This window comes from Malaclemys terrapin, chromosome 24 (assembly GCF_027887155.1).
Source record: "Malaclemys terrapin pileata isolate rMalTer1 chromosome 24, rMalTer1.hap1, whole genome shotgun sequence".
Lineage (NCBI taxonomy): Eukaryota > Metazoa > Chordata > Testudines > Emydidae > Malaclemys > Malaclemys terrapin.
Genome location: NC_071528.1, coordinates 11,076,312 through 11,146,203, shown reverse-complemented (window position 1 = coordinate 11,146,203; position 69,892 = coordinate 11,076,312). Strand labels below are relative to the sequence as shown.

General features: G+C 50.0%; 3 protein-coding genes across 4 annotated transcripts; 1 reads left to right on the top strand and 2 right to left on the bottom strand.

The window, feature by feature from the left end:
• Positions 1-24,583: 24,583 nt before the first annotated feature.
• Positions 24,584-39,604, bottom strand: HSD11B1L (hydroxysteroid 11-beta dehydrogenase 1 like). 2 transcript variants are annotated; one of them, XM_054013886.1, is made up of 7 exons: positions 37,819-39,604; positions 33,603-33,733; positions 32,036-32,147; positions 29,997-30,088; positions 28,302-28,395; positions 27,566-27,731; positions 24,584-27,208 (listed from the first exon to the last, which is right to left on the bottom strand). In XM_054013886.1, exons 1-7 carry the CDS (start codon positions 37,901-37,903, stop codon positions 27,022-27,024), a joined length of 867 nt encoding a protein of 288 aa, XP_053869861.1. In that variant the 5' UTR covers positions 37,904-39,604; the 3' UTR covers positions 24,584-27,021. The 2 variants fall into 2 exon arrangements, with proteins under 2 accessions (XP_053869861.1, XP_053869862.1); XM_054013887.1 differs by having other exon boundaries at positions 33,603-37,559; positions 37,819-37,904.
• A 4,281-nt stretch (positions 39,605-43,885) lies between these two features.
• MICOS13 (mitochondrial contact site and cristae organizing system subunit 13) lies at positions 43,886-48,545 on the top strand. Its single transcript, XM_054013877.1, has 4 exons — positions 43,886-43,993; positions 46,323-46,479; positions 47,212-47,263; positions 48,325-48,545. Exons 1-4 carry the CDS (start codon positions 43,962-43,964, stop codon positions 48,420-48,422), a joined length of 339 nt encoding a protein of 112 aa, XP_053869852.1. The 5' UTR covers positions 43,886-43,961; the 3' UTR covers positions 48,423-48,545.
• Positions 48,546-48,647: 102 nt separating this feature from the next.
• On the bottom strand, positions 48,648-69,635 carry LOC128828868 (disintegrin and metalloproteinase domain-containing protein 10-like). The gene is made up of 16 exons (XM_054013876.1): positions 69,550-69,635; positions 66,594-66,744; positions 65,556-65,674; positions 64,642-64,800; positions 64,063-64,154; positions 62,242-62,364; positions 60,888-60,980; positions 60,430-60,598; positions 59,574-59,734; positions 57,579-57,750; positions 56,638-56,782; positions 55,025-55,208; positions 54,011-54,110; positions 53,386-53,606; positions 52,879-52,975; positions 48,648-49,761 (listed from the first exon to the last, which is right to left on the bottom strand). The coding sequence occupies exons 1-16, from the start codon at positions 69,617-69,619 to the stop codon at positions 49,625-49,627; spliced, it is 2,193 nt and encodes a 730-aa protein (XP_053869851.1). The 5' UTR covers positions 69,620-69,635; the 3' UTR covers positions 48,648-49,624.
• Between the last annotated feature and the right edge of the window lie 257 nt (positions 69,636-69,892).

Sequence of the window (69,892 nt, the reverse complement as noted above, 5' to 3'; positions counted from 1 at the left end):
CCACAGTGTCTGTGTAACACATTGATAAAGCGTGTATAGCATCCCTCTCTCGTGGCTGGTGCACACTGAGGATAACAGCCTACTACTCCTACCAGCTCTGGGAGTGGCTTCTTTAGCTCAGGTGGTAGAGGTCCCTTTCCCTGCAGCACCTTCTGCTAGATCTGCCTGTGTCCAATCCCCATGCTGGCCCTTCACTCCTCCATCCACACTCCTCTGTCTTTCATCCTGCACACAAATGATCACGCTCATTTGTGTAACAATCTCCGTGAGGCCTCTGCGGCAGCTTCTCAGCTGGTTTCCTGCACAGACATTCTGTCCCAACGGGAGATCATCTTAATTTTAGATACTCAAATATTCAGTACAAACCTTATTGACCACAGGTGTTGAGGGTCTTGACATCTGTGCTTAACAAATAATACTACCACCAGACCTGGGGGTTACAGTCCTGGGGAAAGCCTGAGTCCATCGAACATAGTCTAACTCAGCTTAGTAATGAAGGCCATATTTCCCTCGTAATGACTGTTTTGGGGCCACCTGACTCAAACACCCGAGGCCTGATTTTCAGAGGTGCCACGTATCCCCACATCCATTAACTACACCTAGAGCTGTGGGTGCACAGCACCTCTCAACATCAGACCCTCTCAGGGGCCTGAAAAAAGCCCCTCCCCCCAAATAGAGGCAGACACTTCCCCAAGCCCCCAGGGTCACAATGGAAGCAGCTGAAACACAGAGGAAAAGCTGGCATCATGGAGGGATCAGGTTTGCCCCATGCTTTTCCACCTCCATCAAGCAGCCTTCCCACCCACCCCAGCCCCCTTTGCACACAAGGGAAAAAGCCAGTTACACAAAAAGACAGAGAAGGCAGTAGGGCCTGCCTGTTTATGAGGTTTTCCCTCTGCTATTTTCCAGGTCTCAACTGTGAAAGGAGGCTGAGCCCAAGAGGGCGTTCCCCCCTGTCCCACACCCTTGCGCCCCAGTGAGCTGCTAAGCCCAATGTGCGGGAATATCAGGCGGCTTCCCTCCCGGAACCCCAGGCTGTTTTCCTCCCCCTCCCGGCTGTAAAGCCGGACGACGGGGGATTTTCCACCTGACTCTGCACAGGATGGGATCCACAACAACAAACCGAGAAGGAAACTTCCATTCCAGGTGGAACGATGTGACCCGGCTACAGGCAAGGTGGGAAGGGAGACGGGGAGAGACGCCCAGCAAGATGGAGGGCAGGCAGCGCTCCTACTCCAGTCTCTGCATTTACCACAACTATCTGCCTCCGCCCACCACTGAGATCAGAGCCGGCCTCATTATCTGCAGGCACCCTAAATTGCTGCAGGGCATGTGTGTGTGGGTAGGGGCAAAAGTCATCTCCTTCTCAAGGCCTGCTGCTCACGGGGAACATGGGGCACTGTTCGCTTTCCCACATCCCTGATCCTATCCCCAGAGGTTGAACCCACGCTGTGTGTATGGGTGGCAATGCCAAGCTGTTGCCTGTGCCCGACCCGGGGACACCGTGGAGTTGGCATCCCGCAGTGATTTAGCGATGATGACATAAGTATAGATCTTAGTGGTAAAGGACCCAGCTAGCTCACCAATCTCCTCTTCCTCCGCGGCAGCTACCGTCAGCTCTGACACGGCAGATGATAATTCTCATAGGGGACCATTGGAGATCAGCTTGATAGATTAGCTACACACTTAGATAGAAAGGTATGGATGGCGACAAACAGATGGATACTCCAAACACAATATCCCCAAGCGCCTTCTCTGACTACTTGTCTCATGAGCATAAGAAGCCTGCGCCATGTACCCCACAGGATACAATGTTTAATTTCCAGAGGACAGCATTTTTTACGTGGACTGGCCAGATTTATTGACATTCCGCCAAGCCTCCCATTCCCAGGTGGCTCTCTCTTTTTGTCTACTTGCTCTCTGTGTGATCACAGGTCACATAATGGCAGGTCTGACATGGAGGGGGGAGGGATGGTTATGGGTGAGCTGCAGGCTAAGCGGCGGGAAGGGGCAACGGATGAAAAAGTGTGGTTATCATTTCTGAACTGCTGTCTGCGCTCCCCGTTTCTTCATGTAGGAGAAACATCTCTAGGGGCCAGATCTTCAGCGGGGGAAACCGGACATTGCGCCTTTGAATTCAGCAGAGCTATGCTGCATGACACCCGCTGAGAAGCAGGGCCACGAATTTCAGATACTGTCCCAACTCCTAATTCTTTCCCCCACCCCCTGCACTCCTCTTTCCAGTGGGTTTGACACCCCCATCCAGTGCCCAGTGGCCATTCGCTCCCCCACGACAGGCTGTCCTTTTTCACAAGGATGGGTGGGTCACATTGGAACTTGAATGGGAGATCTCCATGCTACATGAAGTGCTGATGGCGATTCTGATGACTCAACGCCCCCAGCCTGTGGGGAGAGGACACCGTGCTGATGGAGGTGCCATCTTTCAGGAGAGACATCAAACCAAGCCCCATGTCACTTGGGGTCAGTAAAGAGCCAGCGGCAATTTTCATTGTGGCTGGGGGATTAGCCCCAGGCACGCTGGCCAAATTCCAAGATGAGCAATTAAATTCCGTCTAGCCATAGTCCGCCTTGTGGCTCCGGCTGGATACATGTACTCTTCACTTCCTGCGCTAAGCTACTGCCATGCTTCACTCCAGAGGTGGCTGCCTATCAGTGGTGGGGGTGGGGTTTATAAGTGGATATTAATATAAATGATGCATCTATTTTGCAAATCAATTGCAGCCTGTGAATAGGAAGTCCAGCTTGGAACCCCACTTCTCCCTATAGGTCCTTCCTTCCCTCATGGAGGCCAAGAAGAACCTTTTGCAGCACTTGAGGAATTCAACCGGAGGCAGTAAACTGGGGAATGCAGTGAAGGAAACGGGGGGGGGGGGGGGGGGCATGTGTGCGGCAGCTGCTTCTTTCCTGCAGGTGGCCGAAGCATGGAGAAGGCGGGGGGGGGGAGGGAAAGGGGGGAGAAGGGACGTGGGAAAGCAACAGGAGAAGAACACGTCTTCCTTGGTTGCAGCGCTGCCCAGCATGCTTGACCCAAGGAAAGAGCTGTATTTTAACCAAGGTGTCTTTGGGCCTCCCTGAGGGGAAAGGACAGAGAACCTGAACCCTCTAAAGGCAATGGAGACAAGCAGATCAGGAACCTGGAGCCCAAAGAAGCTAGCAACAAAAACCCAGACATCCCCACCTGTTAGCGTTTAAAAAGAGAAACCACAAAGCCCTGACATCACAAAGCATTAACGAGCAAAGGCTATTACAGGCTGCCTGGTATTCCTGCACAGGAAGTTAGACCTCAGAAATTCTTAACTCACAGCTCTGCAGCTGTGCAGATGGTTTCCTCATGAAGCCCTGAACTGCAAGGGCCTCTGTCCCCGTCGGCTAACCTTTCACCTCCCGTTCTCCACGCCCCGCCAATGGCGGAGGGGACCGTGAAGCCGCGGCCCCGCGCTGAGGCCTAGCTGCGAGCCAATCTGTCACGCCTCCGCCCCGGGGGTCTCAAAGGACGGCGGTCGAGAGCGAACCGGCTACATTATCACCAGAGCGGCGATTAACCCAAATTAGCAAATTGGCGGCTGCCCTTGGAGTCTGTAATTATTGAAATCGGTTGCGGGGGGAAAGGAAAACATTAAAAACCCAGGCGGGATAGGCCTCACAGTTAGCCGGGATGGAGACGTGTGCAAAGCCAGATACCACGGCAGACTGAAACCACAGGCCTTTAAATCACTGTCTTGGCTCCGCTTTCTCCCCACCTTGAGTTTCTTAGCTCTTGTTACTGTCGCCCTGCCAGGTCTCGCTTTAAACTGAACAGAAAAAAAAGAAAAAGCCCAGCGGAACTAGCGTGTTTTGAAAGACCTGTCTCTCCACAAGGCAGGAGGCCGGGGAAGAGAGAGGAGTGCATGCCGGGGTGTGTGAATAAACTCAGACATCTGGAGAATGAAATCGCCTCCACTGGAGTCTGGTTTCAACGCTACAAATAAACCTCCTGGGAACCTGATGTCCATCCCGCTTCCCCCCGTCCCTTGGAACAAAGGAGCCTGGCTTTCTGGCTCGTGATCGTACCACGTGCTTTGATGGTGGCTGTTGGTGATGGATGGAATTAACGCCGCTGAGCTGTTCACGGGGAAAGCTGTCACACGTGCAGCAGCTGGGCTGCACGGCTTTGGGGGACTGGCAAAACGGAGCCTTTCCCAGGATTCTGCTAGTTCAAATCCACCTCAGGGTGGTAGCAACTAATTATCGTTATGTGTATTACCAGGGGGTCTAGAAACAGCTCTATTGTGCTGGGTGCTCCATAGCCCATCCCCTGAAGATTTTATAGTCTAAATAGACAAGACAACAAACTGTGGGAGAAAGGAAGTATTATTATCCCTATTTAACTGAGGAATGGAGGCACAGAGAAATTAAAGGCACTTCGGCAAAGGGGCCTGGGATTGAGTGGGCCAGGAGACATGAACTCCACCTAGCCGGGATAGAGGAGCTGAGAGTCACTCCTTGTTTCCTGAAGGCCTGGCGTCTACCAAACTTTGTCTAGAAACCAACTCAGAGATGATTTCCCAGCTGTTCTCCTATCCTGCAACTGCCCCAGGATCCTACCCACCCAGGATCCAAGCCAGGGGACTGGTCTCAGTGGGGCCCTGAAGTAGAGGATAATAGGACGAATATTGCTCTGCCCGACTTTCACCCCCCACAAAATCCTCAGCCCCGTCCATCCCCTCTCAAAACCACACTCAGAACTATGGGCCTTTTCTCCTCAGATGTTTGGTCACAGGCATTGATTCCCGCACTGCTTTCAGCCAGTTCTTTTAACCCTTGGCCCCAGGCGGGTCAGCCTCGCTTGGGCAGAAGGCTAGGGTTACAGCGCTGCCACTGACCCCACCATCACCCTTCCACAAGGCCCCTGTGTCGTTGCCAGCAGCAATGCCTCCAATTTATCCCCACTTGTCAAAGCAAAACCAAATCCCCATATCAACCACCCCACCCCGAGCTGCCATCCAGCAGCCTCCCCTCACCACCCAGGTATGGGAGGAGGAAGGAATAAGGGGCTTGGGTGAGCAGCGAGGAAAGCTGGAGACACCATACCTTCCCCAGGCAGATTCCTGCTGCTTCCCTGCGGGTTGGGGCTATCCCTGAGGTAGGCACTGCAGGTGAATCATGCCATGGGGCAGGGCTTGTACTGCTGAGAACTTACACGCTAGAGAGAGAGCCCCTGCCAAACAATGAGGGCCTCATTCCGCTCTGACTGCAAAGGGGCCTTGAAGGGGACGGGAAACACTCCCCGAGATGCCCACCACATGGGACTTCTCCGGGTTATGCAGAAGTGTTGTTAGGCTCTGGAGCAAATCAGGGGCCTGCACGGTGGCTATTCTCAGCGCGTAAGTTAGAGCAGCCCCAAGACGCCCTATATTTTGCTGTGGCTCCATTCCCCCATCTATAAAACAGGGATAACAATGCTTCCTTCCTCCTCCGGTTTCTGTCTTGTGATGCTCTTCAGGGCAGAGACTGTCTCTTATTATGTCTGTACAGCGCCAAGCACAACAGGGGCCTGATCTCAGCTGGGGCTTTTAATACTTACACTTTAAAACCACTATGTGAAAAGAACGTTAAGGTTGAAAAGTCAAGAACTCGGAATTTTGGCCCTCCAGGCACCCTTAATTTGGCCTCCTTGTGCACCTGCATTAAAACCATCACACGTTCACATACTATTTTTTCCCCACAGGACCCCTGCCTCAGTCAGGGCACAGGGTAATTTCACAAGTTTTTTAAAACCTTAAAAACTGGAGGTGGTGTGTGTGGGGGGGAAATCATCACATAGGACGAGCCTGACCCCCCACATAGGTCATCAGCAGGGTGAGGTCTTTATCCACAGCACCGACCTCTGACCCTTGAGCCAACAGAGTAAGTGCGTTTCACAGCTGTTCGCTAGACAGTAGAGGAATGCTGAGACTCAGGAATAAGGGGGCCAGTTCCATGTTCGGGGGGCAGCATGTCTAGTGGTCACAGATCCTCTGTGCCTCTCTGGCTTTTGCCCATCCCAATTCCCAGCCCCTGGCCCTGGCTCTGGCTCCAGCCCGTTCTCATTTCCTACCATTTTCCTCTCCTGGTCCTCTCCTCCCCCATCCTTTGTTCCTATCCCCTGTTTTAGGTCCACCTCTGCTCTTACCTCTGTCCCTTCTCCTGGCTCCTGCTCCCAACCCTCTTCCCCCCCACCATCCTGCATCTCTTTTCCATTCCTCACCCCTCTGCCTTCAAGTCAGGCTGTTTCCTCCTTCCCCTCCTCCATGGCACCAGGGGACGATCTCCCAGACTCTCTGTTCCAGTGTCCAGCACCAAAGCTGGCTTCCGGGTCTCCACAGTTGAGAGCAATAATTGCAGAGAAAGTCCTGCTCAAGCCCCTCCACCCCCAGGCTGCAGCAGGCTCAGTGAGGATGGTGCATGCAGTCTGGTCACGTGTAGGAGCTGTGAAGGGATGGAGCGTGCTCAGTGCAGACAGACTCTTCAGAGAATGCAGCTGCAAAACTCTAACAAGTCTCTACTGAGCATGTGCAACCTGAGACGTTTAGAGACTTATAACTTGGCCAAATTTGGGTGCCTTTCACGAGGAAAGCAAAAGGCATCTCCCTGGCATAAAGATGACCCCCCATTCCAAATTTCAGTTCCTTGCTCCAAAGCCTGGGGGCGCTAGACTTTCTTACCAAAATGGTTGTAAGAATTTTTTTTTTAACATGGGCAAACATCATATTTTTCCTTACTTCGTTTTTCGAGATGGCTGAACCGTTTTAGCTGAAACTTTCCAAAATATTTCAGCCTAGGGAAGACACCTCAGGCATGGAAAATTTTAGCTTGACCGGTTCAAGCTTGCCAAAGTTATAAACAACTGAAAACAAAGTCTTATAATGGAATATTATGAAAACAAAGGCTTTATAATGTGCCAGGCGATCTTAACTACAGGTGTCACTGCTTGTGCCACCGCTAATATTTTTAAAGTAATAAGCTCTTTGGGGGCAGGAAACATCTTTTTGTTCTGTGCTCGTACAGCGCCTACCACCCTGGAGCCCTGACTCATGACTGGGGCGACTAGATGCTGCAACAATACAAATATTACAAACTAATATTTAAAGCATGCAGTTATATTGCCCAGTTGGTGGTCATTACGAGCCACAGAGCTGGGAAATACAGAGAGGGGGAAACAGAACTGCCGAATTATTCATAGACTTGGCGTTCAAAGGAAATGCCCAGGAAATTGGGTCGTGGGGGGTGGGCGGTGTTGGCGGTGGAGGGGATGTTTGGGGTATTAACGTACTTTGTACACACACACTCCAGAGTTGCTGTTAAATTATCGGGTCTCCTCAGTGGTGTAACGCAGCATAGCGCCCAAGTAGACCTGTGCTCCTTTACAACAACTGAGGATCTGGCCCCAATGCTGTCAATTACCCGATTGATCGTTCGAAGCTATTTCTGAATGTCAGAACTTCTCCCCCTGCCTTCGAGGAAGAGAACATCTCAGACCCCCACGGCAGCAGCACAATTTCCCCTTTCATTGCACAGCTGCCGGAGTTTGGCTGGTGTCTCCACGCCGCTACAGCTGGTTCACCTTTCGCACAGACTCAGCGACTTCCCATCCCTCCCCTCACCCCCCCCCCAGCGCCGTCCCGGAGAAAATGGGTTATTTATGAGGGGCCAGAGGCAGGAAGAAGGGGGTCTGCAAAATATTACAGGGAAGAAATTCCTCGTGGGTGGAATGTGTGCAGGATAAATGAGGCTTTTTATGCCTCTTTTGTACGATCTTGGAACCGGTGGATTTCTTGCACCAGGGAGCAAAAACATAACAGCCGCTGCTGGAAATGGAGCTCTCTCCTCCCCCTCCCCCACCTCTCCCTAGCTCCCCTGGTTCACACATGTTACCGGCTCGTCTGGCGTTTTCCTTTTCCGACCCCGGCTACACTTAGGGCTAAATCTTCTTGATTCCCCTCGTGTCGCCATTTCCACCAGTGCAAAGGGAGCAGCGTTTCACACAAAGTGCAAGGCAATAGGGAAGCAGCTAAATCCCTTAGGGTTGAGTTCATCGCGCACCCGCCCCTCACTCTCTGGCCCTCACTGGGCTGAGAAGAAGATGGGGAGGGGGGTCTCTTCATGGCCAGGGGAGGGGAATCCTGTTCCCAAGGCTGTGGAGATGCTAATCTAGCATCAGGCTTGCTGGCTTTAACCTCCCTCTCTCTGTTAGGTCTTTGTGTGCCTGGCTCTGAGCAATGACTCTTCAGCCCCACCCAATATCTCCTCCGGTCAGAGTTTCAGGGTGTGCCCCATGCAAGCCCTCCAAATCCTGTTGCTCCTGTGGAGGAGGGGAAGGATTTACTCCCCAGCCTAGGAGCTGTTGCAGGACTATCAAATCCATGACACAGGCGGTTGCCACATTTTTCCTTGTAGTCGTTAAGGCAACCACGTGCCAACATTCTTCCTGACTGACCCATCCATGAAATTACATCCGGGCCTTCTGGGACGCCTGAAGCATCTCTCCCATGATACCCGGTGCTGTTGCTGGGGAACAGTGGCTTTTGGGTAATTTCCAAAGGGGAAGCATTGGATGGGGTTCGGAGGACGAGATGAACTAATGCAGCTCTGCAATGCTTGCGGCATCCCGTCCGCCCGGGGATGAGACCCTCGGGCACAGCTGCCCCTGAGTTAAACTCATCCCAGCCCTTGCAACCAACTGGGACGACCAACACTTGCCAAATGCCTGGGATGGATGGGTGTTACGTGTGGACACGGCAAGCCCCAGCCGTTCCAAGCACTGGCTTTCTGCAACCTCCTAGACGGATCCCCTCACTCACCCCACAGAGCTCTCCCCTTATCCAGCCGATAGCTGGCTAGAGACACCTCCATCCCGCTTGAGGGGTAGGGGCAGGCTGAGAGGCCAGGGGCATGCAGACAGCAGGCGCAAGGTGAGGGAATCGCAGGGAGGTTAAGGCAGGAAGCGAGAGCAGCTGGGAGCGGAGAGGGCGGATGGAGGCCGCTGGGGTGGTGAGGAGCTCAGTAAAGACTCCACTTTGCTGTGCACCGTTTCCTTTCTGCCTGCTGCTCTCTGCTGGCAGGCACCATCGCTCACTTCACACCCACCCTGCCCAGCTCCCCCTCCAGCCAGCAGGCGGGGAAGGGCTCAGCTGGTGGGTGGGGACAGGGAGCAGAGTTGGCCCAGTGGCTAATCCGCCACCTCTTGCCTCCGGGGCTGCTGCAGGGGTGCCCCAGAGATGGCAGAGGGTTTGAGTTTGGGTTTAGGTTGTGGATCTGGGTTAGGGCCAGAGGTGTGGGTTGGGAGGAAGGGACTGAGCTGGGCTTAACCTTTTAGCTACAAGCCTCTCTGGGTTATTATTCGCATGTTTCTGACACCGTCCTCGATTCTGGTCCCTTGTTCACGGAAGCTCTTTCTTGCTGACTCTGTCCCAGGGCTTGGACGAGGGACTGGTTCAAAGCACCCTGTTGATTTTTTTGGAGGGCAGGTGCGGGAGGGGCTGACGGTGGGATTTCCATCCTAAACCAATGGGCAGCAGATGACATGGGAATGACACCCCTGGGAGAACCTCTCACACTGAGAGGCCCTTTCACCCTGGAGACGGGGGTGTGGGCTGACCCTATTTTGTGGCGCAGCAACAGGTGTGGAAAGAAGCCGCCTGTCACTCAGCACTGCTTGTGCCCTCTACACACACACACACACACACACCTCTCACCCTCTCCTTCCAGGGACAACACAGCTCTGCCTCATGTTAGCTTCAGTCAGGCAACTGGGGAGAAACTGCCCAGAGAGAGAAGTCATTGTTAAAAAAAATAGGGGAGGGGGGGGGAATCATCCATTGAGGTGCTCGGCCATGGAAAGAAAAATCCCAGGGACTGTCCCATCTGGAAATCCTGCTGAGCAGGGGGCCAAGTGGGAGAGGAAGAGAGGGGCAGGCAATGAGACCTTCATGGCCGGGGGCAGGAAATTATCCTACTGTGGGGGTTCTCGCATATGCCTCTGAAGCATCTGGTGCTGGAGATACTGGGCTGGATGGACCAAGATTTTGATCCAGTCTGGTAGTGACCAGGTTCCTTTGAAGGCACGATCAGGCCCCCTTGACACGAACACAGACTGGTTTAGGTCTGCTGGCACCTGGCCACTGTGGTGTAATTTACATGCCAAGGAGGCAGGAGCACAGAGCTGAAGAAGGCTGGAGGGGAGGGTGCGGGTTACTGCTAGCGCCTTTCCTTGCTATGCCCCTCTTCTCTGGCCCCTGGGCAATTGAGTTACACTCGCTTGGGCGCTCTGACTCCGGGCACCAGCTCCTCAGCACAGCATCACAGAAATCAGTGGAGCTATGCTAGCTTACACCCGCTGAGGATTTGGCCCGGCAAGCCAGATTCAGAGGTGATGTGTAGTTGGAGGGGGTGAGGAAGACGGTAGTCAGTGGCCCGGCTGTCATGGTGCACACACACACTGATGGGCTCGGTGGGAGGTGTAGGCCACACCGCTCAGACTCCTTTTAGATCTCCTCCAACTCCCTCCTGGTTTTGGTTGATCACCTGTGAGAGGCGCGTTAAGCATCCAGGAACCATTCAGGCCTTGGCTTTCTTGGGAGTCTCTGCAGACAGGTCACCTTTGGTGGCGTTTTCTGCAGCATGGGCCCACGGGCACCAGATAGACGATAACCCCTCTGGGTCACCTGAGCTGGTGATTTGTTCTGCACCCCAACCCCGTTAGCCAGCTCACCCCACCCCTGTTCCTTTCCTCAGCATCCACAGATCCACGGCAATGCTGAAACGAGAAGGGAAAAGCCAGACTTCAAACGACTCGAGTTCACACCGTCACGGAAAGGCTGGGGGCTCTTGGACCGATGGAGGCCGACACCGGGGCAAAAAAACGGAGCTGCCTCTGGTCTCCTGGGAAACGGGCCGTCCATCTTTTTAATGCGATGCCCCCTCCGCACACAGTCGGGCCATTCTGGTGTAGCTGGGGAGGTGCCTCGGTGGGGTTTACACAGCGGCGGGATGAAAATCTGGGCCTCTCTGGCTCGTCTCCAGTGCTGCTCAGCTCCTCGTGTGGGAGTTGGAGGTGCCTGAAGCCCTTGAATGGGACTGAATCCCAAGGGGATCCCAGATGGAGAGGCGAGGGGGAGGGGAGTTTCCCCTCTATTGCTGGGCTGAATATGGCACTGGTCGATGCTAAAGCTGATGACTCGACTCCCCTCCGCTAGGCATTACTAAGAATGACTCCCCCCCCCACACACACACATTTGCACCCCATTGTACCCTCGTGCTAACCGCTACGAGCTGGAATTGCTGCCGGAAAAGCGAAACGATCCCAGCTACGGCCCCCTTGGGGCAGTGAGACACATCCGCCGAGGGGGACAGAGGATCCGAACCATTTGCTGCTGCCTCTGGGCTCCCGCAGTCTGCTCTCCTGCACTGGGCCTGCAAATGAAAAGCATCTGGGGAAGGTTTCTCTTGTACCTTGTGCGTCTCTTGTTGCCTCAGTATCTGGACGCCGGGGGCGCGGGTTTGGGAATAACAAAGAGGCTATTGAGAGGGGGCTGGGAGCGCTTCAGGGAAGGAGAGCTTGTTTCAAGGATGAATGAGATGTTCTCTCCGGAGCAATTTGTCTGCTCTCATCAGCATCTGCTGCAAACACATGGCAGCGCCCCATCGAAATCAATCACCCCTAATTGGCAGGGCCCACTCTAAAGAACATGCAGGGGCCCCATCTCTCCTTGGCCTCACAGGGGCAGCCCCCCATTCTAGCTGCTTATCTGGCACCCATCACCATCATATCTGAGCACCTCATGAACACAGACAGGTCTAACTGCACAACATCTCTGTGACATAGGTCAAAATTGCCATGCCCATTTTACAGTGGGGTAAACTGAGGCAGCGCCAGTTTAAATGACTTGCCCAAGGACACAAAGGGAGCCTGCAGCAAAGGTGGGAATTGAAACCAGGTACCTTGGAGGCCAGCTGAGTGTTGTAACCACAAGACCTTCTTGCACACTTCACAACAGGTGGCTGAATAATACCCGTGATTTTCCATGGCTATTCAACTGCATTTTGTAATGCTGTCACTTCGTCTGTGCTCACACTCCCTTGTGCTTCCTGCAAGCTGAGTTTTACGGGCATGGGCTTCTGAATCCTCCAATCAGGGCAACAGAAACATCACAGCCTGTCTGAGGTAGCCAATCAGAACTGAGCAGATATTGAAAGAAACCGTGCTCAATCCAAAGGGCATCATGAATTACCCCACTCGCTGCCCCTGTGATCTCTCACCTTGGGCGCTCACATCCGGCCAGCCCTGGGCAACAGCAAGTTGTATGAGGTTTCAAAGTGGGCAGAGCTACTCAAGCTTAAAGAATGGAGAGGGGGAGATCTCCAGAGGCCCCCGGTGGGGAAAGCAGGGCGTCATGGATATGCGAGGACAGCACTAGAGATGGGCAGGGCAACACGGCTTTGGTTCTTTGCAAATAGGGCTGGTGAGGGGAAAATGGCATTGGAAGAAAAATGGGAAAGAAATGAAAAAAGATGGTATTTTGAGAGAATTTTAGATTTTTCGTGGAAATAATATTTTGGGGATAGCGTGACCAGATAGCAACTGTGAAAAAACGGGATGGGGGTGGGGGGTAACAGGCGCCTATATAAGAAAAAGTCCCCCAAAATGGGACTGTCCCTATAAAAACGGGACATCTGATCACCCTATTTGGGGAAGGGTCATTTTTAGGGGAATTTGGGGTTCCCTCCCCCTTGTACAGAAAATGTACACATTTTGAATGAGAGGAAAATGGTGTGTGAAAAAGTTTGTCTCATCCAAAAAGCCATATTTTATCCAAAAAACCCAAAACCTTTTCAGCTCTTCCCCCCCCCCCCATATTGACCAACTCTATTTGCAAATTTAAACCAGGCTGGTTTGATGTGAACCCCCACATTTTGAGGAAGTGGGTTGGATAAAGCTGATGGTTTTGTCTCATTTTGGGACAATGGGGCCCCCCTCAAAAGAATGGTCTAGGAAGAGGCCCCCCAATAATCCTACCTAGGGCCAGCACTCCCTTTAATCACAGCCCATCCTTCTCTTCACAACACACTCGAAGAGCTGCCCTATGAAGTGTGCATATGTGACTGCATATTTGAGACTTTCTGTGTGTGTGAACATGAGAATGTCAGACGTGTGTATATGAGAGTGTGTGATTGTGTGTTCGCTTGTGCATGTGTGAAAGTGATTGTGTGTGTGTGACCGTGTATTTGTGTGGCTGTGAAGCTATGTGGTGTGTGTACTTGAGCTTGTAGTGTGTATGTGTGTGCATGTATTCTGTGTGCATATGTATATGGGTGGTGTGTGTGTGCGAATGTGTGTTGCGTGGGTATTTGCACATGCCAGTGTGTGCATACGTGTATGTGAGCTATTATGTTAGGTATTAGAGTGTGCAGTGTGTGCATGTGTGTTAGTTTATATGCTGTGTGTTTGTGTGTGGATATTTATAGTGAATAGGGGTGTGTGTGTGTGTGTGTGTGTTGTGTGATGGGTGTAGTGAATGTATATGTGTGTGTGATGAATGTCTCTGTGTGTGTTGTTTTGTATTACATGTAGTGAATATCTCTGTGTGTGGTGTTTATGTGTGTGTATTGTGTGTGGTGAATGTCTTTGTGGTGTGTGTAGTGCAGTGGTTCTCAACCTATTTACCACTGTGGGCTGCATCTGCAGCTCTCTGTGTGTTATGTGGGCCACATCCACACAATATATATACTACCCGTGTGGCTCTGAGGATGTCACATGGGCCGCAGCTGTGTGCTGATTGGGCGACAAGTGGCCCCCGGGCTGCGGGTTGAGAACCACTGGTGTAATGAATGTCTATGTGTGTGTGGTGAATGAGTGTGTAGTGTGTATTTGTGTGTGGTGAATGTGTGTGTTGTGATTGTGTTCTGTATATGCTGTGTGTGGTGAACGTGTGTGTGTCTGTGTATGTTGTGTGTGGTGAATGTCTGTGTGTGTGTGGTGAATGAGTGTGTAGTGTGTATTTGTGTGTGGTGAATGCAGGTGTGGTGGGTGTATTTGTGTGTGGTGAATGTCTCTGTGGGTGTGGTGAATGAGTGTGTAGTGTGTATTTGTGTGAGGTGAATGTATGTGTTGTGGGTGTGGTGTGTGTATTTGTGTGTGGTGAATTTGTGTATTATGTACATGTTGTGTGTGGTGAATGTGTGTGTTGTGATTGTGTTGTGTATATGCTGTGTGTGGTGAATGTGTGTGTCTGTGTATGTTGTGTGTAGTGAATGTCTGTGTGTGTGTGGTGAATGAGTGTGTAGTGTGTATTTGTGTGTGGTGAATGTATGTGTTGTGGGTGTGGTGTGTGTATTTGTGTGTAGTGAATGTATGTGTTATGTATATGCTGTGTGTGGTGAATGGGTGTGTTGTGATTGTGTTGTGTATATGCTGGGTGTGGTGAATGTGTGTGTGTCTGTGTGTGTGAACCCTAATTTAGGGCAGCATTTACCCGCAAAAGGAATAAAGCTCCACCGGACAGGCATGCCAAGGGGCAGACAATTAAGCCCGGCAGACTGCAGAGCTCTGGGATAATGGGAACTGACAATTAGAGACATTTAATCAGCCAGTGTGAAGCCAAGCGAGGCTCCGTCACAGAACAAGTGTGAACCAAACTTGAACCCGTCCGGAGCGCCAAGGCCCCTGCTTGGTGGATAATTAGAGGGACCAAACTTGTCTCTTTACAGGGATCTTGGCTTGAACTTTTCACCTTCTTCACACACCAAGTGCTGGTTGTCTTTTCAGGAGGTGTGAGTTCTGAACAAAAGCCGGGAGTCAATATGGGGCTGCCGTCCAAGCAGGCGAGGACCAATGGGGCACGGGCAGGGAACACATCTCCGAAACCTGAGCAGCTGGGGGACAATGCTATTTACCTTCCCTCTGTCCCTTCCCTTCTCTTTCCCTCCGATTCTCTTTTTCTCTTCCTCAGTCTCCCGCTGTTTTCAAAAGACAACCTCAAAATTAAGCTGGGGGGTCAGAGGGAAGGTGTGAATCCGGAATGCCTAGCACCATGGGGACCTGGTCCAGGACAGGGGCCCCTCATAGCGACGGCAATACAAATAAAATAATAATCATATTAATCAATAACAAAGGAAGAGGATTCAGACACCTCCGCTTGAAGAAGCAACTAGGGAGAGGAAAAGCCTATAAAAGACATAGATGGAAACCCTCACTGATTATTTATTCAGAGTATTATTATTCTTCATGGGGCAGTAGCATCTACAGGCATCAACCCGCCCCCAAAGGAGCCCCATAGGATGGGAGGGGAAACTGAGGCACAGAAAGGGGAAGGTCACCCAGCAGGCCAGTGGCATTGCTGGAGAGAGAAGCCAGGTCTCCCAACCCCTAGCTCTGGGTAACCTCTATAAATATCACAGGGGCTGAAGTCATTGTCCAATGCTCTAGGCCCAGCTGCTCAAGGATTCTGAGGGACGTCCGTCCCCTTAAGGGAAGCCCCAACACATCTGCACGAAGCCCTGAGAACCATCCGTGAGCGTTTTTGTGTTCCTATGGCAGTGGGCAGCCCTGGGCCTGACACCCCAGCGGCAGCCATATTGTATGATGGGAACAAGCGGTCACGACTCTTATCAACTTTCCATCCCTGGCCATAGGTGCCGACTCCATAGGTGCTCCGGCGTTCAAGTCCCCAGGGGAAAAAAAAAGCGGTTCCGGCCCAGGGCTGGCCACCGATCAGCGGGCCCCGTGGCAGCCAGCGGAGCAACGAGTGGCTCTTGGGAGGCACTCGGGGAAGGCAGAGAGGAGTGAGCAGTGGCCGCGTGGGGAGGACCTCGGGGGAGGAGGCGGAGTGGGGGCAGGAAGAGGCAGAGCAAGGGTGGAGTCTCAGGGGAGGGGGCGGAGCGGGGGCGGGAACAGGCTGGGGGCATGGCCTTGGGCAGGGCAGGGGTGGAGCACCCAGCGGGAAGAAAAAAGTCAGTCCCTGTGCCTGGGCCAAACTCAGGTGGTGGGGTAAGCAAGGGTAATTCCACGGCAATCAGCGGAAATGATCTTTCTTACAACAGGGCTGGATTTGGTGCTAAAACCTGGTCCAGGTCCTCAGACTCAATAGAGCTACACCGCTTTATACTAGCTGGGGAACTGGCCCTCCAATCAAGGGGAACCCCACTCGATTCTCTTTCACCGCATACGCTACCTTCGTCTACTCTCAATCTGCCGACCCTTCCGAGGAGGGAATCTGGCTGCCCATCGTCTCTGCAGTCCCTATGGTACGTGCCTCTCCAGGCTGCAGTGGCATCTGGACATGGGGGTGATTTTGAGAGCTCAGCTGTGCAGCCCCAGAGAGCAGGTGGAGCCGAATGAAAGGTGACTAAAGAAGCGGGGGGCTGCCAGTGTGCCCGTCCGCTGGAGTCTGACACTTCCTCTTCCAGATCAAATCACGGCATGCAGAGGCCGGGTGAGAAGGGGAAAAAAGGGTAGGAATGAGGGGAAAAGCTATTGGTATTTTTTCAAACCTGAAAAAAGTTTCATTTGTGGCTTGGGGCAAAGGGTGGGTTCAAACTGGTTCATCTGTCCTTAGTTAGGCTTGTCTACACATATGAGCTGTCCCGTTTTAACGATACCAGTGTATGTAATTAAAGCAATACAACCACCCTAGCTAGCGTGGTTGCAGTTATCCTGGTGTAACAGTGCTTTATTCCAGTATCGCTATATCGCTAACAGAAGGCGAACAACTACACTGCTATCAGGCATCTTTATAATTGTGTTCACACTAGAGGTTGTGGCGGTATAACTATAGCAGTAAAAAAAAATCACAGCACTAATCCACATTGGCATTACGATACAAAAACTGTATAAACCAGGCCTTAGTGACACTGCACCTTCCTCTGTCTGTGTTTCGAACAGGCCCCTCACCATAATATCTAGAGGTGAGATTTTCCAAGGTGCCCAAGTAATTTAGGAGCACAGGCCCACCGATTTCCAATGCGATGTGTGCTCCTAAATCACCTGGGTGCTTTGCATCGTTCCATAGATTTTAAGTCCCAAAGAGACCATCAGATCATCCCACTTGTTTCTATCCCATCATTTCTTATGATTTTGAGCTCCCACTCTAGGTGTCTAGTGTCCAGCCACCCAATTTAAGATAAAAGAGACAATATGAAGTGAGGTTGTTTCAAGGAGGAAACAGCCCCTTGAGGATACAAGAACTAGGGGTCACCAAATGAGATTAATGAGCAGGTTTACAACAAATAAAAGGAAGTTCTTCTTCACACAGCGCACAGTGGAACTCCTTGCCTGAGGAGGTTGTGAAGGCTAGGACTATAACAGGGTTTAAAAGAGAACTGGATAAATTCATGGAGGTTAAGTCCATTAATGGCTATTAGCCAGGATGGGTAAGGAATGGTGTGTCCTTAGCCTCTGTTTGTCAGAGGATGGAGCTGGATGGCAGGAGAGAGATCACTTGATCATTAACTGTAGGTTCACTCCCTCTGGGATACCTGGCATTGGCCACTGTCGGTAGACAGGATACTGGGCTAGATGGACCTTTGGTCTGACCCAGTACGGCCGTTCTTATGTTCTGATGGATGCTTAAATCAGAACTTCTCCCTCCCTAGCTAACTGACCTCCACTTTCCTCCCTTGTACCCCCTAATCCTCCTCCCCACAGTTAGAGGTAGTCCAGATTTTTCATCTGAAAAACTCCAGTGGTTTCACTGACATTTTCTGTGGGGAAACAGTGATGGAATGTTTTGATTTTCAGCTCAGGAGAATCGAAATGGACACATCTCGTTTTGATCGAAACGTCAATTTGAAAGGAAAATTTTTTCATTTCTCAAATGTGGCTTCAAAAGACAATATTTTGTTTCAATGTGTGGAAATCACTTCGTTCCGATGGAAAAACGCAGAATTTCCCTGGTTTGACGTTCCCTATTGGGAACTTTTGGGGATTTTTTTCATGTTGCAAAAAGTTTTTCATGGTTCAATTTTCAGCTCCAACGTGGAACAGAAATTAATTTGAGATGCTGAGATTTCCCATGAAAGGAAAATTTCATTTTTCAAACAGCTCTGCCCTTTTCTTGCTTGTCTTTCCTATTAACTAACCCTCTCACGCTCTCCTCCTTACCCCATTGAGTGTGATTATGCAGCTGTCAGCGTGTGTCTGGGACTGTATGAGAATGCGTGGTGTAGTGCATCTATGTTGTGTGTGTGCAGTGTGTTGTGTGTGTGTCTCTCTTGTGTGTGTTTGGGTCTATGTTGTGTGTGTGTGGTGTACGGGTGGTATGTGCAAGTGACTGTGTGACTAATGTAGTGTGTGTTGCATAAGTTTGTTAGTGGTGCTTGTGTGTCTGGTGCGCGTATGTGTGAGTGTCTATGTATGATTGTGCAAGTATGTGTATGGTTGTGTGTGTGTGTGTATTGGGGGGAGGGAAAGAGAGCAACAGAGAGTGTGTGCCTGGTGCATATTCATAAAGCAAAGAAAAAATAAAATACCCCCCACAATCATCGTGAAACTAACATAATACTTACTAACCATCACTGATTGCTCTATGGGTGCATACCTCCCTTTCCCCTGGTCGCGCCTGTTTGATGTAAGCTCTTTGGGACAGAGACCTTCTATTGTAATATATATTTGTTGTCCAACGCCCAGCACAATCCTCTGGGTGCTAGAAATAAACACAACAACAACACTAATCATTTCCCCCCAAAGTCCCATTTTCCTTCCCTTTCCCCTGGTGATTTCTAATCCACGCAGCCCCCTTTGGCCACATGCTGAAGTGATCCCAGGAGCAGCACAGAGTCCCAACAAAACTTTTTTTCTTCCTTTCTTTCTAAATAAAAGGGGAGGATGGTGGCGGGGGGAGGGGGAAACCCATGCTCTGGAGGGAAACGAGGCATTTCGCATGCCTCTGTGTCCCCGGCGTTTGATCCCTGTAGTGGAGCAAACGCCCTTTTGTGGCAGGTGCATTGAAACTTCTGGCGCTTCAGAGGGAGGCACCTTGTGAATGGCAGGAGAGGAATAATAAGTCATTCACTCACCCCGGTCGGCTGAGTGGCAGGAGTTGGGCCGCGGTGCCCCTAGTTTCACCCTCTGGTGCTTTGTCTGCAGCCACCGGGAGCCCTGGCTATGAAAGGAGGCTGCAGGAATCCGGCTGATCAGTCCAAAGGTTTGTAACGCCACAGTGGGGGATCTTTGGTGTGTCCCTCTTCACGTTAAGGACCAGCAAGATAATCTCTAAACCCTGGGCCCCTCACTCCCTTTCAGGCCAGTGGTGCAACACCCTCTGCAAAGACACAATTTCCACCCTCAGAGCTCGATTTGCATCGGCGCTGGTTACACCCCACCCACCAAGGTGCACGGGTGCAAATCATGCTGCACTGGTGTGAATTGTGTTTACACTAGGGGGGTTGCAGCATGCGGCAGATGAGTCCCATGGCTAGGATGTAGCCAGAGCGGTGCGTGCGATGGAGTTCCATTTTGAACAGTCCCTTGCAAGCCTTCGTCCTTCAGCAAGAGTCATTATGGGAGGATTTAGGTTCCTGAAATCCTTCCACGTTGCATCTTCCCACCTTGTTCGAGGTGGGCCTCATGTTCTACTTTCTTTGACCTCCGCACGATAAATCTTCTGTAAAAGCGTACTTTCTTCTGTGGTCTGGACATGTCCCCCTCCCCCTCACTGCACTCATCTAGTTCCCAACTGCTGCAAGACTACAGTGCGCCTGGATTGTTTAAGTGTCTCCTCCTTTGTGACAAAATCAAGCCAACTGATGCAATGAATATGCCGTAACTTTTGACACTGAAAACTGTTCCATTCCTCTCCCTGTCCATGTTTCTGCCCCATATGACAGTGTCATCATTACACCATTGAATTCCCATATCTTCCTTGTCACACAGACATCCCCGCCACCCGAACAGAGGCCTCTGAAGATGCCAAAATGCCGCTGACACAAAACCAATCCAATGTGTGACGTCTTCAGATGTAGAGCCTCCAGCTGGCAACTGACTCCCCAGATAAAACTATTCCCCCGACCCATCCAGTGTCACTGCCTTGGGCTTACATTTAAGGGTTTGCACTGGTGGCTAACTCCCACTCTAGAAGACCAGGCCTTACTTGGTGCTTTGCATCTCGAAGGATCCCAAAGCACTTCACCAACTGTGGTCCAGATCCCGCACCCATTGAGGTAAATGGCAAAACTCCCCAGCCATCACTTCTCCCAACTCTGGAATGCAGCCACCTCTGGGGAGGAACGCAACAGCTGTTCAACAGGCCCCAGCAACAGGCCAGGAATAGCCTATCTGGATTATCATACTGGAACATATGTATGTGATTTAGCAGGATGGGTCCCCAAATCTAATAACCTTGAGTCTAGATTTAAGCAACACAAGAAAACACAGATAGGAAAGTTACCAGAGGTTGCATGAACCCTAACATCTCCTATTCCTCTTCCACAGGGAAACCAGCGACCTGGGCTATGCCAGGAGCAAATATTCTACAACAGGAAACAGTTGAGACAATTTTTCAAGTGAGCCTGTTAGAAAAAGGTCTGCATTAATGAGAGCACCAAGTCCCTTTTTGCTGGGACAGATGGGCAAGCTGGCAAATCTGAACTGGTACATTTGAAAATTTGCCCCAAGATGGCACATGCAGCAAAGGTCTGTTGCCACCCCCACTGCTGCCTTGGGACCCATGCGCTAGCCAGCTGCATTGACCTGCCTGGTCAGCCAGGCCCCGGGGTGAAACCCAGATCCTACTTAAGTCAAGGGGAATTTTGTAGGGGAGGGATAGCTCAGTGGCTTGAGCATTGGCCTGCTAAACCCTGGGTTGTGAGTTCAATCCTTGAGGGGGCCACTTAGGGATCGGGGGCAAAATCAGCATTTGGGCCTGCTAGTGAAGATAGGGGGCTGGACTTGATGATCTTCTGGGGTCCCTTCCAGCTCTATGAGATAAGTGTATATATATTATCATCGATTTGAATGGGGCCAGAGTTTCAGCCCTGATGCTGACCACCAGAGGGATCTAACACTAGATACTTGTGAATGGATTGTGGTCCACATGGGGAACACCCTATGCCAAGGACCAAGCCAGTGCTCATCATTGAAGACACCCATAGACTTCACTGGGCAAGGGACTGAATGTGAACATTTTCGGGCCTGATCCCGTTCTCATTGCAGCCAATGGCAAAACTCCCATTGAGTTAGATGGGAGCGGGAGCAGGCGCTTTGTGTACGGAGGGGACATTTACACGGTAGCTTTTAAAAGAAGAGGGGCGGGGGTAGGGAAACGAATCCAGTGTCTCCTCCCAAAGCGTAGCTAAAGTCTGCGCCGACAAGGGATGAGAGGAGAAGGCCCAAGGCTGATGCCTGCTCGGTGAATTCAATAAACTCCTGGAATATTTTGGAGCCCAGCTCTCTGACAGCCCCCGTCGAGCCCGGAACCCTGGAGATCCTGGTCCTGCCCAGACCCATGCTGCCAGGAACCTGCAGTGGTTGCAGATAAAATAAATAAATGGAGATATCCTATCTCCTAGAACTGGAAGGGACCTTAAAAGGTCATCAAGTCCAGCCCCCTGCCTTCACTAGCAGGCCCAAGTACTGATTTTGCCCCAGATCCCTAAGTGGCCCCCTCAAGGATTGAACTCACCACCCTGGGTTTAGCAGGCCAATGCTCAAACCACTGAGCTATCCCTCAACCCCATACAACCTGTTGGGAGCGAGGGAAGGGGTCATTCCCCCAACCCCCTGCGCATTGTCCCTCCTGTTCACACTTACTCCTGTCCCCTCTTTGGCAAGACTTGCTTTTGATAGCTGGAGCAGGCACCGATACTGGTGGGAGGGGTTAGTTTTAAAATCCCCCCCCCCCGGCTTGCCAACCCCCCCCCAAAGCCCCTCTCCTGATAACTGTATAATTTCTACAGCGCTTATTGTGCTGCCGCCGCACGATGGGGAAAGTCCCGTTTGATTAGCCTTTGAACGCCCAGTGAACTGGAAATGCGCCCCCTGAAACAAAGAGGAGAATTCTAATTCCCCCTGCAAAGCCCTTTGGTATTAACCCAGACACTAGAGCTGTCAGGGCTCTGCAAGGGAGGTGATGGGGAGGCGGCGGGAGGGGGGAAGCGATTCACTGTTAATTGGCACTTTGTAGGCTTTTCTCCTGCCTTCAGAAAAACTAGCCCTTGTTTGAAAAGTTTGTTGGGCCTTGCTGGGACAGCGTTCATGGGTCACTTCTTAGCCTTTGTCAATTCGCTTCTCTCTTACTCCCTCCCCGCTCCCCCTCCTCCCTCCCAAGGCAGATCGCCTCCTTGCAGCGCCCGGGGAAAACTCTCCTTGTGTGCACAAGATGCTAGATTCCATTCTTTGCAGATGGGTTGCAAGGGAGAGCGGGGAGCTGGCTTCTCACCCGGGAGCTGGGGGCGGGAGAGGGGGCATCGGCGGGCAATAACTGGTTCCATCCAAGAGAATCTCATGGAGGAATTTGGGGTGGGGGGGGTGAAATAAGCCCTCTTCCCCTCCCCATTGCCAGGGAACCAAGCAAGAAAGTTAGGCACTGGGGTATTACAGCAGCTGTTTAAAGTCATGTTAGTGCTGACCTGGTTTTTGCAGGGGAGCAAAATTCCCCAGCAAATGGACATCTCTGAGCTAGATCCTGATCTCTGTTACGCTAGAGTAAATCCACTGAGGCCCAGGGAGTGGATCTGGATGTACACCAGCATGACCGGGAGCAGAATCGGGTCTGGCACACCGGACAGAAACAATCAGTTTCAATGCACTTCATTGGTGTGGCGAGGGATAAGATGGCAGTGGAGGAAAGTGGCTGGGACTAGTGAATTGGGAGCCCCCCTCCCCCCATATCTGCAGGGCTGGGGACCCAACTGTGTGTAGTGCAACAAGCCAAACCTTTGGGGTCTACTCCCCCAGACCCATCCTTCCCGGCCATGCTCCCTTTAGGGCCAGAGCCATTCCTGCTTCTTTAACTCTGTGGCTGACTCACCGAGCAGCCGCTGCCTCGGTTTCCCCACCCATAGGATGGTGATAATGGTACTGAGCCAGCTTTGTGAAGGGCTCTGAGGCGCCCTGGTAAAAGGAGCTATCCACGCAGACGACCTGTCAGCCTCACTGTAAGTTGAGCAGCCCAGAGGCTGCTGTAACTTAGGGTATGTCTACACTGCAGTCAGAGGTGTGACTGAAGCACGGGTAGCCATACCCGAGCTAGCTCTGACCCAGCCAGCTCAAATAACAATAGCACTGGCTTCAGCACAGGCTGTACAAGCTCTCCTGGGACCCTGAGTACACATGCAGGTGGCTAGCCTGTGCTGCCACGGCTTCCCTGCTATTGGTACCCACGCTCGCTAGATAAACATTAGCTTGGGAGTACATCTGCATGTGCTGCAATCCCATCCCCTCCCTCCCCAGGACTGCAGTGTCACGCTCGGGATGCCTAGAGTGTCTGAAGAGACTCCCCGCACACAGGGCTAAAATACACATAAGCAAACAACAGGCTGCTTAACAAACACCTATTGCATCAGGTTTGCCCAGTGGCAGTGAGTCACCGCACACATTCCCTGTTGTTTCCAGTGTAAAAGGTTAGTGACTAAGGGCAGAGACATTCTTTCCATCCTGTGCAGCTTGGCCGGCCCCTGGGGCCACTTCCAAATCCCTCCGCACCTCCTTAAAGGGCATTCTCCAGCCTGCGTGGTGCTGCTGGAATGCCCTTGCACACAGCACAAGCGAAGCAGCAGAACTCTGCGCTGGATCCCTAATTCCTGCTTGGCCGGAAGACATACCCTCAGCCTCACTGCTCACGGATGGAAAGACGGTTCCCCAACGTCCGGTTTAAGGGGTTGAATTGAATGATAGAGGCACTCTGGACCCGGCCGCGCTGAGACATCCGCAGCCTAGACCGGAAATGATGCTGCTTTTGGAAAGACTGTTGTTATTGCATTGCTGGCGTGGGCCTAAGGTTGGACGTTTCTGACGGGTCTGGAAGCCGGACGGCTGGGCTCAGCGTGCCTGCAGGAAACATAACGCTCGGGGGCTTTTTGCCCAACTCCGCTTTATTTCCTCTGCCTTCATCTTGATTGTGAACAGCTCCATTGGTAGGGTGGCCCTGTGATTAAAGGCCTAAGACCCGGGCCTTGATTCCCAGCTCTGCCAGAATCCCTGCAGGACCTTGGGCAAGTCACTCCATCTCTCTCTGGGACTCAGTTCAACAGGGCGATAATAATCTGCCTCTGCTCTGCTTAGATGGTAAACTTTTGGGGACTGGTATATTTAATCCTGCCTCAGCACCGGGGGCTGGACGAGGTGACCTCTTGAGGTTCCTTCCAGCCCTACGTTTCTCTGATTTGACTACTGTCTCCACTCCCAAGTAGCCACGCACACTCAAACAGACCCTTCCTTCTTAAATCCCTCGCCCCCTGGCAGCCGGCAAAATTCCATGGTGGCAGGATTTGGGGGCTGTCCTGTTTTTACTTTCTCCGTCTCACCCATCTCTTTCAAAGACCGCCCCGCAGCTGTCCGCCATTCCCCCCCCCCTCCAGGCAGTGCACGAACGAATCTAACACAACTCGGCTCCCATGGGAACAACTCGTTTATTGCACGACCGTTACTTGTGCATTGTCAGTTACCTGAGTTACAAACACCAGACCAACAAGGAGTCTGGTGGCACCTTAAAGACTAACAGATTTATTTGGGCATAAGCTTTCGTGAGTAAAAACCTCACTTCTTCGGATGCATAGCTATCCTTGTTGTTTTTGTAGATACAGACTAACACGGCTACCCCCTGATACTAAACACCAGACCCAGCACTGGTCTGAGGGTTAGACCCCTCTGCGGCCCAGTTCACTGCCAGACTAGAAGCACAACGTGAATTCCTTGAGTTTTCTTGAATGGTATTCAGCCCCGGGCCCTGGTGAGAGCCACGGAACTGTCCTTGGCCACAGCATGGGTTCAGTGCTGCTAATTACTGCTAACTGCCGCCACCTTGTGGTGGCCAAGCTGCCTCGCCCCATTCAAATTAGCTTTGCACAGGTCTCAATATAGCCTGATTTTCAGAAGGGCGGAGCACCCACAAAATCCACTGGATTCCATAGCAGCTGGGGGTGGCTGGCATAGGCGCCGACTCCTCCCCTTCCCAATAGGGAAAAATTGGTGGGTGCACCCACCGGCAGCTCCCCGCCCCGCGCCCAGCTCACCTCCGCTCCGCCTCCTCCCCTGAGCACGCCACATGCCCGCTTTTTCTCCCTAGCTCCCAGCGCGTACATCGCGAAACAGCTGATTCACGTGGCTGGGAGGGAGGGAGGGGGGGAACGCAGCGCGCTGGGGGAAGAGGCGGGGCCCGGGTGGGGATTTGGGGAAGGGGTCCAATAGGGGCAGGGAGGGGGTGAAGTTGGGGTGGGGACTTTGGGGAAGGGGTTGGAATGGGGGCAGGACGGTGCAAGGGTGGAGTCAGGGTGGGGCTGGGGGCAGGGGGGCGCAAGCTCCCACCAGTGCCGGGGCAAGTTGGCGCCTATGGTGGCTGGTGCTGGTGACAATCAGGCCACTGGGTCCTGATCCCGTTGACTCCACCTGCGTTTGGGTAAGGAGCTTAGAGCACAGCTGGGAAGGGCGTGCTGGCTGAACCCTGGACCCGGCCGGTAGGATGTGGTCACATGTTGGGCGCATACTGGTTCTTCTGCATTCCCTTTCATTACCAGCCAGCAGGCGGCAGGAGCTGGGAGCATTGTCTCTGCCTGTTGCTCTGGCCAACCAGGCAGGGGAGAGACCTCCAAGCAAATCCCCCCATCCCCGAGCGGAGCACCCCACTTTCTCCTTGCTCAGTGATAGCTGGGGGAACCCCCTGACTCGCACACAAGGGGGACTTCTGGGCTAGCACCCATGTCTTATTGGCCAAGAAGGGAAGGGGAGAAGAGGCTGAATGGAGCTGGCCTGGGGTTGAGGAAGGGGCCATCGTCCATCTTTTATGGTGAACATATGTCCCTCCGGAAAGGTGTCCAAGCCCCCTGCTCGCCAATCCCAGGGCCCTGAGCCCTTGGAACGGGGTGGGAGGGACTCCAGGCTTTACCCCACTGGGAAGGTCTGTCTCCTACGGAGGAGGGGGGATTGTCTTTGAGGTGGGGGTGACACAGCTGGGAGGATGGTTTCTATCCTGCATCGGAGAAATGGGGAGTCTTTATCCCTAGCCCTGGGACATCGTGGGCTGGGGCAAAGGGGAGACTCCAGCCCATATGAATGGATGGGTGAGGCCGCAGAAGCTGGAGTCAACGCGGCAAGGGGCAGGGGTATGAGAAGCTGAGGCAGCGTCGGTCAGACGACTGTGTAAGGTCTTTGGAGCATGCATGGAATATAAACAGGGAGCAGAACGGGTAAAGTGTTATGGCTGATGGGGACAGAGTAGGGGTCAGAGTTAAGGTTGATGGGAAGGGAGGAGTAGTCTGATGTTCAAAAGGATGGAGGGGGGGTCGGAGTTAAGGTTGATGGGGACAGAGAAGGGATCAGAGCTAAGGTTGATGGTGATGGAAGAAGGGTTAGAGACTGGTTGATGGGGAGGAAGGAAGGGTCAGACATTGATATGGACAGAGGAGGGATCAGAGCTAAGGTTGATGGGGACAGAGGAGGGGTCAGAGTTAAGGTTGATGGTGACAGAGGAGGGATCAGAGCTAAGGTCGATGGTGATGGAAGAAGGGTCAGAGACTGGTTGATGGGGAGGAAGGAAGGGTCAGACATTGATATGGATGGAGGAGGGATCAGAGCTAAGGTTGATGGGGACAAAGGAGGGGTCAGAGCTAAGGTTGATGGGGACAGAGGACGGGTCAAAGTTAAGGTTGATGGGGACAGAGGAGGGGTGAGAGATAAGGTTGCTACTGGACCCTTAGCCAATGATTTCCTGACATTTTTTGTTCCAGATCCAAACGCTGCTCGCACTGAAGCCAATGGCTGAGCTTGACCTCAGCAGGAGGCGAGGGCCTTGCGCCTGTATCTGCAGGGCGAAGGGAATGGCAGCTCTGCATCCCTCAGGCGCTGGTGTAGTTATAGAAGCTCTGTATAACGACATCCCTCTGGTTGGGGAACCAATCCCGCAGGTGGCACAGCAGCTCCAGCCACCAGGGGTAGAACACCTCCTGTGCCCTGGTGGCTCCGCCTTTGATGATGGTCAGCGCGGCTTCAGCAGCGGAATAGGCGCTCATGTACACCTTGCCCCTGGAAGGGAACAATGACTCGGTCATACAACCCCCCCGTCACCGCGCTGGCCTGCTCTGTGCGAACGGACATCTCAGGAGTGAAAGATGCAAACCAGCTCCACAGGGCTGTACACACTCACACGCGTGCACCAATCCACCCAGATGCACGTATCCAGACGCTCATGCCCGCACACCCTTCCACACTCATCCATGAACGCACTAATACATACACAGACGTGTGCACGCTACACTCACACTCACGTACGCCCACGCAGGAATACACACACCGATGCAAACGTTCTCGCACCATACATTCTCTTGCACACGTGCGAACGCCCACATACATGCGCACCCATTCTTGTGCACACACACGCACCTCGTCTTCTCCAAAGCCATTTCGGTGTCGATCAGCCCCAAGATGCAGAGGGTGATGCACACATCTTGCTTCTGCATGGCGAGCTCATGGCGCAGGGAGCTAAAGAATCCGTCCAGAGCGAACTTGGTGGCGGAGTAAGAGGTTGCGAAGGGAGTTGAGATTTTCCCTAGAAAGGAAAACACGAGGAGAGGAAACCAAGTGAAACGTCTGGCAGAGCCTGGACTGAGGGTGAGGGCACAGCTGGGAGAGAACCCCCTGGAAGGAATACATAAGAACAGAGGATTTGCTACATTGCATCAGACCATTGCTCCAGCTAGACAAGTTTCCTCATCTCCAGCAGTGGATGCATCAGAAGACAGAAACATCCAATCCCATAATGCACCAGGACAATCGTCATGCCTGTGGGCGGGAAAGATTCCTTGCTGTTCGGGCTGTCCCCTGCCTGTAGCAATCAGTTCACACTCTTGGCCAAAATATCTCGTGTGGTGGTTTGGCGGCTGCCCTCCCATACACTCGGCCACAGCTGTGGGTATATGCCCCAGGAAGTGCTCTGAAGGTGGGAAGCCCTACAGGAACATGAAATGATGTAATCCAGAGATGCCCCAGCAAGGGCCGAGTCCCATTCCCACTGCAATTCTGAAGACTGCTGCAGGCGGGGCTTAGAAACTCATTCAGGAACAAGCTGAGGCATTGCATCTTTATCAGCCACAGCTCTGTGCAGGTTTCAAGCACTGACCTGTGAGGGAAGAAACCACAATCAGAGATCCTTTACTCTCAGCCAAGATGGGAAGAGCTGCAGATGCCAAGGCCACGTAACTCAGGAAATTCACCTGGAATGAAAGGAGATGAGACGTGAACGGAATGGGAACGTGGCAGCCAAAGCCAAAACTCAACATCTGTTCAGTGGGAGGGCTGGGGATGGGGTCACCCACTCATGACAAAGGTCATGTAATGAAAGAGGCGGGGTGCTTGATTTGCTACATAAAGCATCCAGGGAAAGGTTGCACCTATCTGGGGGTCTGGACTGATAGGATAATGGGAACACTACATTTTTGGGCGCTTTAAGATTTCAGATTAACGAGGAGGGGTCAGAGTTAAGGTTATTGCTGCACATATACCCAAGGATTCCTAACTAGCTGTTCTCTGGTTTTCAGCCTGCTAGACAGTGGCATTCCCCACCCTGCTCCTAACACCCTGGCTTTGGTCCAAAGTTACCCTCTTCCTGGGTTTACCTTTATTGTGAACTTAATTAACAAAGAATAACCATCAGCCTAAGTTTTCTCCTGAGCTTGACTGTTTTTTCCCCCTGCAGGATCTCTCTACCCCGACCCCTACTTCTTCTTCTGAGAAGAGGCTCAAGCCCTTTCATATTCTGGAATGGAGCTAGTAGGACTCAACTGATCTGGCCTCCCAGATGAGTCAGTAAAACTGCTCAGCGTCTCTAGGGTTCTAAAACCTGACATCCGTTGCCTGATCTATTGGTTAGGTATTATTTTGATGTCCCAATTTAACATTCCATGGTTTGGCAGGGTTTGCTTGCCTCTAGATCCATCACAGTATGATAATTAATTTCAGAGTGAGGGCCCTGGTATATGTGGGAGAGACACTCATACTTAGGGAAGACCTTTTGAATTTGCAATAGTTTTATTAGCACAATCAGCACGATCACAAACGCTACAACATAGCAAACTAGATCTAGATAATACAAGCAGCCAGAACTTGCATACTCATACCATCCTTTGCGGGGAGCCCCATAGTAGGTAAGATGACCCACGAGTGGTCCTTGGCCTGGCACGTTCCAGGAAATCTCCCTGGAGTGCATGGGCCGAGTGCCACCTTTTAATCAGAGGTTACGCTAACGCCTGCAATGCCTAATGCACATTCAGTAGGTGTGTGAGCCCCTTTTCCTTATCTGTATTTCCTCACCCTACTAATGTTGGGGTGCCCTTCTCCTACTAGGCCTCTTAATTCAAGCTTATTAGCATATAAATCAGTCCGTTACCATGGCATAGGCCCATATATCTATAGAACAGCTGGCTGTACATTGGAGTGATTCAACAGAAAACACTGCATCTGTAAGCAGGGTCCTAGGAGCCACTGACTGCCATGTTACACACCCTCACTAGCTACTACACTGATTGGTGCCCTAGAAATCAGAAAGACAGACGGACAGATAGATAGATAGATAGATAGATAGATAGATAGATGATGAGTGGCAATGACCTAACCAGATCACCTACCTGCCTCCACCTGCCTCACATCTCAGCAGCCTTCTCAATCAGCAGCAAAGCATTATGGACCTTTTCCTTTCATCCCTGTTTAGAGTCAAGGGGCCCCACTTCAGTGGAGTTGCCCCCGGTCTGCATTTGCCCCGCGTCTCTGAAAGCGAGGTCGATCCCAGGAAAGCCCGCTCTCGGCGGCAGAAACCAACCTGCATGAGCCAGCGGGTGTGTTCCACGTCTCCATCCCACATCTGGAAAGGGGTCCCGCCAATGTGGTTCAGCACCAGGTGATCCAGTCCCCCTGCAAGCAGCAGAGCAGGATGGGGGTCAGGGTCAGGTTCGGGACCATCCTTGGGCCAAGAGATGCAGCATAAAGGGGGAAGCGAACCAGCCAGCTCTTTCCTTTGGGCTGCTGGGAAGAGGTCCATCAGCTGGAGCCCAGGATGTGCCCAGTCAAGGCAACTCCTCAGGACCCCCCAGGCAGCACCTAGAGAGATGGCCGTGGGTGTCTCTTTCCAGTGCCCCTTGGCTCCAGGTGAAGCATTGCATGGTGGGAAGTGTAGTCCCTGCAAGCTGCATCTCCATTTCAAAAGAGGAGGGCAGCTGCAGGCATCGCTGAGTGTCCCCTGGGGCACAAGCTGCGCCTTGGGCGCTGGGCAGCTGGAGTTGGCTAGACCCAGTTTGCACCCCACTATCAATCAAAGGCACTGCTGAGACTGCAACCATTACCAGGGTGGAATAGACACACCAGGCACCCTCCTCACACACCCATCCATCACTGGCTGAAGTGGGGACACCGAGGCACTCAGCCACGACAGTGAGGGGGGGCTCCACAAAGACACATCAGGCCAAAAGAGAATGAACCCAGGTCACCCTTGGAGCCAGGAGCGGAACCCAGGAGTCCTGACTCTCACTCGCCTGCCTCCGACCAAGGCAACACGGCGTTAACGGATCAATTGCAGAGCCAGCACAGGACAGGAAAAGCCCCCCCACTTCCCCCATGCTTGTAGTAAATGAAAGCAAACCCTTCAAGGGAGTCACACAGCAAGGGAAGCCGTGCTTGGCAGCTTGTGACCTGGGAATCTTGAATTCCCTGCTGCGTTACCTGGATCGAGGCAGGATGTACAGAGGGAGCTGGGTGCATAGAGACCTTCTCAGGACTGCAGCTCTCAGTTAGGGTAACACAGCCTGAGAGCAGCTGGGCCAGGCATGATCCAGAGAAAGACAGAAACACATGAGGGCCTATCTAAGGTACTTTCTAATGTATTTACCCTCATAACACCCTGTGAAGCAGGGCAGGGTATTATGGGGAACTGAGCCACAGAGAGATGAAGTGAGTTGCCCAAGGTGACCTAGGAAAGCTGTGGCAGAGCAGGGAATTGAAGCCAAAGTCCTAGGCTAATACTCTAATCACTGGGCCATCCTTCCTTTCCAGCCTTGGCATCCCGGGAGGACAAAGACCTCTGCTGAAGCCTGCTCCGGCCTTCTGCAGCCCGGCTTCCCTCCTGGCCCAGGGAACGTCTGCCCGCATTGTCCCACCTATTGGATTCCACCTCAATCCAGAGGGACCCACTCCCAAAGGTTCCACCTCCACAGCCCAATGAGTCCTTGGCCCCCTGGCGGAGGCTACCAATGAGAAGGCGCACCTGGGAGGGTGCTGTCTGCGATGTGGACATGTGTCCGTTAAGAACTGGACTGAGAGCTCATTACACACCACAATGTACATGGGAACAACAGTCTCCACCTAGGCCAGATCTGTCTGATCTACTCTCGCTGGTATTTATATGGTACCAGCCACCATAGTAACTAGGTATGAATTTGACCTGAACCATGCTGTGCCTCAGTTTCCCCATGTCAAATGAGAACAATACTGCCCTCCCTCCATCCCTTCCTCAGAGAACCATCGTGAGGGTTAATCAGCTAACGCCCCTGAAAGGCAGAGAGCTTGACTTTCGTTTGAGGCAAGGCCCCTTAACGCTGCTCTGGCAGGGTGCAATGGGTATGAATATACACCCACTTCAAGGGCGCTTTACGTTAGCGGAGCCTTGGTGTGAATGAGAATCAGACCCAGGAATTCGGTATTATTAGCGAACCTTTCCCACCGGGCCATTCAGAACAAGACAGCTGCAACCATATTTTCCTCCAGCCCCAGGGGACCTGGAATTATTATAGTCTCAGCCTGACTTTCATACGGACACCTGTTCTCCCCCAGCATCAGTCGCTTTTCTTCAGACGGCCCAATACGCACCCAGGTTTTGCAAAGCAAACTGCACCACCTTTTCTGGGGCTTGAGGGGAAGACATATCGGCCTGGATGTAAAAGACTTTCTTTGCTCCCAGCTGCAGGCATTTCTCCGTCACCTAAAGGAACAACAACAGACAGATCTGAGTCTACTTTTTTTGGTGGGGAGAGACAAGGGGCTGTTACTTCATTCACCTCACTGTTCTCATGCCATGGTCAAGAAGAGCCAACTATGAACAAAGTCACACACTTTACACCCACATTTACTTCCATCCAACCCAAAAGGGACTTGTCTACATGAGGAAGTTAACCAAGGAATAATTATAACACACTAAATTAACACCCTACATTAACCCAGAATAAGAGTGCCCACATGAAAAACTATTCCAGAATAGCTATTGTGCTTTAAATTCATGACCTACCTTAATCTGAGAAAGAGAAACAGCAGAACTAAAATTCATTTGCAAATTTAACACCATTAATCTGGGCTTGAATAGGGACTGGGAGTAGCTGGCTCATTACAGAGGCAGCTTTTCCTCTCCTGGAATTGACACCTCCTCATCTATTATTGGGAGTGGACCACATCCACCCTGAGTGAATTGGCCCTGTCAACACTGGTTCTCCACTTGTCAGGTACTCCCTTCTCTTCATGTGTCATTATATAATGCCTGCATCTGTAACTTTCACTCCATGCATCTGAAGAAGTGAGGTTTTTTACCCAGGAAAGCTTATGCCCAAATAAATCTGTTAGTCTTTAAGGTGCCACCAGACTCCTTGTTGTTTCTGTGGATACAGACTAACATGGCTACCCCCAATACTTAATGTGAATGAAGCCCGAACGAGACACTGCAACAGGCTTAGGTGAGCCCAGGCCTAGTGCAATGTTCTTACATTTACCTTCCCATCAGCTCAGAACCTTACATTGGGCCTGTTCTTACATGATTTCCGTACTCCAGAGATGGATGAGTTTGTATTTCCAACTTATTTGAGCTGATTGGAAAATGTTTTTTTATCTCCTCAACGAAAATTTTGAGTTTTCAGTCAAATATTTTGCTTGAGAACGGAAATATTTCAATTCCGAAATGCTGCTCCAGTGCCTCATGGGAGTTGTAGTCCAGAGTCACATGCTCCCATGTCTCCTCTATAGTTTGGGTTCCCTCTTGGACTACATTTCCCATGATGCACCACAGCATCCCCTCTTGGTGAGGGGAGGTGGTGCATCATGGCATTCATATGGTGGCACTGCATCATGGGATATGAAGTCTGGCTGGAGATTTTGGCCCATAGACAAGAATGGGAGCACAAGGCACCCAAACTACAGCTCCCAAAAAGTACAGCAGAGGCAGTTCAGAATTGAACAATTTTGAATTGGGAGTGTTTTTCAGCAAAGACAAAAATCGACATTTTTCTACAGTAAGCAGACACTTTTCATGTAAAAATTCATTTAGTCAAACCCCCCATTTTCTGTCAAAAGACAGTTTTGGTGGAACATTTCTGACTAGCTCTACATCCTATTTTTTTTAATGGCCACATCTTCACTCCTTCTGCTTTCTACTGCGTGAGGAGACGCTTACTTTCTGCAGCAGGGTTTCCCTCCTGGCAGTCAGAACTATTTCAGCACCAAACCTGGAGTAATGATATGCCATCTGCTCTCCGATCCCAGTGCTGGCTCCGGTCAGGAGAACTCGGGCACCAGAGATGCTGTCTTAAGGGGTGGGGAGGGGGAGAGAGCACAAGAAGAAAGTGTTAGTGAAAGAAGAATGAGAGGAATTACAATTACTGATGCAGGGAGCGCTCAAGATTGGAAACTATCCCACTGCGTAGAAAAGATAGAAAATATGGCAAGAGACCATTCCAGATATCAACCATCCCACACAGACACTTTTCAATAATCTTCTCCCGCACTACTTCCATAGCTTGTGACATCAGCTTAATTGGGAGATCATTAACACAACGTGTAATAGCTCCTTTGTGTTTAAAAGTAGGCACATCCAAGCTTTTATGCCACTCATCTGGCATTTTCTCTTTCTTAAGAATATCATGGAACAAACTTGTAAAAAACTTGATGCCTTTGCTTCTCAAGGACTTCACCGCATCCACTGATGCTTCATTTGGGCCAGATGCTTTCTCCTATTTAATTTTCCTAAGTGCCTCTTCAACTTCTTCATTTATGCCTTCTAGTCCTGCCCTGAGTGCAGGGGACTGGACTAGAAGACCTCTCGAGGTCCCTTCCAGTCCTACAATTCTATGATTCTATGTAATTTATCACATCCAAGTTCGGCTTACATGTCCTTAATTCCTCATTCATCACTCTTGCAAAATAATCACTCCAAACTTTGTTGATTGATTCCCCATTCATTAGCAATATGCCATATTCATTTCTAATGTAAGCAAACTTGTTCACATCCCTCATCATCTTCTCTCTTGCCTTGGTGAGTCTACAGATGGTCTTCCCTCCCTCATGTCCTCCTAGTCAGTTACATAGTTTGTCACAGACCATACATTTAGCTGCTGCAAAACACTTCTGTTAGCCTCCTTTTTTGCCTCAAAAGATGCCATCTTATCACCGCTCAAGCTATTGGCCTGCCCTTTTTTGAAGGTGATCTTATTTTTCCCCCCTCAATGGATTCTTGAACTTGAGGATTGAACCACCAAGTCTCTCTTCTTATCCTATCTGCCACTGGTTTCGTCACTCCTAGGACTTCATGTGCCGTTTCCAGCAGAGCCGACTTTAGTTTGAACCAGGCGTCCTCCACACATCCCTGTGTGAGTAAGTCTACGCCTTTCTCCTTGTTTGAAGGATTTTTCACTACCATCTTTAAGTTTCCAACACGTAGGACTTTTTGGAGCCCAGGCGTTCAGGTATTTCCAAAGTCTCCGCATTCTGATGTCCATAAGGGGAAGTCTGTGCCGTCTCACAATGCATTTGCTGGGTATTACCTTCCAATTGATTATTCATGATCTGTTGCTTCTTCTCATTAAAAGGAAATCCATTTGGGACTTGTATCCTCCACCAGCATAAGTTACAAGGTGGCTTTCCCTCTTCTGTAAATGTGTGTTTACGATCACTACGCCCAGCGCAAGACAAGTCTGTAGGATTGTGCTCTCTTGGAGTTTCTGTTTCCAGTTCTTTGCCCTCCATGGAGTTTCATATCCAGTTTTTCCAGTTCCAACATGCGCATTTAGATCTGCTCTGATAATTATCTTCTCGTTGGATGGTACGTTTCCAATAAAGGACAACAACTCATTGAAAAACTCCTCTTTTACTCTTTGATCCTCTCCTAACTTTAGTAAATACCCCCGTATTATATGGCTTGTTACCTCTTCCCAGAACAGTCTGACGCATATCAGTCCGTCTGACATTCGGGTAACCTCTAACACATGCTTCTGCATGGTTTCATCCAGAACAACTCCAATACCGTTTTAGGATGTTGAACTCCCTGAGGATTTTGTAACCCTCTGCCAGCATCTTGGCTTTGCAACCCTTCCAGTTGGTCTCTTGCACACGTCACATTTATTCTTCTCCCCTTTAAGACCAGACATAGCTCCAAACTTCGCCCAGTCAGCGTTCCTACTTTCCAACGTGCAGATCTCAGCTTACTCACTTGCTCCTTGCCCTGTTACAACACGCAAGGAAGGCTGTTGTGTGCTGCTCGCAGGGAACACCTTAGCCCTCTGGGGTACACTGAACATGGATATCAGTTCCCATGAGCATGTCTTCACAGGCTTTACACCCGTCCCTGGCTATCCATGCCTGATGCCTTGGGTTTGAAATCGGCGTTTCCCTTCTCTTAGCTGAGCTCCCTCACACGGCTGAAGAGTCCCATCTGCCCCAGTAAGACTTATATTAAAGTGGTCTTTATTCACCTGGACATCCTCATCATTGGGCCCAAGTAGCATTGTACAGAGATAGCTGTGCCACCAGCTACGCTACCCCACCTGTGCAAAGATGTCACCAGTTGGTCTGTGACCACTCACTGAGCATTTGCAGCTGTCCCGCATATCTGCAGTACGTTCCCCTATCTGTTCCCCTACCCGGGGATGCACCTGATGGGAGCTGGTCACTCCTGCTGGCAACCAGTGGTACCTCTTTCCTTATTATCTGTACGACAGCGACTGAGATCAGAGTTAGTCTGTGCTAGGCGCTGTACGTACACATATTGAGGACAGTCCCTGCCCCAAAGAGCTCACAGTCTAAATAAACAGCAAGCACTGTTATCACCTATTTTTAGGGCCCTTTGTTTTCAGTTTTGATTTTATTTATTTTCTCAGGAATTGATCTGTGTTTATTTCTACATCAACAAAAACGGGTGAAAATTGGTGGAAAAAACTATTAATAATTGTTTCTGGGTAAATATCAGGGTTTATTTTGGTGGACAGAAAGACAGAGGAAAAAGTAGTCAGTAGATTAATGCTTTGATGAATGGAATTCAATGTGGTTTGCTGCAGAACTAAAACAACTCAAAACACCTCTCTGAGTTTACGAAAACAGTAGATCTCTAATCCCCAAATAAAACTGTTCATTTGAATAAACAGTTTTACTGTTGTAGACTTAGAACTATTAGCCTATAAATATTTACATTTAATAACTGGGATACACCATTTGCAGCACATACAGTCAACTTCATCCTTTTCCCCTGTTTTTGTTTTTTTTTAAACTTTTGAATACTTCCTTGTGTTCTGAAACGTTTTCTGTGACAGATTTTCATTTTCTTCCCATTTCAGTGTGTCAAATCTTTAAACCGTTATCTGCTAACAGCTGGAGATGTGTACGTGGCGGGCGTGACATTCATCAGTACCTTCAGATGCGCACACACTTCAGAGATTGTGTGCAGGCCTGTTTGTTTATTGCGTGTATCTTCTAGACTAATGCATAGTCTTATTTCAACAGGCAGCTTTGCATATACACAGAGACTAATGTATTATCATAATACATAGATCTCATGCAGTGTATTGTATTTCCCTAATCAAACCAGTTATTTTTATATATTTGAATAATACAAGAGTAGGGTGAAAATCGGAAAAAAAGGAATAATACTTTTTGTAAAACCTGGGATTTTGTCAGTAAAAACGGGTTTAAACTGAAAACGAAAGGGCTTGCCCAGTTTACAGATAGAGAAATGAAGCACTGAGAGAGATTATGATCTAAAGAGACAAAAAATGGGAAGAGGGAGAACAGAGCAAAACAAGAAAAGTGACATACCCAAGGTCACACAGCTGGTCAGTGGCAGAGAAGGGAATAGAACCCAGGTCTCCTGAGTTACAGTCCAGTGTAGTACCCACTAGACCACACTGCCTGTCCTCTACCTAGCATATAGCAATGGCCACTAATAAATACACCTAGGTTGACTCTTTCTTGATCCCAGCTTCTTTCACAGGCATAAGAATGGCCCTACTGGGTCAGGCCAAAGGTCCATCTAGCCCAGTGTCCTGTCTTCTGAGAGTAGCCAATGCCAGGTGCCCCAGAGGGAATGATCAGAACAGGGAATCATCAAGCGATCCATCCTCTGTCGCCCATTCCCGGCTCTTCTCTGCAGGTGGAAACAAGGAGAGGCAGCTCCCTGTGGTCAGCCAGCTCTCTCTAGACCACAGGCAAGCGTTCCACAGACCACAGTTTGGGAACACTCCCCGTCCCCCATTCACCTTCCATAGGTGCTGGGAGAGGTGGTTTCCATCACAGACAAGCTTTACAGTTTGGTTCAATGGCTCTCAGCCACACCCACACCCTCACCCCTCCACCCCCACCGGAAGCCTCTTTCCAAGTTCTGTCTGTTTCCTCTCTCCGCCTACCTGGGTTAAAGGTGTCTCTCCAGAAGAAAGCCAGGAGCCCAACTATAATCCCAGCAGTACAAAGCGCTTTCCCAGGTGGGATCATCCTCCCCAAAGCCTTGGGGGAATGAACGAAGAGCGCCTCAAGGGTGAGTCCAGTGTCCCAAGCGCCGTCAACCTCCGCCCTGTGCGCAGGGAGCCGGCCTGTGTGAACAGCGTAATGGCAAGTGTGTGAACTGGCAAGGGAAGTCCCCCCTGGCAGCTAATAATAGTTGGGGCGGCCCGGTAGTGAAATAGCTGTAGTTGATGGTTGCTGAGAAGGGGGTAAGGCCCAGCTGATCAAAGGAGCTGCTTCCACCAGAGTTCCCATGGGGTAAATTCAAGCTGCCCCGTAGGACCCTGCCCCCAACACTGCAGGGCTGAGGTTCCCCTTGGACGCAGTGCAAGCTGCTTGGCTTTCCAAGGTCTAATTCATTACAGATAGATATGGCCCTTGGATAAGTCAGGCTAACACTCTGTGCCTTTCTTGTTCACCTGGGACCTTTGATACAGCCCCTTGTAACCGGATACAGGACCATAAATAACAACAAAGCAAGAAGCAAAGTCCTGTTGTGGTTAAAAACTAAAGGAAAGGAAGCAGAGTTGTGGGGCAGTGGTTGCTCCCAGGGCAGGTCCAAGGGAATTTGCCCTGCCTCCCCCAGTAGCACCATTTGATTGGGTCCCTGACCTCCAGGCTCCGGATTCAGTCCCAGAGCCCCAGCTAATGTAAATCAGCCCTGAAAATCAACAGAGCAGAGATGATTTACAGCAGCTGAGGGTCTGACTCAGCGTGTGCAACTTTCCTCCTTGCCCTAAACTCCAGGGCAGCTGGAGGGGGGTGGTCCAGTAAGAGCAGCTGGAGGCATGGGGTGGGGGAGCAGTCTGTGATGTGTCCTGGTGAAAGCCAAGATGAAAGAGTTCTGAGTGCCCAGTTATTGCCACCTTGGGGTTCTCAGTCAGCCCCAGGCAACTTGAGCAATGAACATCCCAGTAGCATTTTAGCTTGTCCCAAGTGGGATCAAGAGACAGACTCACCTGTTTAGATGCTACCTTTCGTAACTGGCCGGAATTTGTAATCTGCTCTGCTGTTACATGGCAATCCCTCCTAGAAAGTTGTCCTCAAAGGAGCTGACCCTGCTCGGGAACATGATGTTTGACGCAGTTGCACTGGAATTTGAGGACTAAGGACAAAGAAATCTTTGACAAATCAGATGCATGCTACGAATTGGCCAAGCTAATGACAGTGCCTTGCGTATGCAAATAAACAAACTAACTGTTTATATCAATCATGCCCTTCCTCACCACAACTCCTGGCGATTAGCTTGCCAATCTGTTACTCAGGGTTTCAGATCACAAAGCAGTGGTTATTTAACTGGCTTTTTCCCAGGAATAAAACAACGGGGACACCGTTTTTCTGTCTGATACATGATTGATACAAACCAGAATGCTTTTATGGTACTTAAAACGACTTTGTATTAAGCCTTAAGCGCACACACACAAACTTATATTACAGCAACAGGTTTAGAGCATTCCAAGACATCACTTCCAAAGTCTGACATGGTTTAGAGGCGGTGACAGCAGGTCGTCGATGGCCAGTTGCCTTCCTGCTGGGGAGTTTGGGGTGTCCGCTTCTTGCCCGAGAAAAAGCTCCCTCAGACTCCTCTGAGGTATTTACTTTTACTTTATTTTTTATAGCTATCTTAAACAGAGCGTGTCACTTTTAATGGGTTACTAGAGTAACCCCTACTGAGTGCCTACTTTTTTTAAATTTTAGCAAATGACTTGTTTTTTATTATCAAAGCATTTCTAGTTATACCAACAATAAAATGTATATGTTAGGGGCACTTAAAACCAAGGTCGCTTGCATAATCCAGTATAAATAGGAAGGATTTCATCTAAAGTCACTGGAGTCGCACCCTGGCAAATGTGGAGACAGATAAGAATCAGGCCCGTAGTAAAGTATTGTACATAGCAACTTCTAGACATTAATGAATTTGTCCTCGCAGCCCCCTCTGTGAGTTGGGTAAGTATCATTATTGCCATTTTACAGATTGGAGAAACTGAGGCACAGCGAGAGGACGGTCAGAGCTGGCAAGTGAACTCAGGAATTCTGACTCTCAGTCCTTAGCTACACAACCATCCTTTACCTTCCCAAATAGCTTAAAGGGTTGTTATCTATCTGCCCATCCCTCCCTCTCGGTCTTTACAATGTGCTCATTGCTCGACCCGATCTTCCACTCTTGCCAATACATCACACTTCAACCCAAAACTCAGAGGAGCTCCCCTAGAGAAAAGGGCTACGGTTTCCTTAGCTCTTTCAGTCACTGCCCTCTCTGATGAGATTGTTGATGGTCTTTGTCATGCAGACACTTATCCACAGAGAAATAGACAGACCTACCAAACTCATAACATGCAGGACACCACACAGCCATCAGACGCTGTTAACTTGCTTTCACTGTGATTTGTCAGTGATGTGGAGGGGAAAGGCATTATATTCTCATCATCACTCAATCTTTCCAAAACAGCTATCAAAGAAACAGCCCTTTCTCATGCCCTGCATCTGTCTGTCTGTCGTGAATGAACAGGATTAAAAAAGAATCAAAAAGTCATTTCTACCCTTAATGGAACATCTCTGCCAAGAATTGCAGAATCAACACCAACTCCCAGCTTTAGCCATGAACTGAAAATCTAACTTTCCCTTAGATTCTAAATGCCCGACACATACGTTATGCAACTTATTGCCACGACCCTCAAAATATATCAGATCTGAAATGCAAAATAAATTAAACCCCATTTTTTTCAGCACCATAAACTGATTTCACCTCCCCCTGTCCCCAAAAATGTAACATTTAAAACGGATTCCAAACCCCGGTAAAAATATCAACAAGTTATATTTATATGTCACTTTCCATCCCAAAGGATCTCAGTGTATTAGGCACACTTAACATGATATACAAACTTACAGTGATGGACAAGAAGTGGGGGGGATTTTACTTCTTTACTCCTCCTTTAAGGATATGATCTGCAAAAGGAAAACTAAAGACCCAACCCAGCACTGAAATACTAATTATCATCCACTTAGCAAACTGGGCATCACTTGCCAGAAACACTCCTCCCCTTCTTCTGACCTTTCTCTCCTCTCTCTTTCACTTACATAGTTTTGGCATCACTAGCCACGCCCCTTAACACTTAAAGAGACAGTCAACACAAGATCATTTTTTAAAGAGTTAACAATCCATCTATCACTAAGACATGCTCCCAATGTCCAGGGCTTTGACCCAAACAAATGACGGGGGAAAGGCTATATGCAAAGTGCTGTCAAATGCCACAAAGTCAATCAATGGAAAAAAGGCAGTGACAAATCTTTTTTCTCCTGTATTCTCTTTCAGCCATAGTCACCTTAAATGTTGTTGATAACAACCAAGGTAAAGAATTCCCGTAGAGAAGAGTGGTTTTAAAGTTGTCTGTATTACCTTAATTTTAAGGCTTGGTAGCTATACATCTAAATCCTCTCAAATGTAACAATAAATATCTATTGGCAGGGTTGTGCGCTCTGACAGCCTCATGAGATAAATGTCCCATTTCCAGCAAGGCTCCAGGAGAGTGGTGGTCAGAGAGTCTTACTCCAGCTAACTTTGCTTTCACAGAAACTGTGACCCAATCCTGCAATTGGATCTGTGGGGATGGACCCCTTCATTCACATAAAGCCCAACTGAAAGGAATGGGGCTGCACATTGATACACGTCTGCTACACACAAGGATTTAATTGCAGGATTAGGACCATAGCATCTGTTCATGTTCCTATTGAAGTTAACGGGACTTTTGCCAATGACTTCAAGGGCAAACAGGATCAGGGCCTATACACAAGGCCCCATGTACTCTGTGACAAGCTGAACCTAAGTTATTTCCCCCCACTCACTCCAGTGAGAATGACCATGGGGGTTACAATCCAGGCTCACAGAAAGCCCTTTGCAGGATCAGGGCCCTAAAAAGTAAACAGGAGAAAAGACCATATCTGACTCTACAGTATGTTTGTAAATAATAAAACGAATACAGTAATAATAGCTGCACAGATTTTTATTGCAGATTATTAGATGGATTTCATTACTTGTCGCAGGGCTGCATTTACCTGCAGGTAGCAAGGATGATGGGATGTGAGTGAGATAGATACCTTTTATATCTTGGTGCCTTATTGTGAAATAATGGAGAGATGCAATATATTTCCATGCAGCAGGATGATGTCAGTAACAGTCAAATGCATTTTTAAGGCATGTAGCAGAATTGCGTCGCTAAGGGTGCAACGCATGTTTAGTGCATGTTGCAAGATTGTGTGGCCAAGTGAAATGTGATTTTAGTGCACGTTGCAACACTGCATGGAATTTTATATTTATTTTATTTATGTACCAGGTCTATTGGGCTGACAGCAAGCTGCATTTTCAGTGCACGTTTTTTGCAGCATACGGGGGCTGGTGGGATGCATCTTAGTGTAGACAGAGATTCTGGGATAGCAGCGAGAAGGCTGCTTATTGCAGGGAGCAGGAATTGTGGCTGTGACGTTATGAATGTAAAATAATATTTCATTGAACGATGACAGGGCCAGAAAGAGTTAATTAACTCAGACTGACCTGATCCATGGGTGAATTGTAGAAACTGGTTAGGAAGATGAATAGAGCTTTGAAATGCAAGTCTGCATTGTTAGAGATCTCAAGGGTAAATGTTTGCTTACATCACAAGACCTGAGCAAACAAGTCTGGTCTATTGCTGTAACTTTAATTCGAAGATCAAAAAGGAATATTAACATTTATGATGATACTTGAGTGAAATAGTATTATTGTCTATATGTCTCTTTGAAGGTTGTGGTAACCTGTATCTGAACTGTTTAATGGATAGATTAATCTGTGCTAATTGCCAGGATGTTTGAGAGAAGGAGAATTAAGCCTATTGTTTTCTCAGGCCAAAAGGCTGCTGGAAATGTATAAGAACCCTGGGACACGATCCTACTTCATCTCAGATCTGCTTTGGATTTCAAGAGGGGGAAACCTTAAGCCACAAGGATTGAGATCCCCAGTCAATGACTGGAGTCACCCTGAATATGGACATTGGACTATAACCTATGGACTATTTCTAAAAGGATTTTTGGCAACTACAAGCTCACCTCTGCTATGTATCTGAACCTCAAGAATTGAATTCAAGTCTGTCTGTATGTTGATCTTTTAACCAACACTCTCTCTTTTCTTTTTTAATAAATTGTAGCTTAGTTAGTAAGAATTGACTATAGTGTGTATTTTGGGTAAGCGCTAAGTTATAATTGGACCTGGTTATGTGACTGATCCTTTGGGATTGGAAGAACCTTTTCTTTTATACGATGAAGTCAGATTTTCAGTCATCACCATCATATCTGACAGGTGTGTCTGGATGGAGGCCTGAGGCGGGTACTTTAAGGGCGCTGTGTTGTTTGGATTTCTGCGTAACCAGTGCGGTACAACAGAAGCTGTTTTGTGCTGGTTGGGAAATGTAAATAGTGGACTATCCCCCAGGGTTGGGGGTTTGGCGGCCCTGTTTGGTTTGCGGTTCACCCTGATTGAGAGACCTCAGCCGGCTCCCGGGGCAGCCCGGTCCAGGTACATTGGTAAAGAGCCGGCTCGTGTCGCTGGCTCGCTTTGCTTGCTGCCCGCGCCAGGTGCTTTTCCAGCCTGCATCCTGCACCCTCCCAGCTCCCACCCCGGGCTGGACCTGGACCCAGGCCAGGCCAGGCCCGGCCCATTCCCCCTCCCCCGACCTACCTGTCTGCAGCGGGGTGACCTTAAGAGGCGGGGACCAGTCACCGGGCGGGGAGGTCACGTGTCGAGCTCCGCCCTCACCTGAACCCGGCCTGGCCGCCATGACAGCTACCGAGGCGGAAGTGGGTGGGCGCTCCTGGTCACGTGATGACGCGGGGGGGGGGTGGGCGGGGGTGAGTGACGTGCTCTGTACGGGTAACAATTGATCGCCGCCCGCCCACCCGCCGGCGCTGGCCGCGTGACCAGCGGGCCCGGCAGGAAGCCGAGACTACAACGCCCGAAAGCCTTTGCGGTGCGGCGCGGCCAGGCCGGGCGAGCGCTCGCTGCTGCCCTTGGGTCGCTGTCATGGCTTCTTCGCGGGTCTTCCCCGTCGTCAGGTGAGGCGGGGGGGCGGGGCGGTCCGCGCTCGGGGGTCACCTCGGGTCCCGCAGCGCCCCGCCTCCAGGCCCCCCCGGACTCCCGCCCTCGGCCCCCCCCGTCTCCTTCAACCGCCCCTCAGCGCCCCGGTCCCCTTCCTCCTCCCCCAACCGCCCCCTTCAGCCCCCCCTGTCCCCTTCCCTCCATCGCCCCCCCATCCCCCCAACTGCCCCATGTCCCCCTCCCCCCCCGTCTCCCTCAACCGCCCCATGTCCCCCCCACCTGCCCCTCAGCGCCCCATGTCCCCGCCCCCCCATCGCTCCCCCATCGCCCCAACTGCCCCATGTCCCCCTCCCCCCCGTCTCCCTCAACCGCCCCATGTCCCCCTCCCCCCCCGTCTCCCTCAACCGCCCCATGTCCCCGCCCCCCCATCGCTCCCCCATCCCCCCAACTGCCCCATGTCCCCTTCCCCCCCAGCCCCATCTCCTTCAACCGCCCCTGGTCCCCCCACCTGCCCCTCAGCGCCCCTGGTCCCCTTCCCCCCCATCGCTCCTCCATCCCCCCAACTGCCCCGGTCCCCTTCCCCCCCCCCCGTCTCCTTCAACCGCCCCTCAGCGCCCCTGGTCCCCCCCCACCTATCCCTCAGCACCCCATGTCCCCTTCCCCCCATCGCTCCCCCATCGCTCCCCAACTGCCCCTGGTCCCCTTCCCCCCATTACTCCCCCAACCGCCCCTCATTGCCCCCCCCATCCCCCAGGCTCCCCCCCCGCAGCTGCCCCTTCAGCCTCCCCCAACTGCCCCTCACTGCCCCATGTCCCCTTCCCCCCCATCGGCCCCCCCCAACTGCCCCCTTCAGCCTCTCCCCTGTCCCCCAACTGCCCCTTCAGCCTTCCCCCATCGCCCCAGGTCCCCTTCCCCCCCCATTGCCTCCCCCAGCTGCCCCTTCAGCCTTCCCCTGAACCCCTCACCCAACTGCCTGCCCTACCTGACCCCCTTCAGCCCCCCCCCCCCCCCCCCCAACTGCCCTTCACTCCTTCACACACTCCCCTCCCTGCCCTCTCCCCAAGTTCCCAGGTCCACTGCCCTCAGGTTCCCTTCCCCTCAACCATCTGCTTTCTTACCATGGGTAACGGGGGCCAGAAATGTTTTTTAAAAAAACTAAAATAAGTTGGACAACCCCCCCCCCCCCCTTGCTTTGTGCTGAGAGCCCAGCTAGGGTGACCAGATGTCCTGATTTTTGGGCCTTTTTCTTATATAGGCTCCTATTACCCCCCCCCCCCACCTCCTGTCCCGATTTTTCACACTTGCTGTCTGGTCACCCTAAGCCCAGCTGCAGGCCTGGATGGGGTGTGTTCTGAGCTCACACCTTTCAGGGAAGGGGTGGAGTTGGCTGAAGTGGGGGGGTCGGGCGTGTTGAATCTTTAGCAGAGAATTCTTTTCTCCACCATGTTAGCTAAGCATTGCCATTAAAGGTCCGCCAACAAATGCAGCATTTGAAACAATCTGACTATAAATCCCTTGCCCTCTCAGTTGCTGTAGTTTTCACATCCTCTGCTCTTGTGATGTCACCATATGACATGGTCTCTCGTTACTATAGAGTCTTATAGATTAGACAGGACCTGAGATTGTAATGGTAAAAAACGAAGCATAACTCCCTCCCCTTCTCCCTTTTGACTGAGGAAAAATAAATCCTGCAGGCCTCTCTTATCCATCATAAAGAAGCAAATAGGGCCCAAGCCACATATCTCCATCCCCCCTTTGCAGGATCGCTAATAGTTGTCCAGACTTGTGTTCCTTGCACACCCAACACTTCGTACGAGTCTTAAACACACAACAAATTCATAGCGGGTTGGAGTGAGATGCTCATCGCCATGTAATTCACTGCATCAGAAAGACACATTTCTACCAAGTAATCTGAGCGCTTATTAGTGAGATGGAATAGGAACCCTCATTAAATATGGATTTCTTACCCACATCTAGATCTGTTCCAGTCCTTTAAAAAAAAACACTGCCAACCATTTCAAGTCAAATATTTTCATGACCCCCTTACATTTATTATGAGGGTTTTTTTTAAAAAAAGTTGCAACAAGAAGCCTATATAATGTATTTGTGTGTGGCCTTAAGAGGGTGACAAAGAATACTTGATGTTGATGAGTGAGAGTAGTGGGGGATGGGAGAGCTAGACTTTCTTTGGTTTAGATTGTAATAAAATGTTAATGTCTTGTGACTACGTCCTCCTACCCCCGATTGCCTTATGCGATCCCCTCTGAGGATCGGGATCTGCTGGTTGAAAAGCACTGTTCTGTAGTAATGCAAACTGGGTTTCTGTTGCTTCTCGTTCCCTCTCAGGTTCGTTGTCAAAGGCAGCCTGGCTGGAGGTGCCATGTACGTGGCGTACGATCAGGGGCTGCTGGGGAATGGCAATCAAGGAGCAGAGGCCCTCAAAAAGGCTCGAGCAGCGCTGCCTCCAGCTATCCAGGAATGGACGAATTACACAGGCTGGGAGGTAAGGACTAGGCCAATAAGCCTGGTTAGCAAATTGTCTTGGTGGTGACGGAGGAAGGGAAAGGGCTGGGGTAAAATTCTGGCTCCGTTGACGTCAACGGGAATTTTGTCATTGACTTCAATGGAGCCAGACTTCTCCCCAGTACTTATTTTTTAATAGGAGGGGAATGGAAGGGGAATAGATTTTTAAACTTGTTGGGAGGGAGAGAATTTATCTGAGGCGGGATACAAAAGGGATAATTTGCAAAGGATGAGAAAAAATGAAAATGTCATCTGGGAGATTTTTTTTATATGTAGCTGGTATTCCTGAGCCACCTTTCCTCTGAGGATCTCTAAGCTTACAAACACTAATGCGTCGATCTTAAAGACCCATTTTGGCCATGGAGCTTATAGTTAATCAAGTTGTATATAAATTGCTTACTGTTTTTGTCGTTGTTCGGGGTGGTCGTTGTTTTTCCCCCTCACTTAATCCGGGTCCTTAGATTGTGAGCAACTCAGTCACCTTAGTGACTTAGGCACATAAGCTGCTTTTGAAAATGTTACCCTTTGATCCAATTTAACAGCTGGGTCAACTGAGTCCGAGCTTAAGTGATTTGCCCAAGGTGACCCAGGGAGTCTGTGGTAGCTTCAGTTTTTCATTATCCCCTCTAAGCCATTGTTTAGCCGTTTCATATATAGTTCATGTCTACAAACACTTCTGATTCTCCCCCACCCCTTTCTTCCTTTTTTTTAGCTTCCATCCACTCCAAAATTTGACTTTTCTGTCTCTGAATCCTGGAACACAGGTAAGACTTGATCCTTTACTGTCTAAGCTATAGAATGGGTCTATGATCAGTGATACAATTTATCCTAGAATGCTGGCCTATTAGATTGAAAGATGAAAGAAGGGTGGGAGGCAGTGTGGCCTAGTGAACCGAGCAATGGAGTCGAACTTGGGACACCTAGGTTGTAATTCCTGGCTTTGCCACTGGCCTAATGAGTGACCATGGCCAAGTCACTGCCTGTCTGTGCCTGAGTTTCCCATCTGTGAAATGGGGATAACGATGTTGATTTCCTTTGTAAAGCGCTTTGAGATCTACTGATGAAAAGTGCTGTGTAAGAACTAGGGATTTTTACTATTATTACCTATGCAGCAGATAATTTAAGATGTCAAAACTGACCATGATCAAGGAGGTAGCAATATAAAGAAACACTATGATGACTTTTACTCCTGAGAAGTCCCGTCTCTGATGAAGGATTGAAGAGTTTATAAACACAACTGGCTTGTTGTATAAGGCTACTTAGTACAGTTGAACTCAACCTTTGCCCTGCTAGGCTAGTGTGAAAAGGGAAGATGTTTCCCTTTATTCCTGCACCCCCGTAAGATAATATTTTGTCCTTCTCTAGCAGTTTTTATCTGAGCATTTCAAAGCACTCTGTAGACACTTAGCAAATTAGTTCAGCGCACTCATGATGCAGCTACATTTCCTCATTTTACAAACAGGGAAACTAAGGCCCACTGAAATTAAGTGACTTGCCCAAGGTTACACAGAGGGAGTCTAGGGGAGGACCAGGAATAAAACTCAGCTCTCCCAAGTCCTGGTGCTGTTTTAACCACAAAACCATCTTTCCGATCTGGTTTGAGATGGTGTGAGACAGATTTCCCCACCTCAGAGTCCACTGATGCCAGATGAGACAAGAATTATGCCTAGGTTTGTCTGAAACCTCCCTTCATAAGAATAGATCTCCCCATTTAATAGGTGAGATCTATTCTTATGATCTATGTCATCCATCATGAATAACAGTAGGAAGTTCAGCGTTGTCTTAATGCTCTTCTCAGGACATCTCTCCGCTACTTTTCTTGCAGGAGTTCAGGCCACCATGTCTGCTCTATCTGTAGCTCCCACCAAGGTCCATGAATACACCCAGGATGGCTGGAAGTACATGAAGAACCTCATCAAATGAACACTCTCTCTCTCCTGCGTTTGCTGTTTCCTCCATGCTACTGTCTCGGAGATGAGATGTAGTACACCCCACTAGAGGGCAGCTCAGCCATGCAAAGGCTCCAATAAAAGACTCTGGAACTTCCCTTTGCTCGTGGGTTGGTGTTAGCATGCTGGCTCTGCTGTTATTGTTGGGTTTTATTACAGTAGTGCCTACAGGCCACAAAGGAGATCAGGGCCCCATTACGCTGGTGCTGTACACACACACACTCCCTGCCCTAAAGAGCTTGCAATCTAAATAGACTGTTAGGAAACTTCGGCCATCTAGAAAGTGAGTGCCAACTATTTCAGTGCAGTGTACCTTAAAAAAACCAACCTCCGACAATTAACCAGCCACTCACGGTATGAAAAGATCTGGCCCAAGAACAGATTCTGCAAATTACTGTAGAACTCTATCAAATGGAGAGGAAGGGGGCTTTTACCCCTTACTGCCCTAAGAATGTTAAACCGTGGGAGTGACGAGGGGTTTTTGACACCTTATCCCAGGCCGTGACCCCCAATACTGAATAATTTTGTTCTTGCAGCATTGAATCTAGTGATCATAATGGTCTCTTATGGCCTCACAATCAATGGGATTCAGTGGGATTACTCCTATAGGATGGCCTGTGAGTAAGGATGGCTGAATCAGACTCTTCTTTAGCAAAGGGGGGAAATTAGATATCCTACGTGAAAAGTGTCAGACTTTAAATATATATTTTTAATGTGAAATTCCTTATTTGAGAACGTGATGCACTAAATGATTGATTTGGCCCAGTAAAAGCAGCGGCAGATAACTTTTCCCTTCCTTCCTCCATTTCTTCTAATAGCTGATCTCCAAGTGCTTTACAGACATTATTAGCTCTCCCCGTCTTTTTGAAGCAGGCAGGTGAAGGGACTTGGCAAAGGTACCTCAGCAAGTCAGTGGCAGAGCAAGGAATATCTTTCTGCATAAAGCACTTATTGTTCTAGCAGCTGGAGGTAGAACCCAGGAGTCCTGACTGGGGGTAGCTGGATTTTCAGCAGCAGCTGCTGGACGCTGAGTATGTTTGAAAAATCTGGTCACTTCTTTTAGGTGCTTAAATGGGAGCTGAACTCTTTGGAAAAAGCTGCTCCAAGGTGTTGCTCATGTGTTCTGGATGGTGATGCCCTCCAAGAGCAGACCTGGATCAGGAGGACGTGCGTCTGCTATATTATGGTCTCGTACTCCTGGTGTGTCGTTTCAACGTAGAGCTCCTCGTGTTCCCAGTATATTAACGTTCGCCTTTTCTCAGGTTGCTGGCTGAGTGAGTTCTCCTTGACCGTGCACTTCATGCTTTTCTCCTCTAAAAGATAAAAATGCAACAATCATCATTGATGATTCTTGTAAAGCGGCTTGCCTATTGTTAGGTACCCAGGTGGTCGTCCCATGGATGAACTAACAGCTGCATCTCTAATTCCCCCATGGATGCGTGGCCTATGATCAAAAGCAACCAGTGGTGAAAATTTGGATTTGTATCTGGATTCTGAACCCTACCAATGATCAGGTGTTTGGAGCTAGGGTTCTTGTCTGAGCCCCTGTCTACTTGTGGGTTTACCCAGAGGCAGAGGCCCAGTTTGCTTCTGATTTGGAGGAGCATCTTATGTGGTGGCTTTGCTTGGCCCCTGTCAGAAGACAGAATGCTGGGCTAGATGAACCATTGGTCTGACCCAGTATTGCCGTGCATAGAGAATGGAGTCCATACCATGAAGCCGCTGTGCACAGAAATCTTGCAAAGGGACAATTGTAAATGGCTGGACAGCTGAGCTATCCCAGACCTGTGAACAGCTACATAAACGTGTTAAAACCAGCATGGAACTTTCATTAAAGCCCTGGATTACCTGATATTTGAGGAACTCCTAGAGGCTTTGATCTGTGTCCCCTTAACAGATTCTCTGCTGTATTCTGTGCTCAAGGGAGTGGCAAAGTGAAATGTGCTAGAGCCACCCAGGTCTCTGCCTGCCAGTCTGACTTGAGGAAAATTCCTTCCTGACCCCAAATATGGCAGTCAGTCAGATCCTGCGCACGTGCATGAGACCTACCAGCAAGATACCTGGGAAACAATTATCTGTAGAGTCTTAGAGCTTAGAGTCCTCCCCATCTAGTGTCCAGTCTCCGGCTGTTGGAAATATTTGCTAACAGCTGTTGCAAATAGGCAACATGCCATTGTAGGAGACCTCCTACCATCCTCTCTATAAATGTCTTAAGCTCAGTCTTGAAACAAGTTAGATTGTTTTTGCCCCCACTATTCCCCTTGGAAGGCTGTTCCAGAACTTCATTCCTCTGATGGTTAGAAACCTTCGCCTAAGCGTGATGGACAATTTATATCCATTTGTTCTTGTGCCAACATTAGCCCTTAAATAACTCCTCTCCTTCCCTGGTGTTTAGCTCTCTCATGTATCGCTTGCTGGTTTGAGCTAGAGTAACTAGTGGACTCTCTGTAACTTGAAGTCTTTAAATCAAGATTTGAGGACTTCAGTAAATCAGCGGAGGTTATGGGCCTATTACAGGAATGAATGGGTGAGGTTCTGTGGCCTGTGATGGGCAGGAGGTCACACTAGATGGTCATGATGGTCCCTTCTGGCCTTAAGATCTGAGTTCATGAGCACAAGGGCAGTGGAGAGGAGCATACAAAGATCTCTGGTGCATGGTGCAGTACCTCTGGTGCATGGTGACACTGGACCACAGCTATATGGGGAAGAGAGGCTGAGCCGGGAGAAGCTGGTCCATTAGTGGGGTGGGGGCAAGAGCTGTATTATGGGAGCAGTGGGCAGAAGGGGGGTGTGGATAGAGAGCGCGTGTGAGAGAGAAAGCGATTGTACGTGGGCAAGGCAAGGTCTGGTGGAGGGAGGGAAAGCAATTGAACGGCCTTAAGAGCCAGTCAGTGGCCTCGGAGTGCAACGTTCAGCGAGGGAAGACCTCTGGGGAGCCCGCCATGAAAGAGCAGCCATCCAATACGTGCAGCATCACAGCTGCCCCAGGCCTGGTCGGATTTGGCACAGCCACACCTGCATTAAGCCGGCTCCAAAGCCAGGGAGCCATTCATCCGGCCTGGAGAGGATGTGACCGTTCCTGGTAGTGGCAGAGGCTCTCTCCCATTCTGTCCGCCACAGTGAGCTGAGGAGGTTACCAGCTGGATGGAGAGCGTGCAGCACTGTCCAGGTAGGGTTCCTGCTGCACAATCCGTGGCAAGAAGCACCTCCTGTATCCCTGAACGGGCAAGTGTGGTCGGTGTCTTGGCTGCGTTCTGACAAGGGGCGAAAGGTCGCTGCTTGCAACTGTGCAGGTCTGAGGTCACCGCTGATGTGAGGGGAAGGCTGCAAGGGAAGCGGGCTAATGGGGAAAGTGTAAGGGAATTCACCTCCTTAACAGCTGGACCTCAATGGTTCCCCCTGAAATTTTCACCTGGGTGCAAGTTAAGGGCTCTTCACCCGCTAGCAGACATAAGCACTGTGGTAGCTTCCCTGTGTCGCCTACTGGATGTATTGGGTTAAGAAATAAGTAGAAATTAGACTTTGGCCTAAATTAGGCTAAGTACAGAGGAGTATGGGAATTGAGTTGGCGTGAGCAAAAGTGAGAGAGAAGTTGTAGCTAGTAAGGTGAGAAAATTGAAGGTAGCAAGGACCTAAGCCAGGGTTATGTTGTGGTTCTAGCTGGTTTTAGCAGGGTTTTTAATGAGTGTTTTTTGAGAATTGCGGCTGTTTAATGAAAATGCTACCTGTACTGAGAGTATGGGAAAGACGTTGGTGCAGATGTTGATTTCAATCATGTAATGTAAAGAGCCAATAAAGAGGTGGTGGAAATGTAGCTATGGTAATAGGTAGGTTTTAATGTTAATTAGTCATAATGGGTTAGAAGAAGGAGTGGCCTTGCTACATTGGATCGAGCTCCCGTTAACACCAAAAGGGTACTGGTAGGTTACAAGGTTATAAGGCTGTACTTCATTCTGTTAGTGGACTGATGGTCCATTGATGCACCATTCCATCTTTGAACGTAAGTATCAATGTAGTACCTGCATAAATGGTAATCGTACACCTGTTTGCTTAACTACTACTACTTCTTTTAAATGAAGTTTGGTTCTATCATTCAAAGTGTCATCCAGGGTCCTCTACAAAAGTATATTGTCTGTAACTGACCCTGGAAGCTCAAACCTGGAAACTAAGTTTGGTTGACTGCATCCTTGGCTTTAACAATATTAATTGGGAACATTTAAAAATCAAGGTTACGTGTGGCTCCTCTGGTGGTGCTGGGTTGTATGCGGAGCCCAGCAACAGTTTTCAGTGTGGTGTCGGTTGAACAGAAGGTACCAGCGACATTGGGCTGTATTTTTCCCTGACAGTGCTTGCGGACGATGAGCTCATCCTGCCTGAGAAAGCAAAGAACGGACTGGATGGAGCAGGAGTTGCTTAAAGCAGCTACTTGCCTTTTTCGCTGTCGAGCGTCCTTCCGAAGAGGAAGACTGTGCCGGCCATCACAGCTGCCAAAGTCAGGATCATCAAGAGCACAGCCCACCAGCGTGTCTGAGGGACGAGACCAGACCAGACTCCTCACAAGGGCCATCCGAGCACCTTCCACCCCAGCGGGAACCAACGAGAGCTTTGAAAACCAAGCCCTGAGCGTATGTCCCCCATACTCCCTTCCACTGTGATGCGCTTTCATCCACAGTGCTTTCCACGCAATCATTCACTCCTGGGAGGAAGGATGTTGTTACCTCCATTTAACAGGTGTGGAACAGAGGAGAGGCAGGTGAATTGCCCATGGTCACAGGCGAGCCAGGGGTAGGAACCCCAGATCTCAAGCCCCCTGTGTTAACCGCTCACTCCCCCCAGACTTGTAGATCTACAGACCTAGGCCCAGATCCTCAGAGGGGCCTGAAACTCTGGGGGAGAGAGGAGATGAGGGGGAAAAAGAATCTCATGCAGCTGCTTACCTTCATCCAGGCTGATATATCCTCCAGCTCGATGAAATCCAAGATGGAGTTCTTCACCCTGGCTATGGGTCCGTCTTCGTCCACGAGCCGACAGACGTGAAACTTATCGCAATAGCCCATCCTGTCCCTGCAGGGCGTGCCGGGGGTCAGCGGGATGTGTGTGCCGTTGAAGTAACGCTCCAGCAGAGCAGAGGCTGTACTGGCACATGTGTGCACTTGGCCTGGAGCAGGGGGTTTGAAAAGCACGACTTTAGGGTTTGACACCGAGACGCGTGCCGTTCTGTTGGTTTGTCATATCCTGGAGCATGGGGGCTGTCTAGGCTGCGTATAAATAGATCACCGAGCACCCTGGAGAGCCTTAATCCTATTATAAAAGGAAGCTTTGAGGTTGCTTTTTTACCTCTAGGTAATAGGGCCATGCTACGGCCAGCAAAGGTTACTGTGTCAGGGCATCCTGGTCTAATACGTTCCCCTGAGCTGCTGGCTCTTAAAGTCCATTGAGGGCACAGAGCTGACAACGTCGCCCCCAGCCCTTGTCCTCCCTTGGCCCCAGGCTGCTACTCCTCCTCTCACTCTAGGAAAAAGCCGCGCCAGGGCTTTGCGGGCAGCCAGTCGGATTGCGTACCTGGCTGCTGGCAGCAGAGATGGCATTTCTCCCGCCTGGACGTGCTAACACAGTCGCATTGCTCCAGGCCGTGCTTGACGCAGAGGGATCCGAGGCAGAGCTACAGTATCATAAAAGGGCTGGTTTGAGGAATAAGCGATGGGATTTATGCAGGGGGAGGGAGGTTACCCAGGGTGAGGGATCTGTCCAGAGCAGAGGGCCCCAGACCCTCAATCGTACTTAGGCACCTAACTCCCATTGAAGTCGATGGGGAATTAAGCACCTAAATACCTTTGAGGATCTGTGCCAGTGTGTAGGCCTGAGCTTTTTATACAAATGCTGGTTCCATTTAATGGGGGGGGGGGGACAAATGTGTCCCCAAGTCCAGTCTGATTGAATCTAATTTCCAATGGAAGGTGCCTGGTTGACTGGATTCCTCTGTTCACCCACAGAACAAGCAGGGCCTGTAATAGCCACAGAGCAAACCGCGAGGGGTGACAACATAGGGACGGGTGGCCAGGATCAGACTCTGGGTCTGTTTAGCCCAGTATCTTCCCTATGGCAGGGGCCAGAACCAGCTACTTCAGAGGAAGGGGGAAGAAACCCAGGAGCAAGCACTTATGGCATAACCCGCTCACAGGGAATGCTGGTTCCACACCCGCATTCATTAGAAGGTTGGTTTATGCCCTTATGCAGGACGGTTTAAATCCCTCCCAACGCTTTTGTTGCAGCTCTGGAAATCCCTGCTCTGCAAAGGTTCAATCCCCTTTTTGACTTTTGCTAAACTCAGCCCCAGAGATCTCTAGTGGCATTGAGTTCCGCAGGCTAATTGTGCCTAACAGGGAGGAAGCCAGCATTTCTGCTGCCCGTGCCAGACCTGCCCTGTGGATGATTAAAGAATGGCAGCCCCCAGGTCTGTCAATCATGCATTAAGCACAGTTATTGCCCAGCCAGTGTGCTTGGTCTTTTCCAGCTCTTAGTTTCTCCAACTGCCTCAGGCCCCTGGGGGTGCTTTGATTGGCTCTGAGCACTAACCCCATTTAAGCAGATCCGTGTCCCCATGCTGCAGAGAGTGTAATTGGCTTTGGGAAGGGGAGCGGCGCATTCAGCTGTTTGCCCAGAGCAGGTGCTCTCAAAGGTGCAATCCGTCTCCTCGTGGCAGAGCTCCCCTTGGAGTTTATAGACACATTCATGGCTGCAGCACAGGCCCTGGCTTGAGCTGGAAGAGTGAGAAACGTACATATAAACACCTGTAAGTAATCAACAATGTTATGGAGCTGCAGGCTATGACCTGAACCATAACCGCCGTAGGCCAGCTCCCATGCTGCTCTTCGCTCTGGTCCAGTGCTCGACACCCTCCCAATTCATTTTTAGGTGGGTTTGGTTAGCCGAGGTGGTGTTTGTCTGGCGGTTTGAGCGTGGGGCCCTGGGAGCCAGGACTGCTGGGTGCTATGCTCAGCGCTGCAAAGGGAGTGGAGACTAGTGGTTAGAGCAGGGGAAAGGCAGGCAGGGTTCCTGGCTTCTTTACCCAATTCTGCGACTGACTCGCTATCAAGTCCCTTCAACCCAGACCTTCCAAGTAGCTTCCGGAATCAAAGGGGAGAAGAAGCCAAGACCCGTAGCGTAACTGTACCCAGAGCCAGCCTTTCTCCCAGTAGTGACTCAGGGAAGGTACAGAGACTGTAAAGGGCTGGGGAGGGGCACCTTCTTGGAGCAAACCCAAGGGGCTTTGATTGGGCAGGAATTAAACACATCCTATGACTGTTATTCTGCCTCCCTGCCCTGTCCGGCTTGTTCATCTCCTCCGCCTGCCTTGTAGGCTGGAAGCTCTTTCAGGCAGGGGCTGTCATTTCCTAGATGTCCGTGAAGCCATCTGAGCTCTCCCAGGAGAGGATGGTTCAGTGATTTAAGCATCAGGTCTGAAAATGCCTAGACACCGTGGAATCACAGGGTCAGAGCCCAACAAGGCGTCAGATTCACGGTGCCACGTTCCGTGAGGTTTATTACGTGGGGGCCTCTTGGACGCTTCTCGAAACTAACACAGCTCGCTCCCTGCAGTGCCCAGTGAGGGCAAGAACGCACCCTCAAAATGCACCTTTTAAGTAATCTTTGGCATCTCCAGCAAACTGCCATGTGGGGGATTTTGGAATGACTGTAAAACAAGTGCCCCCTCCAGAGTCTGCATGGGAGGGGAAAGAACCACTGATCAGACACTGTAGACCAGTGGTTCTCAACCAGGGGTACCTGTACCCCTAGAGGTACACAGAGATGTTCCAGAGGGTACATCAACTCATCTAGCTATTTGCCTGGTTTTACAACAAGCTACATAAAAAGCACTAGCGAAGTCAGTCCAAACTAAAATTTCATACAGACCCTGACTTGTTTATACACCTCCATGTGCTGTACACTGAAATGTAAGTACCATATTTATATTCCACGTGATTTATTTTATAATTATATGGTCAAAATGAGAGAGTCCGCCGTGGTTCAGTACTAGTGGGCTGTGACACTTTTGTATTTTTGTGGCTGATTTTGTCAGCGAGTCGTTTTGAAGTGAGGTGGAACTTGGGAGTAGGCAAGACAAATCAGACTCCTGAAAGGGGGAGAGTTGTCTGGAAAGGTGGAGAGCCCCTGCTGGAGACGCCTACCTGCATTGCACTCCTGGCTTCAGCCTACAGCGGATGCCGTTTGGCTCCTTGGCAGCATAGCAGCAAGGGTCAGAGTCATTGTTGCCCACGTCGCATTCCTCCCCGGGATCTACAATTTGATTCCCACAGATGGGGCGGTCAGTTTCTGCCAGGGGAGGAGAAAAACAAGGAAACCATGGTGATGATGGCTATCTCGAGATGCAGCCATACCAGGTCAGATCATTGGACCAGCACGTCTAACAGTGGCATACCTTTGATGCTTGGTGACAATAGCCAATGATGCCTTAAAGTTGTTTTTTACGATGATGTGTATTGCGGGAAGGGACGGGGAAGAGCAGAATTTCTTATCTGGCCCGTGTCCCCTCTGCTTGTGCCCTGACGTGTGAGCTTTGCTTGACCTTTATTTTGAGCATATTTTGTCCTTGGTCCTAAAATTACTCAGCACTTTTATAAAGTCTAGCTGCAGTGAGTCTTTCCAAATTTACCAGCTGTCAGTTTCATGGAATAACCCCTTATTCCTCTAATATGGTACTGCTAAAAAGAGAGACTGAACAATCTTCGTTGGCCCCTTCCAAATGTTAAATACCCCAGTCAAGGCCTCTCTGAATCAATCTATCTATCCCTATGCACATCTATCTCTTCTTCCCGCCCTCCCATACACACATCTGTTTAATCACCATAATATTCTATTCTAATCATGAATCATCACCCCATAGTTGTGATATCCAGCTGCCTCGCCCAGATTAATAATTCTAGATTTTGCAAATATTTTGCCATCTGTGAGACCTGCCTCCAACTCCGGTGAAGCAAAATTTACCCCTTTATTATAAAATCCTTCCCAGATTAAGAGCTCTTTGGGCCCTGAGCAAAGAACCCATGAATTATCTGCAATGCATGCTGGGTGGAATTTAAACAATTCAAACACAGCTACCGGGTCTTACCAACAAAGCACCTGTCCTTCTTGGCTCTTAGGATGTTCCCGATGTATTCAATGCTGCACGGGGAGAATTTGTCGTTGTTGTACTGCCATCCGTCTGTGGCGTAGCTGAACATCAGGTAGTTCCCATGCGTGGTGTCGAAGCTGAAACGGGCGCATTCCTCACTCTCATCATGCTGAAACAGAAGATCAGACTCTTTGAATACAGGAACAGAGATCGCGCTGATTCTATTGTCTGAACATAAAAACGTGGTTAGAATCTTAGAGGCCCTTAGATGTTCATATTCAGTACAATCCTTTCATGTTGTTAATATGTAACAGAATCATCATAATACATGGCAAAGCACATTTCCTCTCAAATTGTTTCACAGACTTTATACAGTCAGTGTCATCTAGCGTCCTACGCTTCAAAAGCCCTGGGTTCCAGTCCTGGCTCTGCCCTCACCTGCTGGGTGACCTTGGGCAAGTCCCTTCCCTGCTCTGTGCCTCAGTTTCCCCTCGCAGCCTTTGGCTTGTCTATTTTTAATACAATCCAAGAAACCCCCCCCAAACTCCTCCCCCAAGCAGAGTTCTGACCCCAAAAAGGGAGAAGTGCCACAGACTCTGCAAAGTCTGCTAGGGACTTCGCTATTGCTATTGATTTGATGTGGAAGGTGCTTAGACAGCAGAATAAAACCCTGAGATAGACAAGACAGTAGGCTCTTCAGAGCAGAGTCTGTCTCTTCCTATGGGTATATACAGCACCTAACACAATCAGTCTCTGATCTCAGTTGGGCTCTGTAGCAACACTGCATTGTTGTTTATATAATTATCTTGCATATTAACAATATATTATTCATAATACAGTGTGTAATGAACAACAACAACAATAATAAAGCGACGGCACAGGAATGGTTCACTCAACCAAATGCAGCCACCTCTGGGGTAGAACACAGCAGCCCAACACCACCAAGTTTCATCATCCACCTGCTGCCATCCCTGATAGTTGCTCTCTTCAGGCAACTTTTCCAGCATCTCCGGGATCAGTGAGGGTCCTGAGGGAGGACAAAGGCCTGAGGAAGATCCCGCATCCCACCCCCAGCCAATGCAAAAGGCGCCATGGGATCTTTACCGCTTACCCCGAGCAGGCAAGAGCTTGGGTTTTAGCGTCTCGCCTGGAAGAGCAGCTCAACACAGCCCAGCAAGTCAGTGTATCTGTCTCATGGAATCTGAGCCTAGACTTAAACCTCTGGTTCAGGGGAGCAAGTTATTGTAAACCCGAGGTCAGCCCCTCTGACTCAGCGTCCACACAAGCAGGTAAACTCACCCCTCATTACACAAGCTAGTAACCCAGCAAATCCATCAAGGCAGACTCCACGGTTCTTTCACGTTACAAATCCTAATGAAATATTACAAAGCCCTGGGCTTCGTCATACAAGCCAATAAGTGAATTCAACAGCAATATAAACCTATCCAGTCACGAACAAAGCCCCAGCCACGCACCCTCCCGGAGGCGTGCGAAAGCGTTTGAATGCCGGCCATTTGGCAGCTTGGCTGCTGCACCCAGCTTCCTCGAAGCAAGAGTTCGAAAAAACTAGGGAACAAGTCCAGGCTGCAAGGTTTGGGGGTGCTCAGAACCCAGGGTTTGTTCCGGACACATTTCCAGAACTAAGGTGTATCCCTGTTTAGGGCCGGATCCAAAATCAATGGAAAGATACCCAGTGACTTTATTGGACTTTTGAACAGCCCTGTGGGAAATGAAGATTGGCCAGTGGCTAAGGTATTAGCACAGGGCCCCTCCAGACCTGGGTTCTATGCCAAATTCCCTGTGTGAGCTTGCATCTGCTCTGTACCTGTGTTTGTAAAGTGCTTTGAGATCCCTGGGAAATGTAAACTATTATTGCTGTTCTCTCCGCCAAGCAACTGGTTTGGTTGTTTGTCAAAGGGGAGGTTTTCAGGCCAACACCTGCCTTTGCTTTTCAATGTCACGCCCACTGTGTCATGCACCCGCTGTACTCACCGGAGCTCCCAGGCTGTGGCCAAGTTCATGGGCCAGAGTGATATGGAGAATCCTAGGAGGCAAATATTGGCCATATTTCTGCAGCGTGATCAAGCCAGTGTTCAGAGACACCTCCTTGTCCCGGAATTTCCTGTGTTTGGAACATATCCCCCCCAAGTCGCCTGAAACAGAAAGGAAAAACAGACGGTCTTGGTGACGCAAGCCGGAAAAGCAGGGAGCAAAGCACCTGGGTCTGGAAGCTGCTCAGAATGCAGAACTCCTGCAGATTTCAAGCCAGTGTTCTGCACTTGGACCAGCTACAGGTCTGGGGGGTGGGGGTGGGGGGGGGCTGTGGGATGATGTAAAAGACAAAGTCTCAGACTGTTGATCTAGCACAATAGGGCCCTGTTCATGGTTGCGGCCTTTAAGTACTACATGAATATTAACAGCGGTAGCAGGTTTCAGTTTCCTATCAGAGGAGAACGCAGTGATGCAGAGGGCGTGCGCTTTCCAAGTGCTGCTGGTTTATACCACCTGCCCTTGAGCAGAGATGGTCACGAACAGCATGCAGGCAAGGCCTCTGTCAGAACTCTCCGCCCAGACTCCAATGCTGCAAGCAACTCGTCCCCAATCATCAACTCTAGTTAGAGACACTCAGCGCAGAAACTCTCTTGCTATTTGCAACAGCTCCCCCATGTGATCCTGCATCACAAAACCAAACAACACATTTCTGTAACCACTACACACTGAGCACATGCTAAGAAAAAGAACACTTAAGACTATGTGTAACAGTGCCACCTGGTGGCTCCAGTAATAATAATGATCCCACTTATCATTGGACAAAACATTATACAAATAACCAAAAGCGCTTTCTTACCAGCTTGTCCATTAAAAGCAATCCCAAGAACGCCGCTGTAATCCCTGTCGGTGAGGAGGTAGGAGAGACAATAGCTATTCCAGTTGGAACCGGAGTGCAGCATCAGCAGCATTTCTGGGCCGATGAAAGGTGACTCCATAGAGCCAGAAGGATGGTTCTCCTGGATTATCTGCAGAATGGACACAACACAAGCCAGCCAGCCAGGCGATTACTGCCTGTGACGCAGAGCAGGGGAGACGCCCAATGAAGACTGCAATTGCTACCACCATAAATGAGATTTGAATGCGCAACCTGAGAGTGAAAGACCCCTGACCCATCCAGGCCCCTTCAAATCACCTCTTGTCAGGCCAGTTTTCATTCACCTCCACACTGCCCGCTAGAAAATTCAATCTGAAACCCGTCTGCCCTGGCGTTTGAGTTTTGAGACAAACCCAGCTCTAAGTGCCCGGTCGACTTACATTGAGGGTTTTCACTTTGAAGTCGATGTGCCTGATACCGTCAAAATTTGCACCTTCGTAAATTGCATTCACAGCTTTTATGTAGCTAGCAATCTGCAGGGGGAGACAAATGTTCATATGACCAAAAAAAGCACCCACGCTTTTTGTGACTGGAGCAGGACTCAGAAGATCTGGGTTTTATTCCTGGCTCTGCTATGGGCCTGCTGGATGACCTTAGGCAGGTCATGTCAACTATCTGTGCCTCGGTTTCCCCATCTGTAAAATGGAGATCTTGATACTGACATCCTTTGTGACGCGCTCTCAGATCTGCCGATGAAAAGCACTCGATGAGAGGGAGGGATTATTTTTATTCTCCTCACGTGTGAACTGATCGGACGCATAAAGAAAAATGCGGGTAGCAGGTCTTATTGTTCTTGCTCTGATGGGGGAAAAAAACGGATTCAGCTTTACAGAAGGTTAGTCCACAATCTAATGGACATTGCTTTAGCAAAATGCTACAGCGAGCCCTACAGGGCAGAAGCGATCCCCCTGGCAGTTCCCCTGACAATAATATACCTAAAACGTCTTATTTCTAGGGCACTTGTCCCTAAAGGCCCCATCCATGATCAGGGCCCATGGTGTTAGATGCAGGACACACAGCGCTCGTAATCTAAATGGGCAAGGGAGACAAAGGAATTATTATTATGCCCATTTTACAGGTGAGGAACTGGGGCCCAGAGAGATTAAATGACTCGCCCTAGGTCATCCAGGATGTTGACAAAGGAGACAGGAATTGACCGCAGATCTCCTGAGTCTAAATCCAAAAAAACCCCTCTCGAACATAAGTTGATGCTGCTTTGTAGTTTCAGTTGTACAGCTCACATCTGCAAGACCTGGTCCACACTTAAAATTGGATCGACCTAGCTAGGGGCTCAGGGCTGTGAAAAATTTCACTCTCTGAGCACTGCAGTTAGGTTGAACTAAACTCTGCTGTAGACACGGTTAGGTCGACAGAAGAATTCTTCCATCCATCTCTTGGAGAGGTGGATTACCTACATCAATGGGAAAATCCCTTCTGTTGACGTAGGAAACTGTGCCACTGTAACGTAGACATGGCCTAACCCCTTTCACGGTGTTGGCTTTGTACTGTTAAACAGCTGCCAAGTTCCTCCACCAGAGGTGGCTGCATTTCAGTGGTGGGTGAATGGATGGGATGCGAAGGTGCCATTTAAACACTAACATCATTACAATGGCGACATTTTATACAGCAAGACAAGCATTTTAGTCGCATGATCTTTGTCAAATGTTCTTTTTGGATTACACAATGAACATTAATAAATATTAATTCATTAATTAAAAACACCCAGTTTCTTACCTGAGCAATCACTGCTTCTATAGTGCCAAATCTTTGGTAGAACAAGTAGTCGGCTTGAAGATACAGCAAGCAGGACGTCCTAGAGTAATCCAGACTCCTTCTCTGCCTCTCCAAGGTTTCTCCCTTTTCGGCAAGAGTTAAGAAGTGCCTAGTAAGATCTTCAGTTAAAGTTGAACAAAACAGCAGCAACTTCGGTTAGGAACATAGGCCCTGATTCAGCAAAGTCAAGGGGATTGATGCAGGTGCATAAAGCCAAGTATGTGCTTCATGCTCCGCTGAACAGTAATGCTTTGCTAAATCAAAGCCAATGGCACTGACTGAGTGGATCAGACCAGTGGTCCGTCTAGTTCAGCGTCCTGTCTCTGAGAGTAGCCAGAACTGGCTGGTCCAAAGGAAACCGCAAGCACAAATGGATGTTTAGGGACTAGCCTGCCATAGTTTGCTCACAGAGGAAATTCCTTCCTAGGACTCACGTTAACCTTTAAATTTGTTCCAGTTCATCTGGGTTCCCATTCTGAGACCTGCCTTCAAAACTAACCCAAAACTTCAAAGCCAAGTTCAGCCGAAAGCCACCCACGTTTTGGCTGGTGTCCGATGGAAGCCAGAGACAGATGAGCGGCTGACTGGCAAACCACAATGAAGCGTGTTTCTAAGGGCTTTCACCTCCCTCTGCAGCGCCAGCATGGGGCACCGGCATAGCGCACCTAATCAATTCCCTGCCGTTGCAGGGGCATCGGGCAATGGTGCACCTCAGTCTCTCCTGCTCTTTGCATGTGGCACACAACAGTTTAGTCTCCTGAGGACTGGGGTGCTTTGATCTAACTAAGGTTACTGGGATCAATATAGGGGTATCTGGGTGAAATGTAATGGCCTGTGATCAGGAGCGTCGCCAGCTTTTCTGCCACCCTAGGCGGCGGAAGGTCCCGCCCCAAAATGCTGCCCCCCACAGAGGCGTCGGAAGGTCCCGCCACCGAAATTCTGCCGCAGTCGCCGCCCCCCAAATTGTAGCATGCCTAATGGGTTGCGCTGGCCCTGCCTGTGATATACAGAAGGCCAAACTAAATGTATATAATGGTCCCTTTGGACCTAAAACTCTATGAAATTATGAGATGAAACTGACGAAGTTTGGCCCAGGGTTTTGGAATTATAATTTGTCTCAAGACTTAGGGATTGTGTTTGCCTGGACTAAACTAAATATGGGCCCAAACAACTGCCTCTCTCTCCCCCCCACCCCCACCCCCACCCTCCCACATCTTAACTCTCCCAAATAAAGCTGAGAGAAAAGTTTCACATTTTGAAGTTTCAATGAACTTTTGAATTGGGGTGGGGGGAAAGTAGGAAAAAACGGTTGATGGCATGTTTGCAGTCTCTCTGCCCCCTCCCCCCCCCACTTTTTGGCTCCAGCTTGCAAACATTTTTTTAAATTTCAGGTTTCGGACAAAATTGCAAATTTCAAAAATTCACCAAAAAACTTGGGGAAATGTTTCAATTTTTTTTTTTAAACCAACCAACCAACCAACTCTTCTCCCAAATGCAGAGGACGTTCTGAGCTGGACCCCGCATTCTCAGCCATATAATTAGCCTCCTGTCTCTTTCTCGCTGGGAACCCACAGACCATAACAGTTAGCTAGGAAAGAGAGATCCAGGCCTCTGAAAAGCGAAGTCCTTAGAATTCCATCATGTCACATTCTACACAGACGTATTCAGTGAATTCAAAGCAATCAATGCCCCCGGGCAGTCTTTTTTTTTTTTTCCCAGCACAATCATTGCTTAAAATTATTTAATTTCCACGTAAGATGCTTCTCTTCAATTTCACTTCACCTTTAATTTTAGCTCTTGCTGGAAATTCCGCAAGACCTGATGTGTTCTCCTTGTCAAAGGAGCAGAGTCTGGATCTTCTAAAATGGAATAATCTAGAGCAGAAATTCAGATGTTACTCAAAGAAATATCACAATGGGATGATACGCAAAACGAGCGATGTCACTTCCAAACACCCATGGGCAATGCTGAGCGTGCTTGTGGCAGAGGATTGGGGATCAGGACTCCAGGGCTTTATTCCCAGCTCTGGGAGGGCAGTGAAGCCCAGTGGCTAAAGCAAGGGTAGATTGGGAGTCAGGACTCCTGGGTTCGTTCCCAGCTCTGCCACTGACTAGCTGGATGACTGTAGATGTGTCAGTTCATTTCGCTGTGCTTCAGTTTTCCCACGTGCAAAATGGAACATCAGAATGCACCGTTGAAAGGGGATTTGTGAGTCTTAATGATTGTATTCAGTGATTACGAAATCCTTAGAGGTCAAGAGGGGGAAGTGCAAAGGGAACAGGCCACGACAGCAGGGGAGACTGAAGTGCCAAGAATCGTTTTACTACGCTAAGTCATGCCAAAGCCAAGTTGAGGACTCACCAATGTCGCTTTCATGGTGGATGAGAGCATGGCCTGGCGACGTCACATTGCTAGCAGATGCGCCAGGAGCCTCCACGTAGTAGGTGCCGTTCTTGGTTCTGATAAACCCTTCGAAAAGGCCATTGATGATGGCACCATGGCAGAAAGATCCAGGCTCGTCTGTTTTCAGGCATCCAGACACAGACAATGAGAAGGAACCTTGACCTGGTTCCCCCCCGGTAACTGAAGGGCCTGCCTGGGGTTAATAACTATGGATCAGCTGTTCATATCTAGGCTGACTGGCCCCTGGATTCTGGGTATAGCTCGTCACCAAGGTGTGGAGCAAAAGGCAACCTTATTCCAGAACCCACTACCGTGGCTGTTGTAGGGCATGGAACCCTCTGCCCCTGCCAATTCTAGCACTCTGGGCTTGCCTCAGCATTCGGGCTCCAGCGTCACTCGTTGCTGGGGGGGGGGGGGGGGGGGAGTTGCCTGCTACAATGGCCACGGGGGGTCACTCCAGAGCAAATCAACTGGCTCCCTGTCCTCTGGACTCCCTGCAACGTTCCCAGCCACTGCTGATCCCAACGTTCCAGGATGCACCAGACTGAACTCAGCCCCCCGATGCAATACTGCTAGTCCTGGGAACGTTGGCAGTGCCCGGCACAATCAAACCAGGTGCCCAAATCGCTGTCAGTAAGGATGGGAGCTGCATTAGTGTCTGTGGAATGAGTCTGATGGGGCTCAGTTAATGTGCCAGCAGGTAGGTGCCCACAGCACAAAACCACCAGCACAACTAAGCGGAAAGACCTGAAAGAGAAGGGGCCCTGGAGTAGGAGCTCCCGTCTCTTCCAGGTCGGAGGATCAGGCTGCATGCCCTGCTCTGACTATCCTATCGCAGGATTTCATTCTGCAGGGCTATATCTAATTTTTACCTTGCAAGACACCAGAGTAAATGAAAGAAACATCTGCAGGCTCTGAGGTGGCCTTCCCGGGTATCTCAAAGTCTCTGGCGAAAGCACTCGTGTCCCTGCTTAACCTCAGCTTGAATGTCCTGGAAGGTAAGCGAAAAGGTGAAGAGTGAGTCACAGGACTTCAGGGATGCTGGTCTGTGACTGGAGCTCCCAGGTGCTACCATAGTACAAATGATCAGTACTAATAACGCTATGCATACAATCTGAAACAAAGCAGGATAGGCAAATGTATTCCCTCAGTTCCTGCAACAAAAGTGATAGGGGTAATAGGCGCCTATACAAGACAAAGCCCCAAATATTGGGATTGTCCCTATAAAATCAGGACATCTGGTCACCCTAGTGTCAGTATTTTTTCACAAACTGGTCTGGCAACCAAGTTTGAAACAAAGGGTTCCCACCACATGCTAAAGCTATATAAGGCAGGGAGTGACATCTTCAATTGTTCTTTACTCCCCTAGGGGAGAGGGATAGCTCAGTGGTTTGAGCATTGGCCTGCTAAACCCAGGGTTGTGAGTTTTTGCTAATTCCTACCCTATCTTTCTAGTATCTTAGGCTTAGTTTGCGTTTTTGTTTATTTACTAGGCAATCTGCTTTGATCTGTTTGCTGTCACTTAAAATTTATCTTTGTAATTCATAAACTTATTTTATGTTTTAATCTAAACCAGTAGGTTTGGAGTGAAGTTGGGGGAATCTTAGCTCAAGGGGCGGGAGCTGTTGCTTTTCCTCCCCACATTGAGGGAGGGGCGAACTCTATGAGCTTACGCTGTGCAGTTCCCTGTGCAGCGCAAGACGGCATAACTCTGGGTTTATCCTCCAGCCGGCGGTGTGTGGCTGGTCAGAGAGTCTGCAGCAGGGTGCGTCCCTGCCTGGGTGAAGGCTGGTGGAAGTGTAAGACCGGGAGCGGGTCCAGCAGCTTGTCACCTGGGCTGGTGGGTCAGGGGGGCTCAGTGATACCCCAGTTCCAGGTGGCACCCCGGGGGGAACCCATCACAAACGTACCTCTGATAGGCTTGGAATTCTAGCTGGATGGTTTTTTCATGCTCTTCTGTGGCTCTTTTTGCCCTCTGATGCATCCATTCTAAAGCTGCTCTGTCATAAGCCACTTTCTCCTGGTACTTCACAAACGGCCTTAAATACTCAACGCTATTGACTAAAAAGGGAGGAAAAAGACATAAAACAGGAACGCAGGTTTTGAAAGGAGTAGGTTTGCATCTGCTCTAGTCCTTGAGGAGGAAGAACTGGTCTAGTGGTTAAAGCACAGGGCGGGGAACTCGGGGGGCGTCTGCATTGCAGCTGTGGGCAAATCTCCCAGCCTGGCTAGACTGACCTGTGCGAGCTCCGCTCAAACTAGCACACTAAAAATAGCCAGGTGGACCTGGCTGCCTGAGTCCAAGCCCACCTGACACCCTGAGTCTGAGCTCAGCTAGCTAGCCTGGGTGCAGCTGCCTCCGCCACCACGTCCACACTGCTCTTTTCAGCCAGCTAACACATGTCCGTCTACCTGGGCTAGAAGCCACGCTCCCTTGTGCCGGGTAGACAAACCTTAAGAGGTTTGCGTTCTGTTCCTGGCTCTGCCAGAGATTCCTTGTGCGACGTCGTTGCGTCAGTTTCCCCATCTGTAACAACAGCAGTGCTCGTGAGACTTAAGGGCGACCTAGTCACGTACAGGGTTAGAGCGGGGTGAGTCTTAAATAACCCACTTAAGCCCTCTCCCAGCCCTGCTCCCTCAACAAAAATCCGCTGGTCATGGATACAGCTGACTTGCTGGTTCTCCGCAAACGGCTCATGACTGCAGTCCGTGCAGAAGCAAAACAGTTTTTCCCACACAAAGGCTGCAATGACCTCGCACAAAGTTTCAGCTTAGGTGTGTGATCCCTGAATCCAATTCTCCCCTTTTCATCCACAAAGTTCCTGCAATACTCTCTCTCCTCAAAGACCCCAGTACGCAGATGGACATGGATACCCCAGCACGCACAGGAACCTGCGGTAGCTCTAGCTGCTATATAAGTAAAGATGGGGTGGGAAGGTGGCCTGGGAGGGGCAGGGGCATGTTCTTTTTTCGGTTGGGTTAAAGAAAACCAAATCAGGCAAATTTCAATTTTTCCATGTGGCAGGACAATCCTCGGTTTATAACATTAAAATAAACCCGGGGCTAGTGTCAAAAATGGGACTGATTTTTCCGTTGCTGAAAAGAGCTGTTTGGAGTTATCAGACCCCCTCATGCACAGGAGCGCCATCCTGCCGACTCCATGCAGGGGCCTAGACAGGCTGGGAGTGGGAGAAAGTCTCTAGCTAGCTACGGTCCTGACACAGCCCCCATGGCTGTAGTATGTGAGGATCTCACCATCTTTAATGTATTTATCCTCACAACTCCCCTGTGGGCTAGGGAAATGCTAGTGTCCCCAATGGGGAAACTGAGGCACTGACAGACCAAGGCCTAGATTCTCAAAGGTATTTAGGCATCTAAATCCCATTGAAATTAGTCGAAGTTAGGCACCTAAATCCCTTGGACTTGCCCATGGTCACAGGGAGTTTGTGCTGAAGCAGGGACTTGAACCAGGTCTCCTAAGTCATAAACCACTTCATCGTCCTTCCTCCCTTCAGCCCCTATGCTGCTTGGTTCGGAGGCTGCTCTGCTCACCAGTCTGGGGAGCAGGAACCACTTCTTTCCAGGACAGTGGAGGAGGATTCAGACTTCACATGGACATGGGGGCTGGTCCCTGCACCTGAGTGCGGAATGGGTGTATAACCCTACTATCCTGGCCTTTGCCTACATGCGCAAGTTACATGGGCTTGAGTAGAGGTGTGATTTGAAACTGATTTAGCGAAGCCAGTGCAAAGCCCTCCATGGGCTTATTTTGGTTAGGTATGGGTGTAAAGCAAACTGAAGGAAGAGCATCCACACGGGGGTTGGGCTAGTTTAAAAACTGATTGGCGGTCAACCAATGCACCCATTCACCGAGTAACATTCTACAAGCACTTTGCACTGGTGCAAATGACAGCACAGGGGGGCCAGACAATGGAGAATCTGAGTTCAGTCTTAACACTCAGGGCCCTGACAGTGGGCTCCGCCCCTACTTATCTGGTCCAGAGCTTAGGTGAATAGTCCAGACCAAATAGTCCAGGTTTGCAGCATGCCTACAAGAAGTTAACTTGTTTGTCACCTCTTTATTATTCTTCCCTCCATAACATTTGCTACTAATTTGCTGAAATATTTCCTGCGCTCTCCCTCAGCCCAGCTGGTGAAAAAGGGCTCTGCAACAATCATCTTGTAGGGAACCAGCTGTTTATCGGCTCTTACGGAGTCTCAGATCAAATGTGCTCCATTTCCTTTCCCCTCAGGAGAGGTCTGATCCTGAGGCCCAGATCCCCAAAGGTATTTAGGCCCCGAACGCCTGTTGAAACCAGTGGGAATTAAGCATTAACACCAGCAACTCCCCCCAGAGGTGAGTGAAAAGCTCGGGAGTTAACATGGAACGCCAGGAGGCAGGACCTCGGCTGGTTACTTCACTAGGGCTACACCAGTTTTCACAACTGTGGGCCAGGCCCACTATGTTTCCGATCAGGTACTTTTTTCATTATCTACAAAGGATACACTGGAAACCTCTAGGACTGGCCTCAGAAGTCTGTCTAATGAGCAGTTAGTAATGACGAGCCCGTCTCCTCTTATGCCCCTTTCACACTAGTCTTACATCATGGGCCGCAGAGGTTACTCCTCATTGAGGCCAGATTGCACTCAAGTGCCGTAACTTTGGCAGACTATTTCCCTCCTTGTACAGGGGCCGTTATGAGACCCAGCTAAGGAATCCCAATGGGACCTGGCTTGGTTCCTTTGCAAACAGGGCTGCTGCTGGCCGGCAGCCCCTCTGCTGTGAGGAAACCACATTTGCAGTCATTCCTCGCTGCACTTCTCAGATATCAAACCACGAGAAAAACGAGCAAAAAATCTGCCTACCTGAGCCGCCGCTTTGGGCAATGACCAGGCTGCACAGAGCTAGACTAGCAAAGCACCGAGGAGCAATCATGGCGTTGGCAGAGGTACGTTCCGTTTGAGGTGCGTCAAGCGAAGGGATTCTTCACCCCAGGGCGTAGTTTACAGGGAAATGCATCATCGCTCATGACCCTGCCTGCACGGACTTGCTTAGAAGTGCTGAAGAGTTTGCATTCTAGGGGTGAGATTTTTTCCAAAGCAGGCAGGCGGCAGCCCGCGCTCTGCTCCCGTTGACTTCATCCGGAGCAGAGCGAACCTAGCATTGAATTCTCAAAACACCCTTCAGCGTTGGTAGGGTGACCAGACA

Bases quoted from the DNA above. Each gene is read 5' to 3' on its own strand.
- HSD11B1L (XM_054013886.1), bottom strand. From the start codon at position 37,903: ATGATCCCACCTGGGAAAGCGCTTTGTACTGCTGGGATTATAGTTGGG. The intron at 30,089-32,035 runs GTGCGTATTGGG...TGCTGCTTGCAG, and splicing joins GTTTGCTTTGCAAAACCTGG to GGGGACTGGATCACCTGGTG. The intron at 28,396-29,996 runs GTTGGTTTCTGC...CTTTCATTCCAG, and splicing joins ACACCCGCTGGCTCATGCAG to GTGAATTTCCTGAGTTACGT.
- LOC128828868 (XM_054013876.1), bottom strand. From the start codon at position 69,619: ATGATTGCTCCTCGGTGCTTTGCTAGTCTAGCTCTGTGCAGCCTGGTC. The intron at 59,735-60,429 runs GTAAGAAAGCGC...TTTCTGTTTCAG, and splicing joins TGCTTTTAATGGACAAGCTG to GCGACTTGGGGGGGATATGT. The intron at 54,111-55,024 runs GTTAGTGCTCAG...ATGATACTGTAG, and splicing joins CACGGATCTGCTTAAATGGG to CTCTGCCTCGGATCCCTCTG.
- MICOS13 (XM_054013877.1), top strand. From the start codon at position 43,962: ATGGCTTCTTCGCGGGTCTTCCCCGTCGTCAG. The intron at 43,994-46,322 runs GTGAGGCGGGGG...GTTCCCTCTCAG, and splicing joins CGGGTCTTCCCCGTCGTCAG to GTTCGTTGTCAAAGGCAGCC. The intron at 46,480-47,211 runs GTAAGGACTAGG...CCTTTTTTTTAG, and splicing joins CGAATTACACAGGCTGGGAG to CTTCCATCCACTCCAAAATT.